Source organism: Rhinolophus sinicus, chromosome 15, assembly GCF_057876585.1.
Source record: "Rhinolophus sinicus isolate RSI-liver-muscle chromosome 15, RSI-T2T, whole genome shotgun sequence".
NCBI lineage: Eukaryota > Metazoa > Chordata > Mammalia > Chiroptera > Rhinolophidae > Rhinolophus > Rhinolophus sinicus.
Genome location: NC_142515.1, coordinates 67,530,253 through 67,602,341, shown reverse-complemented (window position 1 = coordinate 67,602,341; position 72,089 = coordinate 67,530,253). Strand labels below are relative to the sequence as shown.

Below are 72,089 nucleotides of genomic sequence, written 5' to 3'. Positions count from 1 at the left end.
GTTAATGGCTTCACCTTTTGCACCCTGCCCCGAACCCCATTCCCAACTATCACCCTGATAGATCTAGTACCCATCTGACACCATAGCTAGTTATTACAATATTATTGACTATATTCCTTATGCTATAACCTACATCCCCATGACTACTGTGTAACAACAAATTTGTACTTCTTAATCCCCTCCCCTTTCACCCATCCTTAACACCCCTCCCATCTTAAAGAAGTCCCTCTAAGATTTCTTGTAATACTGGTTTGGTGGTGTTGAACTTCTTCTGCTTTTTCTTGTCTGGGAAGCTCCTTATCTGTTCTTCAATTCTAAGTGACAGCCTTGCTGGATAGAGCAATCTTGGTTAAATATCATTGCTTTTCATCACTTGGAATATTCCCTGCTACTCCCTTCTTGCCTGCAAAGTTTTTGTTGAGAAATCACCTGGCAGTCTTATGGGGGCTCCCTTGTAGGTAACTAACTGCTTTTCTCTTGCTGCTTTTATGATTCTCTCTTTGTATTTAACCTTTGGCATTTTAATTATGGTGTGTCTTGGTGTTGGCCTGCTTGGGTTTATGTTGTTTGGGACTCTCTGTGCTTCCTGGATTTGTGATATATCCATTTCCTTCACCAGGTTAGAGAAGTTTTCTGTCATTATTTCTTCAAATAGGTTTTCAATTCCTTCTCTCTCTTCTTCTTTTGGTACCCCTATAATATGAATGTTGGTATGCTTGATATTGTCCTGGAGGCCCCTTAAACTCTCCTCAATTTTTTGGATTCTTTTTTCTTTTGCTGTTCTTGTTGAGTGTTTTCTGCTACCTTATCTTCTACATTGCTGGTTGAATCCTCTGCTTCATCTAATCTACTGTTGATTCCCTGTAATATATTCTTTGTTTCCACTATTATATCCTTTATTTCTGACTGGTTCTTTTTTATGGTTTCCATCTCCGTTTTTATGGAGCTTCCTATCTCTCTGTTGAAGCTCTCCCTGGAATCATTGATCATTCTTATAACCAATGTTTGGAACTCTGTGTCTGATATATTGCTATCTCCGTTTCACTTAGTTCTTTTTCTGGAGCTTTGTTCTGTTCTTTTATTTGGGACATGTTTCTTTGTCTCCCCATTTTGGCTGCCTCCCTGTGTTTGTTTCTATGTATTAGGTGGGGCTGCTTTGTCTTCTGGTCTTAGTAGAGTGGCCTTATGCATTAGGTGTGCTGTGGGGTTCAGTGGTGCAGTCTTTCTGGTCACCTGAGCCAAACTTTCTAGGTGTGTCCCTTGTGTGGATTGTGTGAGCCCTCCTCTTGTAGTTGAGCTTTGGTTGATAATTGCACATCAATAGGAAGGACTGACCCTCGGGCTCCCTGTTTGTGAAGACTGGAAGAGTTGTTGTGCAGGGGCTGACCCTACAGAGCAGGGTCTGCCCAATCTGCCCCTTGGGTGTGTTGTACTTGGAGGTGGCTGGGTAATGCTCCAGCTCGTTTTGAAGCTGGCCACTTGGGGCGCCAGCCCCAGGATCACCTTGAAGGGGATCCACTAAAGGTCTACTTCAGCCACAGCCCGTGCCCCACCCGGGGCCACCCAGTGGGAGCCAGAAAGAAATCCGCAGATGACTGCCATCTGTGCCATGCTTGGAAGCGTCTTGAGAGGCCAAGCCACCAGCCAAGGCTGGCTGCTGCTAGTGCCGGCTTAGGGCTGCTCGGCTAAATGTACAGGACATGCTCAAGCCAGATCCTACTTGTCTGGGTTCCACAAACCTTTGAGAGACCCTAGGAAAGTCTGCAGCTTTAGCCAAGGCAGGCGGTCTGCATGAAAAAGCCACTGAAAGCAGCCTGGGTGTGTCCAAAAGTTGGGCAGGGCCAGGTCTCAATCACCATGGCATTATGAACTAATAGCAGAGACTCAGAAATGGCGGCCACTTGTGTTCGCATGCTGGGAAGGGGGAGGGCTCAACAAAGAAACAATGACCTCCTCCAGCTCCCCCGTCCAGGAAAAAGCCACTTCTCCAGCCCCTGTCCCAAGCCAGACAACTCAGTTCCCCCACCATATGTCTCTGCTGCCTTTCCAGCTGCTGCCCCAGTGCTGGAGCTCAGAACAAATGATTCTGTTGGTGAGTAAGTCCGTGCGCAGTCCCTTTAAGAGGAGCGCCTGGGAGTGCAGCCGCCCTCGGTCTTACTCAATCACAATCTCCTCTGGTTTTCACAACCAGAAATTATGGGGACTTCTCTCCCTGGCACTGGAACCCTGGGCTGGGGTGGGTCTGGGGTATCTCTCTCCTTTAGGGGGTGGAGGGACCCCCACAGCCAAAATAGCCCTCCCATTCCTACCAGTCCTTCCTACCAGTCTGGAGGTAGCTACTTCTGCAAGTGCTTAGTTGAAAGGCTTCAGTTCAGCTTGATTTTAGGCGATTCTTAATAATGGTTGTTTTGTAGATTAGTTGTAATTTTGATGTGGGTGTGAGAGGATGCAGCATTTACCTACTGCATCATCTTGGTTGTCTCTCCCTCAGAGTATCTTTAGATTTCTTCTTTGATCTCATTGTTGACCCATTCATTGTTTACTAGCATGTTATTTAGCTTCCGTGTGTGTGTGTGTGTGTGTGTGTGTCTTTTCCTTGTAATTGATTTCTAGTTTCATACCATTGTGGTCAGAGAAAACACTTGATATGATTTCAACCCTCTTAAATTTATTAAGACTTTTTTTGTGGCCTAACATGTGGTCTACCCTGGAAAATGTTTCATGTGCATTTGAGAAGATTGTATATTCTGCTACTTTGTGGTGAAATGCTCTAAAAATATCCATTAAATCTATCTGGTCTAAAGTGTCATTTGGGGTACAGTAGTACCTCGGTTTTCGAACGTCTCCATTGACGAACATTTCAGCTTACGAACACCGTAAACCCAGAAGTAAATGCTTCGGTTTTCAAACATGCCTTGGAAGTCGAACATGTCACGTGGCTTCTGCTCAGTGCAAGATCCTGAGGCCTAGCTGTCGGCTGTTGAGTCCTGAGCACCCGCGCAACACGGAGGTGATATTTGGGCTTGTTTGGTGACTGTGCAATCAATCTGTGCTCATCTCATCTCAGGAGCACTCTGCAACCAATTTGTTTTTGTGACTGTGTGCAATTAATCTATATTCATGTCATCTTAGGAGTCCTCTGCCAATCACCCCTTGCTGTGAGAAATGGATAAAAGCTGCAAAGCCAAGAGAATCATTAACAGAACAACAATAGAGGTGAAGAAGGAAATTATTTCCCAACATGAAAGTGTTGTCTGTGGATGTGATCTGGCAACACAGTTTGGTATTGCCAAATCTACAATTTGTACCATCATAAAAAATAAAGAAGCCATTAAAGGAGCCAATGTTGCAAGAGGTGTTAAAACACTTACAAGACAAAGAACGCAGACAACTGAAGTGGAAAAGTTGCTTTTCATATGAATAAATGAAAAACAGTCGGCCAGTGACAGCATTTCTGAGAGCATAATTTGTGAAAAAGCTTTACATTTGCATACTGACCTCATCAAAAACAAATGCTGAGAGTGATATTTTCAAGGCAAGTAGAGGGAGGTTTGAAAGGTTTAAGAGGAGAAATGGCATACACAATGTGGCAAGACATGGTGAAGCTGCCAGTGCTGAAAAAGAAGACACTGACCAATTTGTTTTGGAATTTAAAGATTATGTAGCGGTAGAGGGTTTCCTTCCCCAACAAGTTTTCAACTGTGATGAGACAGGCCTCTTTTGGAAGAAAATGCCAAAGACGTAACGTAACACAGGAGGAGAAATCATTGGGTCTTTGAGCATCAGCTGTCCATTCTCCTTTTTTAGCCCATGAAAGACAGGCTAACCCTTTTATTTTGTGGAAATGCAAGTGGGGATTTTAAGTTGAAGCCTTTGCTAGTCTACCATTTTGAGAACCCCAGGATATTTAATAAAAGCAATTGTTATAAAAAGCAAATTGCATGTGATGGGGTGGACAAACAGCAAAGTTTGGGTAACCAGGCAATTTGTTATTTGGTGGGTTCATAAAGTGTTCGGGCCAGGTGTAAAAGAATACCTCCAAGGCAAAAATCTTCCAATGAAATGCCTGCTTGTTATGGCTAACCCTTCAGCTCACCCCCCAGGCTTGGAGGACAAGTTGGTGGAACAGTTCAGTTTTATAAATGTAAAGTGTTTGCCCCCCAACATGATTCCTCCCATCCAGCCCATGGGCCAGCAGGTCATATCTAATTTTAAGAAGCTTTACACCAAAGCAGTGTTCCAAAGGTGCTTTGAGATGACCTCAGAGAGTTTTGGAAGAATCATTTCAATATCCTACATTGCTTACATCTCATAGACAAAGCATGGAGGGATGTGTCTCACAGAACAATCACGTCAGCATGGAAGAAATTGTGGCCAGACGCTGTCCCTGAACGTGTCTGTGAGGATGTTGAAGAGGATGCTCCTATTGTTGAGGACATTGTGTCTCTGGGAAAGTCCATGGGCTTGGACGTGAGCAGTGATGATGTGGAGGAGTTAGTGGAGGACCACAAGACTGAACTCACCACAGAAGAACTTCAACACCTTCTGACGGAGCAGCAACAGGCGGCCACTGAGGAATCATCTTCAGAGGAGGAGGGAAGACAAAGTGTTTCTACTGCACTGATCAAAGAAATGTGTGCAAAATGGGTTGAAGTGCAAATTTTTGTTGAAAAAACTGCTGTAAGTCAGGCCACTAATACTTTCAATGATAATGCTATGTCTCACTTTAAACAAATGTTAAAACATCGGAAAAAGCAAATGTCAATTGAAAAATTTTTAGTGAGGAAAAGAGCCAGTGAGTCTAAACCAGGTGTCAGCCATGTGAAAAAATCAAGGGAAGCAATGGCAGGAGAGGCGTCACCTACAGTGATTATGGAAGAGCGCTACAGAACACTGAATAAATGACAGTCACCTATTGTGATTCTGGAAGAGGACTATAGAACACCTTAAGAACAGTCACCTACTGTGATTATTGAAGGGGATCCCTATTCAAACCATGACTGGCATCATTGCAGGTAAGAAAAAATTACATTTTCATTTTTATCATCTACAGTACTGTTTTTACATTGTGCTTATTTATTATTGCTTTTACAGTACAGCATATTGTGTTTATTGCTATCATTGTGTGTCGTTTTATGGATCTGTGGTATCATTAGATAGAAAAAACTTCATGCTAAATTGCTGTTTTAGGGGTTGATCTTAAAGGTCTGGAATGGGTAAATCCATTTTGCATTACTTTCTATGGGAAACTGTGCCTCGGTTTTCAAATGTTTCCGAACTCGAACGGTCTTCCGGAACAGATTATGTTTGAAAACTGAGGTACAACTGTATCTGTTTCCCAATTGATTTTCTATCTGGAAGATCTATCCACTGATTACAGTGGGGTATTAATTTCCCCTACTATGATATATTACTGTGGATCCCTCCCTTTATGTCTGTCAATATTTGCTTTATATATTTAGGTGCTACTATGTTGGTGTGTAAATGTTTACAAGGGTTATATCATCTTGTTGGAGTGATCCCTTTATCATTATGAAATATGCTTCTTTGTCTCATTATAGCCTTTCTTTCAAAGTTTATTTTGTCTGATATAAGTATTGCTATTGCTGCTTTTTTTCCTTCCATTTGCATGAAATATCTTTTTGCATCCCTTTATTTTCATTTTATATGTGTCTTTCAATCTGAAATGAATTTCTTGTAGCTAGCATATGGGTGGGCCCTGTTTTCTTGTCCATTCAACTATGCTATCTTTTGATTAGAGCATTTAATATATTCATATTTAAAATGATTATTGATATCTACATAGTTATTGCCATTTTATTACTCATATTTATGTTTTTTTTCCTTCTTTTTCTTAAAGAAGTCCCTTTAAACATATATTTCAAAGGTATTGAAACAAGGAGAATGGGCAGCTGATGCTCAAAGACCCAAACTTCCCAATGGTTTACATTTGGCATCTGTTAAGGGAAGAAGAAGGGGTGATATGATGAGTAAGTGGTTCATGGTCGTAGACTGTGTGGACTGGTTATTTATGACATAAGTTATGATATAAGCTATGATCTCCTTAATCTGATTTATTTCTCCTAGCATCATCCATCCCCGGTGGTCTTTGTTACTGCAGTGGAGAGGTCTTCCTGCTTGTTGACCACACAAAGTTCTGCAACCCACCTTAGGCTTGTGTGTCAGAGATGTTACCTTTAGGAAGGAAAACATCTATCTTGTGCTTAGCAGGCTACATCCTTTCCTTATCTCAAGCAATATATTGCCTGAAACCTGTTTTACAGGCAGGTCTCCAGTCTCCAGGGCATGACTGTATTCTTTCCTAATCTTGAACTAGAAATCATGACAGTCAGCTATGTTGGCAAAAGGTATTTTCCGTCTCATCTTCTAAGTTCTTCGAGCTAATGATCAAATTAACAGAGACAGATTTACAGAAGAAAATGTACAAAGTATATTATATGAATGCTTATTTGGGGCCATAAGAATAGAGACCCAAAGAAATATTGAGTAGTTGAGGTTAATATTCCATTATGAAGTTAAGGACAAAAGGTGGCTGTGATTTGAGACTTCAAAGGGTAGGCAAGTCATTCCTATGGAGATGAAAAGCAAATGTTTGGTAAATAAATGTTTGCTGGGCATCTCCATGTGAATGGCCCTCCTGGAGTAGGTCAACCATCTAAATTCCTTTTATGCAGCTAAGGGGGGAGGTCAAACATTTTTTTTTCTGAGTCTTTTGTTTCATAATAATAGCTTAAAATCAATATTCCAAAAGGCATATCTTGGGGTGGTAAACTCTGCTTCCCTTCACAGCAAAGCCATGACTCTTAAAAGGAGCTACTCATTTAACAAATCTAACTAAATTGGAGTACACCTAGTCTTTTAATCAAATTCATTGAGTATTTAAATAATTACCAAACAAGAGAAAATATTGAAACATTGTTATATTAACCTAAGTTTATCAACTTTTGATTTCTTATCACACAAAAACTAAGAGACACATTTGAATCTGCTAATAAAAATGTCCCATGCTTTGTTGTGAAAAGCTTCCCTCTGTTGGGGGTTTTAGTTGATGAGATTTGTGTTATATTATCCATAGCTGTTACGGGAGAACTACAAGTTTAGTGACCCTGACTCATGTCTCAGATTAGTGTTTAGGCTATCATTATGATAGGATAGGTAGATAAAAATGAGCAGGAGAAGGAGAAATTTAGGCCTGGTTAGAAAGTCCCTTGCTGCAGCTCCTACTTGGGTCAAGACCCCTTGCAGCTGCCCAGTGGGATTACAGGCTTACACATGCCTCTAAGGGATGTGTTAACATATACCTCTAAATCAAGAAATGCATTGCTAAATGGCAGAGACTAGAGGACTAGGCACCTCAGGGGCAGAAAAATAGATAAGAGAAGGGAGGGGAGAGGCAATTCTACCTGTAGAAATAAAAGCCTTCACACAATGTAAGGTGAGGCTGCTTCCCTCTCTTGGGTCAGCCAGCTCCATGTCTCAGAGTATACTCTCTTTTACTAGTAAAATTCTGGCTGTTCTATGCTGCTCAAACTGTCTCTTGATTGAACTCTTTCCTTCAAGAAAATAAGAATCAAAGAAAACGGCATTCCCAGTAACAAATGGATAAACTGTGGGATATCTATAAATGGAATACTACTCAGTGATAAAAATGAAAGAATTCCTCACACTACAATATGAATAAATCTTAAATGACTTTTGCTAAGTGAAAGAAGCCAAACCTAAAAGCTGTATATTATACCATTCCATCTATTTGACATTCTGAAAAAGGTTAAATTATAGGACAGAAAACAGATCAGTGGGTGCTAGTGATACAGGTTAGCATGTCCCTAGATAGACAGGGAGGTCCCTGGTGGAATAAACAAAGACAGCTATATCCTAAAACTCCAGGTTTTGAAATCACTCCTTCGCTCCAGGATATAATGTAACAAGGCCTTGAGGTTAATCGTAAAATGGAGCTGATCTGATAGAGTGGGTTACTTTGCCAATTCCTCCAGGATGGGCAAGCAGAACAAACCTGGTAGACGAATTTCATTAGAAGGAGCCAGTTCATTTTTCAAACAAGTTCCCTTCTTCAAACAGCTCCCCTTCCCCAAGCAAGTAAGAGAAGGTATAAAAGTAAGAACTTTTTGCCTCAGTCATGGGGCATCCCCCCATTTGGGACACCCTCCCGCTCGGGAGCTACAACCTCTTCTCCTTCCTCTAATAAACTATCCTCTTTTTAAAACTTTTTGCCTCTCCCTGGTCCGTGTTTCCATTCTTTGGCTTCATGAGACACGATCCTGGCCCACACTCAGAAACTGCTAGCAGATCCAACATCACCTACATCACTAGGGCTGGGGGACAAAGGAGGGATTGAGTAAAAACAGGCAATAGTTATGGTAACAGAATTGTTTTGCATGGTACTGTTGATGTAGGAGATTTTTGAGTGAGTGCCGGGATCGTGTCTTGTGAGACCAAAAAATGGAAGCACAGACCAAGGAGAGGGGAGGATTTTTAAAAAGAGGACAGTTTATTGAAAGCAAAGGGTCAGAGTTCCCGAGCATGAGGGGGTCCCAAATGGGGTGCCCAGAATGGGGCAAAGGCTCTTATTCTTATATCTTCTCTTGCCTGTTTGAAAAAGGGAACTGGCGCCTTCTAATGAAATTCATCTACCAGGTTTGTTCTGTTTGCCCATCTTGAGGGTGTTAACAAAATGTCCTATCTATCAGATCTGCTCTGTTTATCCAGCCAAAGGAATTTTATGATTAACCCCAAGGTGCTGTTACATTTTGTTCTGGAGCAAAGGAGTGATTTCAAAACCTGGAGCTTCAGGATATGGCTGCCTTTTATTTCACCATGGACCTCCCTGTCTACCTAACAACATGCTAACTAACCTGTCTCAATCCCCCCCTCTGAAGACCTAACCCTAACTGCCGTTAGGGAATAGGGCGATGACCACTCTGGCTACTTCAGGCTGAGGAGGGGCATAGAAACAGACTGGCAGCTACGGCTTGTCCAGACGTCTATCTAAGGGTCCCCAGTAGATGGGCACGTCTTGCAGGTCCATACATGGCTCCATGTTGAGTGCCATCTATAACTTAATGGCTTCTAGGTGAGAAGAAATAAACTGAGTGATTAGGTTGAAGAGGCAGGGCCCGAATGAAAGTAGAAAGAGGAGGGTTATTAGAGGGGCTACAAGGGGCCATAGCCATTGTAGGAGTCTGGCTTTAAGGGATGTCCACCAGCCTGAAACATTTTTGATAGATGTTATTAGTTCTTCAGCAGGGTCTAAATGAGTAACTACAGACCCAGTATGATTTATATAAAAACAGCATTCTTCTTTAAGATAAACACAGGTCCCTCCTGCATAGGAGGTTAACAAATCTAGGCCTGGTCTGTTTTGAAGAGCTACCCCTGCTAGTGAGTCTACTTGTTGGGCAAGCTGTTGCATTCCGGCAGTGGTTTCTTTTAATGCCTTTCTTAGTTGGACAGATAGATGAACAGAAGTTCCACCTAAGGCTGAACCAGATGCTCCCAAAACTCCGGTTAGGACTGGGATTAAAACCGGCATTACTGGGCCGGCCCAGTGGCTCAGGTGGTTGGAGCGCTATGCTCCTAACACCAAAGGCCACCGGTTTGATTCCCACATGGGCCAGTGAGCTGCGCCCTTTACAGCTAAGATTGTGAACAACAGCTCTCCCTGGATTTGGGCTGCCGTGAGCAGCTGGAGGTTGGCATGAGTTGCAGTGGGCTACCGTGTGCCACCATGAGTGGCTGGTGGCCAGTGTGAGTGGCCAGCAGCCAGTGTGAGTGCTGGCAGTGAGTTGCTGTGTGCTGCCGTGGGCTGCTGTGTGCTGCCATGGGCTACCATGTGCTGCCATGGTTGGCCGGTAGCCAGCATGAGTGGCTGGCAGCCGGCGAGAGCTTCTGTGAGCTGCTCTGAGCGACCAACCAATGACTGGTGACCGACTGCCTCAGCGGGGAGTTGGCAGGGCAGTGCAAGGCTCATAATTCATAACACCAGCATGGGCCAGGGAGCTGTGTCCTACACAACTAGACTGAGAAACAACGGCTTGAACTGGAGGGGCAGGGAGAGGTGGAAGAAAGGGGGGAAAACGGCATTACTGCCACCCTTCGCATCCTAGGATATGATTGTTTTAAAGCATGTGGCATATAGCTGGTGCCGGGAGCATGGTCTGCCATAGGAGCTATGAAAGCAAGGCTACAGTGGCCTGTCCAGCCAGGGGGTAAAGTAATATAGGCCTTAGTACTGCAGAAGAAAAAAAGACCTTCTTCAGTTATTAAATTAAGATTAAACCCATAGGTATAAAGGGTCTTGGGTCTGGCTGACCAAGAGGAGTGTGTCCCCGCTAATTTTTGCCAGATTATATCCCAATCTGCCTTGGCTCTTACGGAGAGTGTGGGGAGTAAATTGATGGAAGGGTAGATTTTTAGGGAGAACTGGTGTGCGGAGAGGAGCAGTCCTGAGGCTAGATTGAGCTGAGAGGTATTGCAGAATATATGTGACCATCCTGCTGAACAGGATTGGTTTGAGGTGGTATAAAAGGATGCCCTCCCTCATGGGGGTAGGGTGTTCTAAGGAACGTGTGACGTCTAGTGTGATCTTTGTAGGTTCTTAGAATGTGGTGTCTTGAGGAATTCCAATGTTCTTCTCTAGAAGTTGGGATGACCTTAAATGTGAACTTACATTGGGAGGCAGGAAGTTGTCCAAGGAGTAATTCTGGATATGTTGTCTGGGAGATATTTTCAAAGCAAAGTGGGAAGGTGGCAGAGGTGTTAAGGCTTAGCCTATCTAGCCAGGCAACAGCCTGGGTTTCGTTGGAACAGGGAGTCTGTTGTTTTTTACTTTCCATGTCTTCTTTGCAGGAGGCTAGGAACAGTTTCCCAACATACTCTTTGGGGAAGGGGGTGAGTGTAAGAAATTGAGGGTGTAACAGTGTAATTAGCTTGTAACCAGGTGAGTGTAGAAGCAGGATAACAGTCCCTAAAGACTCCTTCCCATAGATCCAGCAGTCAGTTAGGTTAAAGGCAGTTGGCATAAGCTGGATCCATTCTAAAATTCCCTGTTTGTAGAGTATATGTGTTGCCTAGGAGAAGAGCTAAGATGAGTTGTGCAGCCATCTTAAACCTCAGGGGAAATGTGTAGGACTAACAGGGTGAGTCCCAGGAACACAGTACAGAATAACCCCAAGCTCAAGCCTGCCCACAAGAGACACTGAAGGCAGAAGAGGGGTGTGGGATCTAGAGCCAAATGAAAGAGAGAGACATCTAGAAAAAGGAGGAAGGTCAGTAATAGAAAAATGTAACCTTCGATTATTGCCTTCTTGGATCAAGTCTCACCATCTGAACACTTATCTGAATGATGTAGGATCTGCTTTAGATCTCCCTGGGGATGGCTGGAGTATCCAGGGCTCCTATCTGGGGGTGTCCAAGGCTTGACTCGGGAGTGGTGGATCCAGGAGTCAAATTCTGGTACTTTAATTGCAGTGGGAGTGGAGAGGATTACTGTGTAGGGGCCTTTCCACATTGGATCTAGCGTTGGAGACAAAGAAGGAAGAGATTTAATAAGAACTTCATCTCCTGGGTTACATAAGGGTTTTTTATCTGCTCAGGGTTGAGCTTCTGACAATTGTTGGATAGCCTGTTGAAATTGTGCTAGCGAGGTTTTATGTTGGGTAAATTCCATAGCCTCATGATCACCTAGGAGGTCATTGGTTAAGAAAGATCTACCATACAACATTTCAAAAAGGCTCAGGCCACACGTAATTGGAATATTTTGAATGCAAAGGAGAGCTATGGGAAGTAAAGTTATCCAATTTTGACCGGTTTCTTGTGAGAGCTTTCAAAGATACCTCTTGATGATGTCATTGGTCTTTTCTACCTTGCCTGAGGATTGTGGCCTCCAAGCACAATGGAGGTGATAGTTTATTCCCAGGGCTTTGGATACATCCTCAGTGACTGAAGACTTGAAAGAAGGCCCATTGTCATTTTGAAGAGACCTGAGGAGGCCAAACCTAGGTATAATTTCCATGAGTAGGACTTTAACTACTTCCATTGCCTTTTCTGTCTTACAAGGAAAGGCTTCAACCCAGTGTGTGTGAAGGTTTCTGCCCATACTAGGAGATATTTATATCCCTTGGCCTTGGGCATATGGGTGAAGTCTAATTGCCAATCTTCTATGCATTTGCCTTGTCTTTGTACCTGTATGGGTGTCTAAGGATGTGTTAGAGGGTTATTCTTATGGCAGACTTCACAGGATGTGAGAATACGTTGTATACTCTTTTGAAGATCTTTTCCTGTGAATAATCTTTGGGCCATTTGTAAGGTTTTATCCCTTCCTAGGTGGAAGATTTGGTGGAGGGTTTTAAGAATTTTCCATTGATTGGCAGCTGGGAGGTGTAAATAACCATCCTCCCCTTGTAACCAATCTGTAGGTTGGGCAGTGTAGCCCATTGTTTCGGCCCAATCTTGGTCTTTTTTAGTATATTGGGGCTTAATTTGAGTTACAGACTCATCCCAAACCGGAGGAGTTAGTATAGGGTTAACACCCATTTGGGCAGCGTTTTAAGCTACTTTGTCTGCTAATCTATTGCCTTCAGAAATGTCATCACTTCCTTTTCGGCGTCCTTTGCAGTGTATGACTGCTGTTTCTTTCGGAGGATGTGCTGCCTGTAACACTCGGTTGATCTCCTGGTGATATTTGACGGGTGACCCACTGGCTGTTAGGAAGCATCTTTCTCTCCAAATGCTGCCATAGGCGTGTAAGACTAAAAGGCATGTTTGGAATCAGTGTATATGTTGGCTCTTTTTCCTTCACTCAGCTCTAGTGCTCAGGTGAGAGCTATTAACTCAGCCAGTTGTGTGCTGGCCCTTGCAGGAAGGCTTGCAATTTCTAAGATATTACGTAAAGTAACTATGATGTAGGATATTTTATTTGTGCCAAGGTCATGTCTCGTGAAACCAAAGAATGGAAACACGGACCAAAGAGAGGCGAAGAGTTTTAAAAAGAGGATAGTTTATTAAAAGAGTGAAGAGTCACAGCTCTTGGAATGAGAGGGTGTCCCAACCAGGTTGCCCAGTGATTGAGGCAAAAGCTCTTACTTTTATACCTTCCCTTGCCTGCTTGGGAAAGGGGGCTGGGGCTTCTAATGGAATTCAGTCTATCAGGTTTATCCTGTTTGCCCATCCTGAAGGGATTAACAAACCCATCCCCATCAGATCTGCTCCTTTGTCCAGCCAAAAGGGATTTATGAGATAATTTATTAACCTCAAGGTATATTCTCATATCTTTGTCCTGGAGTGAAGGAGACATTCCAGAACCTGGAGTTTCAGGATATGGCTGCCTTTTGTTTATTCCACCAGGGACCTCCTTGTGTACCTAACAAAATGCTAACTAACTTGTCTCAACTACAGCATATCCAGCCTTTCGTATGCCATTTTTTATAAAACAGCTCCCATTAGTGAAGAGCATCCAATCTGGGTTGTCTAGGGGTGTTTCTTATAAATCTGCTCTGGCAGCATAGGTTTGCACTAAAACTTGGTGGCAGTCATGAGTTAATTCTTCTTCCGTCTCTGGGAGGAAGGTGGCAGGATTAAGGGTGGAGCAGGTCCGTATTTGGATTACAGGACCTTCTAACAAGAGGGCCTGATACTGCAGGAGGCGGCCATCAGTGAGCCAGTGACTATTATCAGCATTTAAAAGCCCTTGAATATGGTGTGGGGCAAAAACGGTTAAATCTTGCCCCATTGTGAGCTTGGTGGCTTCGGGAACTAGGAGAGCAGCTGCAGCTGTGGCCAGGAGGCAAGCTGGCCAGCTGCGTGCGACAGGATCCAGTTCGTCACTTAGATAGCCCACTGGCTGCTGTGAGGGTTCCCTGGGCTGTGTTAGGACTCGTAAAGCCATTTCTTTTATTTCTGTTACATATAAATGAAAGGATTTTTCTGTGGGAAGGCTTAAAGTTGGGGCACTGTCATGCGGGGGACGCTGCTCGCTGCTCCATTTGTCGTGCGCGGAGGCCTTCTTGCCGCGCCATCTTTCAGGCGGGGCGGCCTGCAGAGTCTCTGCTCCCGCTCCCCACACAAGAACGCAGGATATGGTGAGGCCGAAAAGGAACACCCCCGGAGCCATAGGTAGGGGAGCCATACCACCACGGTCTCACTGGAGGCTGGGCCCACCGGACGCCGACCTGCCGTCCGCTTTTCCGCCAACTGACCGACCGACAACTCTTCTCCACTCTCTCCTCTGTTCCTCTCTCTCGGCTCTGCTCGGCTCCTCAGCAATCCTCCGTAACCGCAGCAGTTATACCAGCGGCCAATCGGCCAACCAGCCACAGCCGACGACCATTCACCACCCGAGCCAGCACCCTTCCACGTGAGGCCGAGAGCCTGTAAACTACTCTCTGGGGCTCCGTCCCCACACTCCACCCCTACAGGGTCTCGCCTCACAATCTACGCGACAAGCGTCTTCTGCGAGGGTCCCTGTGCCATATTAGCCTACTGACACCTACGGACGAAAAGAAACGGTAGTCTTAGGAACCAACACTGGCAAATCCCTCCCATCTGGGAGGATACATGCTAGCTTTTTGTCCTGGGAAAGGAGGGTCGCTGCCACTGGCACCTTTCCCTGTTTGTGGTACCAGACCTTTATGGCAGTACTTGGGGTCCCTTGCATAGTTTCAACATGTAACAGAACAGGGGACCCCATAATAGGCCATAGTGAGAGCACATAGTTTCCTCACAAAATCATCCCGGTATCGGGACCTCTGTATACTACAGTCACTTGCGGTGGCCACTCAGCCACCACCCCTGGCGTCACTTGCAAATCATGCGTCAAACCGGCCCCCCATGGGGCTATCAGACCCAACCAGCGACAGTGGGGGCTTTTGACCTGCCAGGACCAAGTCCATTGCTGCCGTTCCCCTGCTTTCAAGCATGTGGGTGCTGGCAGCAAAATGTTTCCATTTCTGCCGTAGCCTGGCTTTAACAGAGTCTCACTGGTGGTAACTTGTAATTGAATGGGAGCGGCCGTTCGATGTAGCAGAGCTTCTACTGGTGCGGGCCCTCCCTTCCGTGGTCTCTCATTCAGGACTCTCAAGACATCCCATAGATGAGAAGCCCAGTCACGCATCATGGGAGGGTGTTTAGACACCCGGAGACCTTGCTTCAAAAGGCCATTATAGCGTTCAATCATGCCAGCTGCTTGTGGATTGTACAGGGTGTGAAACAACCATTGCACGTCCATCCTGGCAGCCCAGCGCTGCACTTCTTGCCCCGTAAAATGGGTACCCCTGTCACTTTCAATGACTTGGGGGCGCCCATAGAGGGCGCACAGCCGTGTAAGGGCGACCACTGTATGCTGCTGATCCGCAGCCGGACAGGGCCAAGCAAACATCAACCCCGTAGCAGTGTCCACTGCTGTAAATGCATATATCGCATTGCGGGCCTTAGACAGGGGTCCAATGTAATCCACTTGCCAGCGAGTGAGGGGCACTCTCCCTCGCGTAATCTGCTGTGTCTCCCAGGGGAGCCTTCGCCTTTGGGGGCTGTCCTGGACTCAGACGGCACAGTCATAGCAGGCATCTGCTATCTCCTGCCATTTCAAAGGCAGGCCCCAGCGTCTGCTCACCTGCCACATGGTTCGGCTTCCAGCGTGCTGCAATTTCCTATGCAGCCAATGGGCCACATCAGTGGCAGGAGCCCGCTCTAACTATCGTACCCGTGCTAGGGCGTCTGCTTCATCATTACCTGGGGACACTAAGGGGGAGTGACCTGTGACATGCATTAAGGTCACCTCCTTTCTCTGTCCTAGGTCCCAGAGGTCCTGCCACATGGCTTGACCCCACAGTGGACGGTGTCCCACCAACCAGTTTTGGTGTTTCCATGTAGGCAGCCACAACGTTAGGCCCCGGAACACCGCCCAGCTGTCAGTGCAAATAACTAGGGGCCCACGCTCGTGGCTGATCACCATCCACACAGCCCGTAATTCAGCCCACTGGCTACTCTGGCCCGTCCCAGTATCAAACCAAATGGTGTCTGTTTTGGGCTGCACACCAATAGCCATCCAAACAGCTGCAGCCCCTCGGCTAGAACCATCGGTAAACCAGGCATCCTCAGGTACTGGGGACTGTCCTTCTTTGTAGGGTGAGGGCTCCAAGTCCTCCCCTATAGGCAGAGCACTTGGCTCAGCCTGGGCTACAAGCTCCACAGGCCCCAGGACCTGTTGTAGCTCTGTGCTCAAAGGGCTTGAACTAAGGGTGCTACATTGCTCCAAGTAGGCACCCCACTTGGCGAGGGTGGTGATCTGTGCCACCCCCATTTTGGGTCCCTGGGTCCATGTACGGACCCACCCCTGGACAGGATAGGTTGTTCGAACCAACACGCGTGCCGTTCCTGTGATGGCTTCTGTGGCCACTAGGGCTGCATACACAGCAGCCAGCTGTTTCTCTATTAGAGAGTAGCGGACCTCTGCTCCTTTCCATAATTGGGACCAAAGTCCCACTGGCAACCGGAGACGCTCCTGCCGTTGCCAGAGGCCCCATCTGTACCCCTCTTGGGTTACGTGAACATCAAGTTCAAATGGGCGGCCTGCGGGGTCTCTGCTCCTGCTCCCCACACAAGAATGCAGGATACGGTGAGGCCAAAAAGGAACACCCATGGAGCCATAGGTAGGGGAGTCATACCACTACGGTCTCACTGGAGGCTGGGTTCACTGGACGTGCGACCTGCTGTCCGTTTTCTCTGCAACCGACCGACGACTCTCCTCCACTCTCCTCCACTCTCCTCCACTCTCCTTCATAGCCGCAGCAGTTATACTAGTGGCCAACGGCTCAATGGCCACAGCTGACGGCCATCTACTACCTGAGCCAGCACCCCTCCACATGAGGCCGAGAGCCTGTAAACTACTTTCTGGGGCTCTGCCCCCACAGGGTATTTTCTCCAGCAAGGAAATAGAGTGGGGTCCTTAAGATGAATGTGGACCAGGGTGGCTGTTAAGGCACGATCAATTACCCCCTGTGTGGCCCAAACATCAGAGTTGATGTCAGCTTATATTACCGGGAGGCAACTACGAATACCTCCAGGGGGCAAGAAAATAATAGTTTCCATCTCAGTCATAATGTCTCTTGCTAATAGTGGGGTAGGACTTTCTGGCATGATTAGAAATGAATGGGAGAATATTAAGTTGCCCCATACACAGCCTAAGGGCTGGGAAAAATACTTAGTAACCGGCTAGCCTGTTACTCCGCGGATGGTAACATATTGATTGGAGAGGGTCCCTGGATTGGAGAGGAGGAAAGAGAATGTGGCGCCTCTGTCTAGAAGGAAATCAATAGATTTCCCTTCCACTTCTAGGGTTTCCTGGGGCTTGGGAGTCCCGATGGTTAGATGGGACAGGGGAGACACTGGTAGAAGCTCTAAGCTCCATCAGTCCAGTGTGGGAGTCTGAATGGATGAGACTGGCCTCAGGGATGGAGGCCTCCGGGGACAGTCTGACTCCCCTTTACAGATGGGACAGGGCCGCGGAGGTCTCCGGGTCGGCTCCAGTTGCTGTTGGCATTCCCTTTGCCAGTGACCAGACTGTCCACATCGGTGGCAGTCGGACTTTCCTTGGGTACCCTGTAAGGCAACCACCAGTACTTCTGCCTTCTTTCTTATTGTCCTCTCCTTATCCTGGGCTTCCTTCTGGTCCCAATTGCAAAAGACGGAGTTGGCCACTTTGAATAACTGGTCCAAGGTGCTTTCAGGACCAATAGCCAGTTTTTGTAATTTCCTGCGGATATCTGGGGCAGCGTAGGTTATGGATTTGTCCTTCAAAAGAATTTCCCCCATAGGGGAGTTTGGCCCTATGGGAGTACATTTGATTAGGGCCTCCTGGAGCCATTCTAAAAAGGCTGAGGGATTTTCTTCCGAATTTTGGCTAATAGTCTATAGCTTTGAATAATTGACAGGTTTAGCCATAGTTCTCCTCAATCGCTCCAAAATACACGCCAGAAAGTGTTTTCTTTGCCAAATTCCCACGGCTGTGTCAGGTTCTCTCTGTGGATGTGCAGCACGTACTGCTTGTTGTCCCGTAGGAAAGGCTCCTGTCATGCAGGGTGTGGGGACAGAGCCCCAGAGAGTAGTTTACAGGCTCTCGGCCTCACGTGGAGGGGTACTGGCTCGGGTGGTGAATGGCCGTCGGCTGTGGCTGATTGGCCGTCGGCTGTGGCCGGTTAGCCAATTGGCCGCTGGTATAACTGCTGCGACTACGGAGGACTACGGAGGACTGCCGAGGATTGCCGAGGAGCCGAGCAGAGCCGAGCAGAGCCGAAGAGAGCGGAAGAGGAGAGCTGAAGAGAGCAGAAGAGAAGAGCCAAGAGAGAAGAACAGAGAAGAGAGTAGAGAAGAGTCGTCAGTCGGTCGGTTGGCGGAAAAGCGGACGGCAGGTCGGCGTCCGGTGGGCCCAGCCTCCAGTGAGACCGTGGTGGTATGGCTCCCCTACCTATGGCTCCGTGGGTGTTCCTTGTTGGCTTCACCGTATCCTGCGTTCTTATGTGGGGAGCGGGACCAGAGACCCCACACGACAAATGGCGCAGCGAGCAGGGTCTCCCGCACGACAAATGGCGCAGCGAGCAGGGTATGGTACCGGCCGAAACTCACCGAAGGATGGTCGAGCAGTTTATGCGTACAAAAGTTCAGCTTCGGGAGGCCCGCGAGGAGCTACGCTGGGAGTGGGAGGCACGGTCTGCCTGGGAGACTCAAGCCTCCAGCAGGCACATCACCCTCTTGGCCATGGACGGCATTGTGTTCATTTTGGTAATCTGCTGCGGCCTTAAGCTCCGAGGGTTGTGGACATCTTACACCGAGGCCTCCACCCACTCAGACACCTGGCACGGTGAGCAAGATTCCGACCAGGTAGGAATGGCATCTGACTCTGGGCAGGAGGATGTATGGCCCCCACACAATATATGGTGTTCGGTGGCCACTGTTCTCAGGAGTTGGACCCCCAAGGAGGGGTGGGAGGACATGGATGGCTCTCCGGCCAGTGTGGAGAGGGCCCTGCAGGCTCTGGCTGAGCGGTTGCCGGAGGAGGAGAAGGCTACAGCCGGCTGCGTGGGCTGGATTTTTCTCAAGGCCTTGAGTCTCAACACGGAAAATGGGCTTAATGAAGTGGCCCGGGTGCCGAACCAGGTGTCCCGGTTGGAAGCGCTGGAAGCCCGGGTCCGCCTGTTAGAACAGGGGCCCCAAGCTGGAGACTTTGAGGCAGAGGCAGAGGAAGCAAGTGGAGACAATGTAGCTCCCAACCCCCAAGCCCGGCCAATCTTAAAACAAAGGGTAAAATGTGAGCAACCTTTGGGCCCTGGCGGCATTGCTGCCGGCAACCCAGCTGTGACTGAGTTCACAACCTACACCTCATACACTCCCACTGAGTTGCAGGAGCTGGGGAGTCAGTACAGACAGCGCCCTGGAGAGCCAGTCTCGGCTTGGCTATTATGTTTATGGGATGAGGGAGCAGACAGCATTCTCTGCTCCCCAGGCGAGATGGAAAAGCTAGCCTTCGTGACAGTGCATCTGTCCCTGCGACAAAGGTTACAAAACTGCCATAGATTGGCCAACAACCAGGGCAACCATTCTCTAATGGCGTGGCTCACAGCTGCGGTACGCACCGTATGGGAACAGGCTGGCGAGCTGCCAGACACTGTGAGTCAATGGCAGTCATATACAGCACTTACTCAAATAATCCGTGAAATGGGTATGAGACATGCTATTTTTAACCTCAACATGCAGGGCCCAGATGACGAGCTTTTTACTGCCAGCATGAGAGATCTGGTTTTGGGTACTGACCTGCGAATGCTTTTGGATCCTTGGTTGCTATTCTTACACCGCATGTAGGGCGACGGATCCATGAAGTTACAACTGCCATGGCCACCCTAGGGGATGTTAAAAGCCGGAGGCGAAGGAAGTTAAGACAGGAGGTCCGCGCTGTTGAGACCTGGAAGCCGAAACCAAAGGTAAAGGGGCGAAGTCGCAGGCCTCAGAGAGTAACACGCGCACAGATGTGGCGTGATCTCGTGGCAGCAGGGGTCGATAGGAAAAAAATAGACCGACAACCCAATGCACTCCTGCTGGAACTTTGGAAACAGTTGCGTCTGGAACAACAATTCCGGAGAAACATAAAGGAGGAGTCTGGGAAAGCACGACCCGTGTCCCTCCAGGACTTCATGCAGCTGCTTGAGGCTGACCCCTTGCAGCTTGATTAGGGGTGGGGCCAAGGTACCCGGTCAGAGGGGACGAGCAGGGACTGGAGGCCTCACGTGGAACTGTCCATACATTGGTCCCCTTCGAATGTACAGAGGGTTTTGGCTCTAGTTGACACTGGCGCCGACTGCAGTCTCGTTTATGGGAACCCAGAACTGTTCCCTGGACCAGCAGTCTGCATTGATGGCTACGGGGGAAAAACTGTGACTGTGAAAGCCGTTTCCTTACCACTGGGTATAGGAAGGCTTCCTCCTCGTACCTACAAGGTTTATGACTCCCCCGTTCCAGAATACATTCTAGGGGTGGACGTGCTACATGGCCTCAGCTTGCAGACGTCGGTAGGAGAGTTCTGTCTCTGGATCCGGGTGGTGAAAGCGGTGACACGCGGGCATGCTCACTACCCTCTCAAGTGTTGCCACAGCCCTGGCACGTGGTTACAGTGCGACAGTACCACCTGCCAGGAGGACAGGAGGAGATTGGTCGTACAATATTGGAATTGGAAAAGGCACATATAGTGAGGCCAACGCACGGTCCCTTTAACTCCCCAGTGTGGCCTGTCAAGAAGCCAGATGGGACCTGGCGAATGACTGTGGACTATAGGGAGTTAAATAAGGTGACGCCACCCTTGCACGCTGCAGTGCCTTCAATTCATGATTTAATGGGAGACTCTGTTAAAGCCAGGCTATGGCAGAAATGGGAACATTTTGTTGCCAGCACCCACATGCTTGAAAGCAGGGGAACGGCAGCAATGGACTTGGCCCTGGCAGGTCAAAAGCCCCCACTGTCGCTGGTTGGGTCTGATAGCCCCAAGGGGGGCCTGTTTGACTCATGATTTGCAAGTGATGCCAGGGGTGGTGGCTGAGTGGCCACAGCAAGTGACTGTAGTATACAGAGGTCCCGATACCAGGATGATTTTGCGAGGAAACTATGTGCTCTCACTATGGCCTATTATGGGGTCCCCTGTTCTATTACATGTTGAAACTATGCAAGGGACCCCAAGTACTGCCATAAAGGTCTGGTACCACAAACAGGGAAAGGTGCCAGTGGCAGCGACCCTCCTTTCCCAGGACAAAAAGCTAGCGTGTATCCTCCCAGATGGAAGGGATTTGCCATTGTTGGTTCCTAAGACTACCGTTTCTTTTCGTCCGTAGGTGTCAGTAGGCTAATATGGCACAGGGACCCTCGCAGAAGACGCTTGTCGCGTAGATTGTGAGGCGAGACCCTGTAGGGGTGGAGTGTGGGGACGGAGCCCCAGAGAGTAGTTTACAGGCTCTCGGCCTCACGTGGAGGGGTACTGGCTCGGGTGGTGAATGGCCGTCGGCTGTGGCTGATTGGCCGTCGGCTGTGGCCGGTTAGCCAATTGGCCGCTGGTATAACTGCTGCGACTACGGAGGACTACGGAGGACTACGGAGGACTGCCGAGGATTGCCGAGGAGCCGAGCAGAGCTGAGCAGAGCCAAAGAGAGTGGAAGAGGAGAGCCGAAGAGAGCGGAAGAGAAGAGCCAAGAGAGAGGAACAGAGGAGAGAGTGGAGAAGAGTCGTCGGTCGGTCGGTTGGCGGAAAAGCGGATGGCAGGTCGGCGTCCGGTGGGCCCAGCCTCCAGTGAGACCGTGGTGGTATGGCTCCCCTACCTATGGCTCCGTGGGTGTTCCTTGTTGGCTTCACCGTATCCTGCGTTCTTATGTGGGGAGCGGGACCAGAGACCCCGCACGACAAATGGCGCAGCGAGCAGGGTCCTCCGCATGACACAGGATGACAGGCAGGGTCTCTTCATCTGGGGTCTCCAGTCCCGCTCCCCGCATAAGAAGTCAGGATATGGCTAGGCCAAAAAGGAACACCCACGGAGCCATAGGTAGGGGAGTCACACCATTATAGTCTCACTGGAGGCTGGATCCACACGACCTGAAACCTGCTGTCTGCTTCTCTGCCTGCCAACTGACCAACCGACTAACCAGCGCAGCTGAGGCAGTTTTATCAGGGGCTAATTAGCTAACTGGTAACAGCTGATGGTCAATTAGCCACAGCTGATGACCATCTACTACCCGAGCCAGCACCTTTCCATGTGAGGCAGAGAGCCTGGTAACTGTTCTCTGGGACTCTGTCCCCACACTGCCAACCAACCTCACTTGCTAGCTGCACTCCTCCTCTCTGCAATCCGCAATCCACACTCCGCCACGCCACGCCACGCCACACCAGGACACCACACCACCATGCCACACTTTGCTAGCTTAGCCACGGCAGTTATATCAGGGGATAATGGCTAACCGGTAACAGCTGATGGTCAACTAGTCACAGCTGATGACCATCTACAACCTGAGCCAGCACCTTTCTATGTGAGGCTGAGAGCCTGGAAACTGCTTTCCGGGGCTCTGTCCCCACAGCTCCTGAACTGAGTCCTGGTCTGTCTTGTTCTCATTATATATGAAGAAGTGTTCCTCTCTAAACTTTTCGGCAGCTTTCAAGGCTGCTTGTTTTTCAGAACTTGTGAGAGTCTGGTTTAAAATTACCAAGAAATCTCTCCAAGAGAGGTCAAAGATCTGAGTCAGGTTCTGAAAGGCTTCTATATATTTATCAGAATCACCTGAAAACTTCCCTAAGTCTCCCTTTATTTGTTTGAGATCTTGTAGGGAAAAAGGGACTTGAACTCTAGCAGGTCCAAATTCTCCTGGCATTTCTTGTAAGGGAAGATTTGTTCCCAGCTGGGGGCGCTGTTGTATAGGAGGTCCTGGATAAGGAGGCTAATGGGAGGGAGCCCCAGCAAGGGCCAGCTCAAGAGGAAGACTAGGGTATAGGGGTTTGGGATGGTCTTCTGACTGGATGCGTCCTGTGGGGGCCTTCTTGGGGGAGAAGGGTCCCATTCGAGGCTCCTTTGAATGGGTCTCCTTAGAAGGGGTCTCCTTTAGAGGAGGGAGGCTAGAAATTACAGCCTAAAGAGCCGAATCAACTTTACATTTCTTACAGAAGTCTGGGTTGTCCCTCAGAGCAAAAAAAGTCTGAACATGGGGAACTTCTGACCATTTGCCTTCCCGTCTACAAAACAGATCTAGCTGCACAATACTATTGTAATTAATAATTCCCTCTGAAGGCCAAGTCTCCGCATCTAATTTGTATTTAGGCCAAACCTTGGAGCAAAAGAAGATTAGATGCCGCTTCTTCAGAGTCTGAGGGTCAAATTCATCCCAATGTTTCAAGATGCAATTGAGGGGGGCGAGGGGGGCATGAGCCGATTGTCCATTCTGTGGGGGAGAAGAGGTGTCCCTTCATCATTCTTTTCCCCCCAGCAACCATGTCTAGAGTGTCCTCTAGTGGCTTAGCCAGGAAATCGCACAACCGGTTTCATGGCCAGTGTGGAGACACTGCAGGCCAGGGGTAGTGGTACTTACCTGGGCTGCTGACCCGTGTCCCCAATGCTCACCTGCCCAAATCTGTGTGTGTGTGTGTGTCCCCGCCTGAATGTCTGGTGCCGACTCACAGGCAATAAAGGCTGTAGCCAATAATGAGGTGTTATAAAATGGAAGGGTATATGGCCCAACTCTGGGCATCTTGAAAATCGATGGTGCGATTGATTAATAGCGGCGTTTTGAATAGAGGTGTGTGGGGACAGAGCCCCAGAGAGTAGTTTACAGGCTCTCAGCCTCACGTGGAAGGGTGCTGGCTCGGGTGGTGAATGGCCGTGGGCTGTGGCTGATTGGCCGTCGGCTGTGGCTGGTTAGCTGATTGGCCACTGGTGTAACTGCTGCGGCTACGGAGGATTGCCGAGCAGAGCCGAAGAGAGCGGAAGAGGAGGGCCGAGGATTGCAGAAGAGGAGAGCCGAGAGAGAGGAACAGAGTCGAGAGAGTGGAGAAGAGTCGTCGGTCGGTCGACGGAAAAGCGGACGGCAGGTCATGCGTCCGGTGGGCCCAGCCTCCAGTGAGACCGTGGTGGTATGACTCCCCTACCTATGGCTCCGTGGGTGTTCCTTTTCGGCCTCACCATATCCTGCGTTCTTGTGTGGGGAGCGGGAGCAGAGATCCCGCAGGCCGCCCCGCCTGAAAGATGGCGCGGCGAGAAGGCTTCCGCGCCCGACAAATGGCGCAGCGAGCAGGGTCTCCCACACAACAAGGTGTTCAAGGAGAGAGTATATACTCAAACCCTGTAAGGAAGGCATATGGCTTAGGCAAGAGGGAGTGGAAGGAAGCCCTGAAGCCTAGTATGTGAGGGAAGACAGAGATATCTGAAGCCCCAAAAGGCTTCTCATAAGGCTGCTTCCTTAAGGAAAAGCGAGTCCAGAATACGTCGGTCCTCCTTGAAAACTTTGCCTGACAGTCGGCAACAACAAAGATGTAAAAGGAAAGCGGTGAGATATTCCGGACCCCAGGGGCGGTGTCGTAGATGAACTTGAGCCGCCAAACAATTATTGAAAAATTGGCAACAGGTGGGAAGGGTACAAAAACAACAGAGATGTTGGGTAGGAATTCCTGGACACCTGCATCTGTGCTTTAAAACTTTAAAACTAAGAGGCGTTCCCAATAGGATGATACGAGAGGGTGTGCTATATGCCAGTAAATTGTATCCTGGGTAACAAGGGATGTCCTATAGAGGCAGAGATCCATGTTCTTAAGATGTCCTGAGATTGGCGGAGAGTGCTGAGGAGGTCTCGCGGGTAAGGGGCCCTGGACCGACATCTCAAGAACTGAGGAGAGATAGTGACAGGATGCACAGAGCAGCATGGTTGGAGACATTCAGCCAGCACCCTTACAAGCAGTTGGGCTGGGGAGGTCTGCAATCCCAGTCGCGAGCCGCGCTGCGCGCTGTGCACGTTGCTCCAGTATTCAGTCTCCTAGCAGAAAGGGAAAAAACAGCACAGGAATAGGAAAAAGCAATAGGGAGGGGGAGAGAGCATCCAACGCCACCCTTACGGGTCAGAGGAAGATCCAGGGAGCTTTCAGAAAACACTGTAGAGCAGCCAGTCAGAATTCCTCAGTCGCTGCCCGAGATTGTTCACCCCAACCTCATTTCATCTTCTGGCTCCTTCCCAAGGGAAAGCGGTCTGATTGAAGCCAACATTCCCCCGGCTCAACGCCGGAACAGATTGACTACAGCCCTTCCACAAGGCCTTACCTCCAAGGCTTAAGAGTGGTGGCCACTGCTATTTGCTTTTAAGTGGCCGAGGGAGCCCCACTATTTGTGTGACAGGAGAAAGAGACAAAAATTATGAAGGCCCATAGGGTGTGCAAGTAGAAAGGCACAGATAATATTTACCTCTCTTTCAATCCTGTGACGAGCCCCAAAATGATGTAGGAGATATTTGAGTGAGAGCCGGGATCGTGTCTTGTGAAACCAAAGAATGGAAGCACAGACCAAGGAGAGGTGAGGAGTTTTAAAAACAGGATAGTTTATTGAAAACAAAGGGTCAGAGCTCCCGAGCAAGAGGGGGTCCCGAATGGGGTACCCAGCATGGAGCAAAGGCTCTTATTTTTATATCTTCTCTTGCCTGTTTGAAGAAGCGAACTGGCACCTTCTAATGAAATTCATCTACCAGGTTTGTTCTGCTTGCCCATCTTGAGGGTATTAACAAAATAACCCACTCCTATCTATCAGATCTGCTCTGTTTGTCTGGCAAAAAGGAATTTTATGATTAACCTCAAGGCACTGTTACGTTTTGTCCTGGAGCGAAGGAGTGATTTCAAAACCTGGAGTTTCAGGATATGGCTGCCTTTTGTTTATTTCACCAGGGACCTCCCTGTCTACCTAACAACATGTTAACTAACCTGTTTCACTGTGTTGCCGCATTCATCAAAACCCATAAAGCTATAGACCACCAAGAGAAAAACTAACTCTATTCAAAAAAAAAAAAAAAAAAAAAAAAAAAAGGGTGTGGATGGTATGAGACAAGTCACTCTATTTTTACTAATAAAAATTAAATTCAGGTTACATGTAACCTAAATGAAAAGTGAGGATGGAAAAGGGGCCACAGGTTAAACCTGACAAGCTCAGGAGACTGAAAATAACCACATAAGATGGTATGAACAGGAGCAGCTGGATGGCTCAGTAGGTTAGAGTGTGAGCTCTAAACAACAGGGTTGCCAGTTAGATTCCCCCATGGGCCAGTGAGATGCACCCTCCACAACTAGATTGAAGAACAATGACTGGGAGCTGTATGGACCCTGGAGAAACACATTGTTCCCCAATAAAAAAATTAAAAACAAAAAAAGATGGTGTGACCAAAAATAATATGAATAACTAAGGTGGGCCATGGTGGGAAGTCACATCGTTAGTCTAAAACCTCCTTCATAAAGTCAGTCTTCACCTTAAGTGAGCCTATTGTCTTTTTGTACCTAAAATGACATCCTTGGAATGTCAATACCAGAGTAGGAAAGTACAGAATCCCTCATTATTACGCTTGTTTCCTGATTATCATCTCTATGTGCTCTAAAAAGAGAACTGTTAACTACCCTGCACCCACCTATGTAAAAGAAGTATCTATCTCTCCAATTTACTTTTATCCAATCCCAGAGATTTCCCCACTTTCTTTCTTCCACACGCTTAATCTACCACCAATGAATTTCATGTAACCTCTCTCCTTTGATTTTATGTACAAAACAAGTTGCAAAACCACCATACCATTTTACAGAGCATTTTCTCAATACATTGAGATTTTGCTTCCTGACAATTGTCGTTAGTTTTGCTCAAATAAACTCTTATAAACTTTCTCTTAGGCTGGATGTTTTTTCATTGACAAAAAGGTGGGAGAAAAGAAGCTGACCTAAATAACTTTGTAAAACAACATTTTGACTGGATATTATAAGACTGAAAACAAAAAGAAATGTACATAAACACTAGTCTAGTTGGTAAATTCTCACAGGTTTTAGCAATTCTGAAACTACTTTATATGTATAGTAGGCTTAAAAGAATAAGTATATATATAGTAGTTAATGGTATCCAGGTATCTCAGTGTGTAACTGAAGTTAAAAATTAAGGGGTGAGTGGGAAGGCTAGAATGAACCCTGAGTTACAGTAGGAGATAATCAGTGTGGACTCATATATAGATATAGATACACATATGTATATATAGAGATATTCCAATATAGATTATTAACATGGATTAGTAAACATACATGTTTCATAGCTCTGTTTGCTGAGAGTCTAGAAAGTTACACCCAGTATCAATAAGCACACCTAGATCTCAGATCTTGATTTCCACAATAAATGGAGCCAGGGATCCTTGGAAAAATGGCTAATTTGAGGGCGGGGGCTGGGAAAATACAAGACGAACCTGGAGCATCTTGTGGTGTCAAAAAGTAAGGAAGTGCTTTTCAAAAAATGATAATATGTTAAGAGGATCCAAAAGCTAACCTCTGAGAGTTCTCAATGCCAAAACTGGAACAATTTGAGCAACATAATAACATAATAGTATTGGATGAAAATGAAGAGTGGAGAAAAAGAAACTAACCTAAAAAAATGAACAATATAAATAAATCTTAAATTTTGCTAAGTGAAAAAAGCCAAACCCAGAAGATACATGTTATATAATGCCATTGATATTCTGAAAAGGATAAATTATAGAACAGAGAACAGATCAGAGGGTGCCAAGGGTTGGGTGAGAAAGGTGGGGTTGAGTAATAGTGATTGAGAAAAAAAAAATATCATGAGTCCATATTGATATAAATAAATGATGGAATTAATAAATGGGGGAAATGAAAAATTTCCCTTACAGAAAAATCCCAATTAATAAACACACAAGAAATAAATGAAAGTCACTATTTAGAATACCACAATAATAACTATTGCAGGCAAGATCCACAAATGAAAGCTAAAATTACTGGCCAAAATTTTAAGTAGAAACAGTATAATTGCGTAGCCTCAAAGTGTCTCTCTCCAAATCTACTAAGAAATGGTGATTTTAAAGTATGAACACAAATTCAAGATGGGGCTTATTTCCTCTCCCCCTGAGTGTGCACTGGTCTTAGTAACCGACTTTTAAGTGTAGACTGGAAAGGGAAATCTTAACTATAGAGAAAGGGGTCAGACACCATCTCAGCCAAGTAGTCAAGATTAATGATAATCATGTTGGTATCATGTGCCCCCTGATATATAGGGAGGGTACATCCTTTCTGTGGTATTTTCCCTGAAAATGTATAACCTCAATCCAATCAAGAGAAAACATCAAATTCAAATTCAGGGCCGTTCTTCAAAATATCTGACCACTATTCTTCAAATACCTGAATGTCATGAAAGACAAGGAAAGACCAGAAAACTGTTGCAGATTTGAGGAGAATAAAGAGACGTGGTGACTAAATGTATTGTGCTATCCTGGATTGGACCCTGGATCAGTAAAAGGACATTAGTGGAAAAAAAGGATGAAATCTGAATAAACTCTGTAGTTTAGTTACAGAATTGTACCTGTGTTATTTTCTTAGTTTTGATAAATGTACTAATGACAACGAAAAAACATCCGGCCTAAGAGAAAGCTTATAACAGTTTATCTGAGCCAAACTGACGACAATTTCTGGGAAGCAAAGTCTCAACGGATTGAGAAAATGCTCCGGAAAATAGCCGTTTTGCAATTTATTTTATACATTAGAATCAAAGAGGAAGGTTACATGAAATCCATTGGTTGTAGATTAAGGGGGTGGGAGAAAGCAAAGCTGGGAAATTTCTGGGATTGGATAAAAAGCAAAATGGAGAGACACACACTTCTTTTACATTGGTGGGTACAGGATAGTTAATAGCATTTTACAGCACAGAGATGGTATTTGGGGAACAAGATAACAATGAGAGATGTAGTTTCCTGCTCTGGTGTGGTGGGTTGTGCCCCCTAGGGGGTCCGGAAAAAGGGATTACTCTGACACTCCAAAGGGTATGTTATCTTAGATGCAAAAAGACAACAGACAGGCTCACTTAAAGACTGACCTTTGTCAAGGAAGCTACAGGCCAAGGATGTGACTTCCCCGCCATGGCCCACCTTAGTTAGGAATTTTTATGTTCACGCCATCCTATGTTATTATTTTCAGTTTCCTGAGCTTGTCAGGTTTAACATGTGGCCCCTATTCCATCCACAGTACCATGGCTATATAAAACGTTAACATTAGGGGAAGCTGGGTAATGAGTATATGGGAACTTATCTTTGTAATTCTTCTGTAATTCTGAAGTTATTAAAGACTGACTGAAAATAGTTCATGTAGTTTTATTAAAAGCTCATTATACAATAATATGCCCATATGATCATACTCTGCTAAAAATGTCAGGAGGATGTGCACATTTCCAGGAAAAGTACAGTTGGTTTTGGGAAATGATAGTATGCCCTCTTTTTTAGGTTTGGTTATGAAGTTCTTACATACGAGCAATTTTTATTATTGTTTAATACCGAATTGCTACTGTGTTTCCCCCAAAATAAGACCTAGCCAGACAATCAGCTCTAATGCAACTTTTGGAGCAAAAATTAATATAAGACCGGGTATTTAATATAATATAGTATAATACCATGTAAGGCCGGGTCTTATATTAATTTTTGCTCCAAAAAACGCATTAGAGCTGATCGTCCGGCTACGTCTTATTTTTGGGGAAACACGGTAGCTTGCTTTCCCCCCTCATTCCAGAGTATAACTATCTTGGTCACATATGTTATCTTAGTTTAGATAAATTTCTTTTCTAACTGCTAGAAAATGAATTTATCTAAACTAAAAATAACATCTGTTCACGTTCATACATCAAGTTCATGCACACCTTTTTCTCTTGGTCTCTCTAAAAAGCACAGTTTTGGTGAACATCTCCGAGGCAAGGACAGAGCTCTAAACAGCAGCAAGGTCTCAGATAGTAATCCCTCAACTCAATAAAGAAGAAACCACCAGCTGATTTCTAAAGGAGTGGGCATGATGTATACTGGGAAAGGGAATCTTGAGAAATGTACCGTATTTTGCTGTGTATAATGCGCTCCCGTGTAAAATGCGCATCCATGTTTTTGGCCAAAACTTTCAGGGTAAAAATCTTTTGTTTTAATTTTTTAATTCAATTTTTTATTTGTTTACATTTAGGTATTAGTTTTTTGTATTGTAAAGGAATTTTAGCATTTATTTTTTTAACATGGTACACGAAATTTTATGTACCAGTAACAAATTTACGATATTCACACATGATAGAAGGCCAAGAACTCTTCATCGTTGCAAGATGGTCATAAGTTCAACAAAACCGACTACTGTATCGAACGGTATTATTTTTGCATATGGATACCGTTATTGATTTCCAGTTACAGTTTTAACTGATAAGCATAAATAATTAAAAACAGGTATATAGATACAGAATTAGTATGTAATACACATCTTTATTTTTCCCTCACAAATTTGGGCAAAAAAGTGCGCATTATACACAGCAAAATATGGTACTTAACAATTTATGCGCTGTCCTAACGTGCTTATACGTTAACGCCTTCAAGCTTCATAAAAACTTTATTATCTAGATACCACTATTAGCTTACTTTCACAATCTAGGAGTGAGGCACCGCTTTGAAGGGCAGAGCCGCTTTTCCAGCCCAAGCTACCAAGAGAAAAGCTCCAGCTCTCCCGCCTCCCGGCGCTGCGCCCTCCGTCTGCGCATGTGCACCGCCGCCTCCGCCGCCGCCGCCTCCTCCTCCTCCGGGCTCGTCCTTCACAGGCCTCCTGCTCCTGGGAGGAAACAATCCTTGGCGAAGGAGCTGCGGGTGAGCCCCAGAGGGTGGGAGCGAGAGCCGAGAGCCCCCACCTCCACCCCCACCCTACCCCCGCGCGCGCCTGGGGTGTGCGGTGGAGGTGGTGGTGCCCGGTGGTGCGTAGGAGTCCCGCGGACTTCGGCGGTACCCCAGGCGTCTGCGACACCTACGGAGCTGAGGGGACGGCGGGCGGGGGCTTCCCTGTCTACGTGGGCCGAGGTCTGGCGTGGGACGCGGGCTCCCCTGCGCTGAACGGGCGGCGCCGCCGTGTAGCCGCGGGTGGGGAGTGAGCGTGCGCGACGTGTGCGCAGGGCCCGCTCGGAGGGCTGCGGAGAAGAACGAGTACGCGTGCGCGACGTGTGGCGTGCACGCTGGGCCGGCGGGCGGGGCCCCGGGCGCGCCACGCTAGGGTTGGTAGTTAATGAATTGCTCCGATCAGATAGCCTGCTGGGACTCGGATCCCTTAACTGTAAAATGCGCTCGTCACGGAGCCCGAGCACTCACAGTTTGTTAACTGCTATTGTATTGCTTTGTTTTGTATACAATATATGCGGCTGGAGGAACTTCGACAAGTCGCCGGGGCTTCCATTTCGTAGTTAACCCATTGGTGAAAAGGAAGAGGGAAAGGGCTGCTGTAGCTAGCTACCAAGACCCATTCCTGGCTCTAACATTCTCCAGATCCCAAGTTATTATTTATTTTGTCTTCATTTGTTATTTGTTACGTATAATCGTGACAGTATCCTGAAGCCTTCGAAGGCTGTGTGACGTGGAAGGTCTGGGACAAATTTAAGAGAGGTGAGCTGGAGCTGAGGGGTGGGCACACAGGCTACACAGGAAATATCTCTTTGTGGAGAGTTTGTGAGGGTATAGTGGGGATGAAAGACTCACTGGCCACAGCTAAGGAAATTCTGTCATTACTCCTTCCTAAACATCCCCTACTCCTCTCATTCTTGGTTCACTCTGTTCACTCTTAATGGAGGTGTGCTACCCTCAAACAATGTCCCATTGTTGATGGCATGTAGACAGATGCTGAGGTTCCCACACTCCTGGCCTTATAGACACGCAGGATGGTAGTGCAAGTAGGTCCTTTTTAGGTTATCTGGTTTCACCTTATTTGAAAGATGAAAAAAAATTGAATCCGAGAAGGTCATGCAATTTGTTAGTGGCAAAACCAAGATTAAAAGTTGGGTCTGCAGAGTCTGAGCCACTGCCTATTTTGTCACTGTTAAATCAAAGTTAGTTTCCTATTAAAGGATCCTTTTGAAAATTGTTAGCAGGTTAGAACAGACATTAAAAAACTTATCTTAAGCATCCCCATCCCTTTTTTCAGAGGTTTCTTGGATTATCTGACCTCAAGGAATTAATGGTGTTAGCAGGTAAATAGATAAACAATATGGCTTGAGGGTTTATTTTCTCTGCAACATCAGTTTTAACAAATCCACAGTGTTTCCTTCTTTAGATTACTGTTCTATGTTAAACTCACCTCATGTTTTTAATTTTTGTGTCACAGAACCTAAATTGGTAATAAATCAAAAAGAAACAAATGTTTACATACACTCTGTGAAAAGTGTCATGTCTAAGCTCAGCATATATTGGAGCCACACATGGACATGTAAGTATCTTGTGTATGGAGCTGTGTAGGCAGGTGAATCCAGAAACTGCAAGGCAGGCCAAGTTCTCCTGACTTCCTTCTTCCTTCCTTCTCCCTCAGCACTCCCTCCTCCACTAAGAGCAGAAAATGAACAAATCTCAGGTGAGTTTTTTGTTTATATATTCCTACTTGTTTTAAAATGGGTTTTTGAAAGTATATAAGGGTTCATATTTTTAAAATGAAAAAGTAGAAATAGACAAATCTTTTTACATTAAGGGAAATGTAGCAAGAGTAACAAATCCAAAGTAGCACAGTTGGCAAAATTTAGATGTAAAATGTTTAATTTTACAGTTATCCAAGTTATTGTAAAATTTTCTCTGATCTTTCTGGTAACAACACTGAAATAAATGCATTATATTGCCTGTATTAATTTCGTGGTAGAAACAGCATGGTGCCAAAGCAGAACTCAATGCATATATTTTTCAGGGGACCAAACAGTGAGGTTTGAGTAGACAGCTCTCTCACGTGCCTTGATTCAGGAATAAAACCTTGAAGATCTGGCAGAATGGAGGGACTTTATATCAGAATAACTCCCCATAAATGTTTATGTCAGCTCATCTGTGTTTCTAGCTGTAGTAGACAGCTCTGACTTTCGTTTCTGCATTTCTCATTTACATTTCAACCTAATAAATGCAGTCTTGCTCCTTCATTGCTAACTAGAAGCAATTCTAGAAAAGGCCACCAAGTTGTAGTCAAATCCAGTTTTTGTCTTTGTCTTATTTGACCTTTATGCAGCATTTGACACTCTTTGTTTTGAAAGTCTCCTTTGTTGTTCTGTATGACACTGTCCTCCTAGCCATCCTTTTCTAACTGACAGAATTCCTTTCTACACCTCCTGAAGTAGCTATTTCTTTTGCTCCAGACATTGTTTATACCCGGGTTTATTGCATATCCACTGCTTATCCGTCCTTGGCCCATTGCTTTACTCAGTCTACGTATTTTTCCTGACCAGTATTGTCTTTTATTTCAATAAAATATTTTTGAATTGGTAATATATTAACATGGTTTAAAAAGTGATATAAAAGATAGTAAATAAAAACTCACACTCCCATTCTCTCCGTACCTGATGCTCCCTCTAGATACTTTGACATTTATTTATCATCTAAACTGAGACACTTAAACTGAGAGTGAAAGATGTTCTGCAGACAATTATGCTGGGACAACTGGCACATATTGGGACAGACCTAGACAAACTGGAGTGTATGGTCCCCTACTATTGGTATCAACTATTTCTAGTTTCTTGTTTGTCTTCCCAGTGTTTATTCAGTTAAAAGAAAATATGTGTGCACATTCTTGTATGCCTCCTCTTTCTTTAAAAGGGAATCCATTATCCTTAATCCTTCTCAAATTTAGATGCACCTGTACCTCATTGGCATTTTGTTAAAATGCAGATTTTGATGTGGTAGAACTGGGTGGGGCTCTGGATTCTGTATTTCTAATGAGCTACCAAATAAAGCTGATTCTGCTGCTAAAGGAACCACACTTTGAATACTGAGTTTACACATGATTTCCCATTATTTTTTTTGCTTTTTTTTAACTTCTTTTTGTAGGCTATCCCAGAGATCTCCCTGGAACAACATAGATTGCTGCTGCTTTCTGTGTTATAACTGCATAGTAATTTAATTGTGGATGCTCCATAGTTTATTTAACTAGTTAACTATTTCTAATCTTTTGATACTACGAGCCATGTTTTAGTGAATAACCTTGTACATGTAGATGTATTCTATTAGATAAATTCCAATAAGTGGGATTGCCAGATCAAAGGGTAAATACAGTTGATAAACTTGATGAGTCTTGTGGGATTGTAGTATCATTTGTATTCCCTTGACACTACATGAGAGTGCTTTGTTTCTACACAGCTATTCTCCATAGATTATGTGGTTCAACTTTTGGACTTTCATCAACTGATAGGTTAAAAGTGGTATTTTATGTAGTTTGTACCTGCAATTTTCTTAACTGTGAGTGAGGCTGAATATTTTTTCATGTAGTTAAAAGGTGTCTTGTATTTCTATTTCAGTGAACTATCTTATCTGTTCATGTCTTTTGTTCATTGTGTACTAGGTTTCTGACTTTTTTTTTAGTGTCTAGTTAGCTCTTTATATATTAGGGATACTAATGCTTGTCTATTATGAGTTACAGATTTATTTTCTGGAATTGTTGTTTGTCTTGATAATTGCTCATGGTGTTTTTCCCTGTGCAGACGTTGTGTTTCAGGGTGCCACATTTCACTTAGTCGTCATGTCTCCTTAGGCTCCTGCTGGCTGTGACAGTTTCTGAGACTCGCCTTGTTTTGGATGACGTTGATAGCTTTGAGGAGTATAACTCAGGTGTTTTGTAGACTGCCCCTTAATTGGGAATTGTCTGCTGTTCTTGTGATTAGACTGGGATTATGGGTTTCTTGAAGGGAAGACCACAGAGCTAAAGTGTCATTTGGTCATGTTAAATCAAGGGTAAAAGCTCTGACTTGACTTACCAAGTTGATGTCTCATTATTGATCACCTGGCTGAGGTCTTTTGGTCAAGTTTCTCCACTGTAAAGTTACTCTTTTTTCCTTTGCTTTCATACTGTACTCTTTGGTAGGAAGTGGGGAGTTTTAAAAATAAAAAGGTCTTTCAAAGTGAGCGACAGCCAGCATTTATTGATATCAATAAGCATAGTTATTCAGGAATCATTAATTCAGGCAGAAGCCCAAATAATGTTGTAATTAGGAGACAAAGGTCATGGGTATTTATGAGAAAGGGAAGGGGAACATTTACATCAATGAGAGGAAGGCATTTTATGGGTGCAGATAACATAACAGTGATAGTAATTCTTAATAGTGTTTTTAGTTTTCAGTCCAGTAGTCATAATAACTGCTCTTGTTATCTTTGCAAACAGTTCTTTGGGAAACAAAGTTGCTTAGGCCCAGTCCAGTCCAAAGGTTATTTTGTTTTGTTTTAACATTCCACAAGACCTGCAAGGCAGTTCCTCTGACAAGGCAGCTCCAGCTCCATTTTAAAGTGGCTTCGTTTATATTCTTGTTTATAGGAGTTATGCTACACCTCCTTCATGGTGGAGTATCCACATAAATTATTAGGAATTCTGCACAGACTTGTCTCTTTTCTCCTATTTACTAATTAATTTAATTATTATATCAGTTGAACTAAGTATTTTATACTTTGGTTATAGTCCAATACTACCTTGTTCATTTTGCTGTTCACATTGTTCCAGCTTTGTTAATTAAGAGCATTTTTAGTTGGTTCCTGTGTCCTTTTGACATGACCCACTATTGTGTTTTTGTTTGAATACTTTCTTACTCTCTGGTACTAGGCAGCATGGTATTAGAAACCAAGATTGGAAGTCTAGGTGTACCTGTTGCTACTGGTATGTCATTGCTTATAGACGCTCTTAGGTGACTGATCAAGGAATATGTGTGTGTACTAACTCATGTATATACACATATCTAAATATTTCAGTGTGTAACAATCTGTATCTATATTAAGTGTTACTTCATGCTGATGTCTACTGCTATAATCATTACCATGTGTAACATTCTATTTAGCCCTCTCCCTTGTTTGTCCGTAATCTCCCACTCTTAACACTGAGAATCTGGTGACCACCACCCATATTTCATTTACTTAATTGTTCAATTTCAGCATACATGTATAAGTGATTCCAGAGTCATTAACCTATAGGCTTTTGTTTTCTTTCAGTGTTTGGCCATTGTGAATTAAGCTGCTAGAAACATTCACATGTAGGTTTTTGCATGGACATGTTTTCAAACACCTAAGGTGTGAAATTGCGGATGGTGTTTCAAGACTATGTTTAACTGTCTGAGAAACTGCCAAACTGTTTTACAAAGGTGCTGAATCAGAACTGTCGTTTTGCATCTGGTACTGAAATTGATGTGGGGACAGAGTCCCAGAGAGCAGTTTCCAGGCGCTGGCCTAGCGTAGGGAGGTGCCGGCTTGGGTGGTGAATGACCATTGACTGTGATTGGTTGGCCATCAGCTGTACTGGTTAGCCAATTGGCTACTGATGTAACTGCGGGGCTGCATTGATTGGTTGGTTGTTTGGCAGGCAGAGAAAGTGAATGGCGGACTGCAGATGGTGTGGATCCTGCTACGTGTGTCATACTGAGTAGTATGACTCCCCTATCGATGGCTCCGTGGGTGTTCCTTTTCGGCCTAGCCGTATCTTGCGTTCTTATGTGGGGAGCGGGAACTAGAGACCCCGCAGGCCACCTCGCATGACAATATCATTGTTTTGGATTTAGCCATTCTAATAAATGTGTCAAGTATCTCATTTTTGTTTTAATTCTCATTTCCCTAGTGATAGGTGATGTTGATCATCTGTTCAGATGTTTATTTGCTCCACATATATCTTTGGTGACATGTTTGTTCAGATCTTTTGCCCATTTTTCAATTGAGTCATTTGTTTTCCTATTGACACTTAAGAGTTCTTTTGCATATTTTAGGTGTACCTTCTTTATTAGATACATGTATTGCAAATATTTTCTCCTGTTCAGTGGCTTGTTCTGTCATTTTCTTAGCAATGTCTTTTGCAGAGCAGATTTTATTTTTAAAAAACCTAACCTATGTATTTTTTTTAATGTAATGTGCTTTTTCTGTTGTATCTAAAAACTCATCGCCAAATCCAAGATCACATAAATTTTTTTTCCTATTATGTTCAATGTTCTTTGTTTTCTTCTAGAAGTTTTAGTTTAGCACTTTACCTTTAGGTCTGTGATTCACTTTTACTTAATATTTATGTAAGGTGTAAAGTCTGAGTCAAGGCTCTTTTTTTTTTTCCCTCCACAGATGTCCAGTTCAAGCACCATTTGTTGAAAGACTTTTTACCTTCATTTAATTGCCTTTGTGCCTTTGTCACAAATACGTTGACTATATTTTGGTGGATCTGTTCCTGGACCCATTATTCTATTCCATTGATCTGTGTGCCTCTTTCATTAGGAACACAATCTTGGTTCCTTGTAGCTTTATAGAAAGTCTTGAAATCAGGTCATGTGAATCTACTTTTTCCACATTATGTTGGCTATTCTAGGTCTTTTATCTTTCTCTATAAACTTCAGAATCATTTTGTCAATATCTACACAACAGCTGCGATTTTTACTTGAATTGCACTGAATTTATAGATCAAGCTGGAAAGAATTGACATCTTTACAGTATTGAGTCTTGAATATGGAATATCTCCATTTATTTAGATCTTTTATTTCTTCCATCAGTTTTATGTTTTTCTGCAAATCCCTGTACATATTGTGTTATATTTATACTTGAATACTTTTGTGTGTGTGTGCGCTATTGTAAATGGTATTTTTATTTTCATTCAAAACTTTGATATTCCAGTTGTTTATTCTGTATAGGAAAATAGTTGACTTTTTTATATTGACCTTGTATCCTACAATGTTTCTATATTTGCTTATGCCTTCCTAGAGGATTTTTGTTTTGTTTTGTAGGTTCTTTGGCATTTTTCTTCTAGACAGGTGACTTCAAATAAAAAATAAAGACAGTTTTATTTTTCATTTCCACACATATACCTTTTTTAATCTGTTTTTTGTTTGTTTGTTTTTGTTTTGGTCTTACTGTTGCTAGGACTTCTAGTACAAAATTAAGTAAGAGTGTCAAGATAGGACATCCTTGCCCTGCTCCTGCACTTAGGGAAAGAGGCTAGACATTAAATGTGATGTTAGCTCTGGGTTTTTAGAGATGGTGTTCATCAAGCTGAGAAAGTGCCCCTCTATTTGTAGTTTGCTCTCATGAATGACTGTAGGATTTTGTCAAAAGCTTTTGCTTTTTTTTTTATCAATTGATATAACGATCATGTATTTTTCTTCTTTGTCCTATTGATGTGCTGGATTATATTGATTGAGTTTTCAAAATGTTGACCTAGCCTTCCGTACCTGGAGTAAATTCCACTTGGTTGTGGTTTATAATTCTCTTTTACATTGTCAGATTTGAGTTGCCAATATCTGAAGATTTTTGCCTCTATGTTAATGAGAGATATTGGTCTTTTGTTTTCTCATAATGTCTTAATCTGGTTTTGGTATTAAGATAATGTTGGCCTCATGTAATAAGTATGAAAGTGTTTTTACCGGAGGTAATTGTGGAGAATTGGTAATATTTTTTCCTTAAATGTTTAGTAGAACTCACTAGTGACACCATCTGGGCTTGGTGCTTTCTATTTTGGAAGTGTTTTAATTATTGATTCATATTTTTAACAGCTATAGGTCTTTTCAGATTATCTGTTTCTTCTTGTATGAATTGGTTAGCTGTCTTTTAAAGAATTGGTCCATTTCATCTAAGTTTTCAATTTTTCAGGAATAGAATTATTTGTAATATTCTCTTATTGTTTCAATGTCCTTTAGAATCAGTGGTGTCTTTCATTTCTGAGATTCCAGTTTGTTTCTTTCCTCTTTTTTCTTGGTGAGACTGTCTGGAGGTTTCTTAATTTTATTGATCTTTTCAAAGAAGCAGCTTTTGGTTTTACTGATTTTTTTTCCTCTATTTTTTCATTTCATTGACTTATTCTAATTTTTATTGTTTCCTTTATTGTTGCTTGCTTTAGGCTTAATTTGCCTTTTTTCTCTTGTTTACTAAAATGGAAGCTTAGGTTACCAGTTTGAAATCTTTTTTTAACATGTGCATTTGATGTTATAAGTCTCACTTTATGCACTGATTTCACACAAATTTTGACAAGTGGTGTATTCATTTAAAATACATTAAACTTTCTTTTGAGATTTCTTCATTGACCTATTGGTTATTTATGAGCTTCCCCACTGTCCCGCCTCCCCCCCCTACTCTGGTTCAAGCCATTCTTTCTCAGTCTAGTTGTGCAGGACACAGCTCCCTGGCAAATGCTGCTATTATGAGCCTTGCGCTCCCCCCTCCCCATCCACATCCCCCCCCCCCCAAGCAGTCAGTCCCTGGTGGTTGGTTGGCCAATCACAGCAGTTCACGGCAGCTCTGAACGCTGCCAGCTGCCAGCGGCTCATGCTTGCCACTGCCCGATCATGGCAGGACTCAGCAGCCTGCAGCAGCTCACGGCAGCCCGTGGCAGCTTACGCCAACCTATGGCTGCTTACAGCAGCCCAGCTCCAGGTAGAGCTGTTGTTCAGGATCTTACCTATAGAGGGCACAGTTCACTGGCACATGTGGGAATCCACCAGTGACCTCGGGGTTAGGAGCATGACTTTCTAACCACCTGTACCACCGGACCAGCCCTTTTTCTTTTTTATTCTTAAATTACAGTTTATTGGGGTGACAATTGTTAGTAAAGTTACATAGAATTTAGGTGTACAATTCTGTAATACATTATCTATATTTCACCCAGAATCAGTTCTGGTTCTATCACCATATATTACACCCCGTTTACCCTCTTCTAGAGACCCCTGCTCCCTTACCCTCTGGTAACTCCTAAACTATTGTCTATGTCTATGAGTTTTATTCCTTCATTTGTTTGTCTTCTTTTCTTGTTTTCAGTTTTATATACCACATATCAATGAAATCATCTATCGAAGGACATTTTGGTTGTTTCCATGTCTTGGCAACCATAAATAAAGCTGCAGTGAACATTGGAACACACATGTCTTTATGTATCAATGTTTTCAGATTTTTTGGGTAGATACTCAGGAGAGGGATTGCTGGGTCTTATGGTAATTAATTCTATTCTTAATTTTTTGAGGAATCTCCACACTGCCTTCCATAGTGGCTGCACCAATCTGCATTCCCACCAACAGTGTATGAAGGTTCCTTTTTCTTCACAGCCTCTCCCACACTTGTTATTGTTTGTCTTGTTGATGATAGCCATTCTAACTGGGGTGAGGTGATATCTCATTGTGGTTTTTATTTGCATTTCTCTGATGATTAGTGGTGTTGAGCATTTTTTCATATGTCTATTTGCCATTTGTATGTCCTCTTTGGAGAAATGTCTCTTCAGGTCGTCTGCCCATTTTTCAATTGGGTTGTTTGTTTTTTTGTTGAGTTGTGTGAGTTCCTTGTATATTTTGGATACTAGCCCCTTATTGGAGGTGGTGTTTGCAAAAATCTTCTCCCATTCAGTGGGTTTCCTCTTTATTTTGTCGATGGTTTCTTTTGCTGTGCAGAAGCTTTTAAGTTTGATATAGTCCCATTCATTTATTTTAGCTTTTACTTCCATTGCCTTTGGAGGCAAATTCATAAAATTCTCTTTGAACCCAATGTCCATAAGTTTAGTACCTATGTTTTCTTCTATGCAGTTTATTGTTTCAAATCTTATGCTTAGGTCTTTGATCTATTTTGAGTTAATTTTGGTACATGGTGGCAGATAGCAGTTCAGTTTCATTCTTTTGCACGTGGCTATCCAATTCTCCCAGCACCAATTATTGAAAAGGCTGTCTTTCCTCCATTGTATGTTTTTAGCTTCTTTGTGAAAAATTATCTGTCCACATTTATGTAGTTTTATTTCTAGGTTCTCAATTCTATTCCGTTGGTCTACATGTCTGTTTTTCTGCCAATACCATGCTGTTTTGATTATTGGTGCTCTGTAGTACAAGCTAAAGTCAGGGAGTGTGATACCTCCAGTATTTTTCTTTTTTCTTAAGATTGCTTTGGCTGTTCAGGGTCTTTTGTGGTTCCAAACAAATCTGATGATTTCTTTAAAAAATGCCATTGGGATTTTGATGGGGATTGCATTAAATCTGTATATTGCTTTGGGTAATATGGCCATTTTAACTATGTTGATTCTTCCAGTCCATGACCACAGAATGTCTTTCCATTTCTTTGTGTCTGCTTCAATTTCTTTTAAAAATGTCTTATAATTTTCAGCATATAGGTGTTTCACATCCTTGGTTATGTTTATTCCTTGGTATTTTATTATTTTTGCTGCAATTGCAAAAGGAATTATTTTCTTGGAATTCTTTTTCTGAGATTTCATTGTTAGTATACAGGAATGCAATGGACTTTTGTATGTTGATTTTGTAGCCGGCAACTTGACTGTATTCATTGATTGTTTCTAATAGTTTTTTGGTGGAGTCTATAGGGTGTGCTATGTATAGCATCATGTCATCTGCAAAGAGTGACAATTTAACTTCTTCATTCCCGATTTGGATGCTTTTATTACTTTCTCTTGCCTGATTGCTCTGGCGAGGACTTCCAACACTATGTTGAAAAGCAGAGGTGATAGGGGACAGCCCTGTCGTGTTCCTGAACGTAGAGCAAAGGGCTCCAGTTTTTCACCATTAATTATGAGATTGGCTGAGGGTTTGTCATATATGGCCTCTATTATGTTAAGGTATTTTCCTTCTATACCTATTTTATTAAGTGTTTTAATCATAAATGGATGTTGTATCTTGTCAAATGCTTTTTCTGCATCAATTGATATAATCATATGATTTTTGTCCTTTATTTTGTTTATGTGATGTATCACATTGATGGATTTGTGGACGTTGAACCATCCTTGTGCCCCGGGAATGAACCCCATTTGGTCGTGATGAATAATCTCTTTAATGCATTGTTGCATTTGATTTGCTAGAAGTTTGTTTAGGATTTTTGCATCTGCGTTCATCAGAGATATTGGTCTGTAGTTTCTTTTTTTGTGTGTCCTAACCACGTTTTGGTATCAGGGTAATGTTGGCTTCATAAAATGAGTTAGGGAGTACTGTCTCTTCTATTTTTTTGGAAGAGTTTGAGCAGGATTGGTAGTAGATCCTCTTTGAAGGTTTGGTAGAATTCACTAGTGAAGCCAACTGGTCTCGGACTTTTGCTTTTGGGAAGGTTTTGGATGATCGATTCAATTTCGTTACTGGTGATCGGTCTGTTTAGATTTTCCAATTCTTCATGGTTCAGCCTAGGAAGGCTGTATGTTTCTAAGAACTTGTCCATTTCTTCTAGGTTATTGAATTTGGTGGCATATAGTCCTTCATAGTATTCTTGGATGATCCTTTGTATTCCTGTGGTGTCCATGATAACTTCCCCTTTTACGTTTCTGATTTTGTTAATTAGTGTCTTCTCTCTTTTTATCTTAGTGAGTCTAGCCAAGGGTTTGTCAATTTTGTTAATCTTTTCAAAGAACCAGCTCTTTGTCACTTTAATTTTTTCTATTGTCTGTTTATTCTCTATTTTATTTAGTTCTGCTCTGATTTTTATTATTTCCTTTTCTTATGCTGACTTGAGTTTTATTTGTTCTTCTTTTTCTAGTTCCTTAAGGTGTAACGTGAGGTTACTTATCTGGGATTTTTCTTGTGACTTGAGATAGGCCTGTCATGATAATAAATTTCCCTCTTAAAACTGCTTTCGCTGCATCCCAAAAATTTTGGTAGGATGTATTTTCATTGTCATTTGTTTCTATGTATCTTTTATCTCACCTGTTATTTCTTCTCTTACCCGGTCATTCTTTAAAAGTATGTTGTTTAATCTCCACGTGTTTGTAGTTTTTCCTGATTGCTTTTTGCAGTTGATGTCCAATTTCAAAGCCTTGTGATCAGAGAATATGCTTGGTATGATTTCAATCTTCTTTAATTTGCTGAGGCTAGGTTTATGTCCCAATGTATGGTCTATCCTTGAGAATGTTCCCTGTACACTAGAAAAAAAATGTGTTGTCTGATGTTTTAGGATGAAGTGCTCTATAAATGTTAATTATGTCCATTTCATCTAATGTGTCATTCAGGTCTGCTATTTCATTATTTTCTGTTTAGATGATCTATCCATAGCTGTCAATGATGTATTTAGGTCCCCTACTATAGTTGAGTTTTGGTTAATTTCTTCCTTTAGTTCTCTTACTAGTTGCTTGGTGTATTTTGGTACTCACTGATTGTGGCCATAAATATTAATGACTGTTATGTCTTCTTGTTGTGTAGTCAGTCCCCTTTATCGTTATGAAATGTCCATCTTTGCCTTTTTTTTTTTTTTTTATCCTGAAGTGTGTTTCATCTGATACCAGTACGGATATACCCGATTTTCTCTGGATATCATTTGCTAGGAGTGTCAATTTCTGCCCTTTTACTTTGAGTCTGTGTTTGTCCTTGTAGCTGTCTCTTGGAGGCAGCATATGGTTGGGTTTAGTTTTTTGATCCAATCTGCTACTCTGTGCCTTGTTATTGGTGAGTTCAGTCCATTTACACATAGGGTGATTATTGAAATGTGAGGATTTCCTATCATTCTATCTTTGGCTTTCTGGTAAGACTGTGCGTCTCCATTGTTTCTTTGCCTTTTTGTTGTCTGTTCTGTGTGGTGGTATTCTATGATTTTTGCCTCTGTGTCTTCTTTTATTACGTTATATATTTCAGTTCTGGATTTTTCTCGAATGGTTATCATTAAGTTTATATAAAATAAAGTTTCATATTTAGAGTATTCTGTTTTCTTCAGCATGCTTACTTTCCCCGTTCCCATATTCCAATTAAGGCCTTTACTCTACCCCCTTTTATGTTTTGGTTGTCACAAATTATCCCTATTTATGCTGGTCGAATAGCCTCCTTCAGTATTTCTTATAATGCAAGTCATGTGTTAGAAAATTCCCTCAGCTTCTGTGTGTCTGGAAATGTCTTTATTCCTCCTTCATATCTAAAGGTTATCTTTGCTGGATATATTATTCTTGGTTCATAGTTTCTCTCTTTCAATAGTTTGAATATTTGACCCAACTCCCTGCTGGCTTGTAAAGTTCCTGTCCTGCTGAAAAATCTGATGATGTTCTAATGGGCTTTTTTTTGTAGGTTACCGTCTTCTTTTCCCTGAGTGCCTTGAGAATTCTTTCTTTGTCGTTAATTTTTGACAGCTTCAATACAATGTGCCTTGGAGAAGGCCTGTTAGGGTTGGGGTAATTACGTGTTCTATTTGCTTCTTGGATTCAAGGATCCAGTTCTTTCCACAAGTTTCGGAAGTTTTCGTCAATTGTTTGGTTGAATATACTCTCTGTTCCCTTCTCTCTTTCTTCTCCTTCTGATATACCCATTATTCTTATATTGCTCTTTCTGATGGAGTCAGAAAGTTCTTGTAAAGTTCTTTCATTTCTTTGAAGTCTCAAGTGTCTTTCTTCTTCCATCTGTGTCATTTCCAGGTTTCTATCTTCGATGTCACTGATTCTTTCCTCCATCTGGTCAACTCTACTACCTAAGGGGCTATTTCATTCTTCATTTCTTTTATTGAGTTCTTAATCTCCAGAAATTCTATTTGGTTCTTTGCAAAAATTTCCATCTCTTTGGTAAAGTGTTCATGTTGTTCTTTGATTGTGTTTCTGAGTTCATTAAACTGCCTGTCTGTTTTCTTGCATCTCGTTGAGTTTTTTTTTTAATAGCTACTATCTTGAATTCTCTGTCATTTAAGTCACATATTTCCATATCTTTAAGTTCATTTTCTGGAGAGTTTTCATTTTCTTTCTCGAGCTGTCTTGTTGCCTTGGTTATTCATGGCTGTTAATGATCTATTTATTTCTTGACAGCTACAGGAATGGGTGTGCAACAGGTTGATAGAAAGAGGTTTTTCTTTTGTTTTCCAGTAGATGTTCGTAGAATGTTTTATTCTCTGTCCGACTGCAGCCTTTTATTCTCTCTCACACTGTAGTGTTATATTTTCTCTACACTATTCCAGCTTCTCACACAATGGGAGGATTCTCTGGAAGGTGGGCTTCTGCTCTATGAACGGTTCACCTGGGTCATAGGGTGCTGCCTCCATGGGGGGATGTGGAGAGCTTCTGAAGTTTCAAAGCTCTTCCTGCACCGGATTCAGAGCCCATGTGTTTCAGCAGTTCTGTTTACTCCTGCAGGGATCCGCCCAGATAGGTTGGGATAGGGCCAGGGTGGGTTGTGAGAGGTGTCTCAGAGCAATGGCGGCGACCACCACCACAGTTGGTCCTGCTTCCACAGCTCCCTCCCCTTTGCCGGAACTAGTTGGGCTGTGATTCTGTGTTTGCGGACCACAGTTCTCAGAACTGCAAATATTCTGTTCGTTTGATCTGATACTGCTACTGTTCCACTTCTAGCACTGGGCAGGTACGGACAGGGCGAGCTCTGGGAGGGTCGGGAGGGGCCGGCTAGTCTCAGTGCCTAAGGCTTCCTTTCTCTTTGGCAGTGAGGGCTTAAACCACCGTTTTCAGCCTTCTTCCCTCAGTCTTTGCTGCGAGATCTCTGCCATGAGCGTTGGGTTCAGCCATGTTATATGCTGTCCCCTCAGCCCTGTGGGCCATAAGCAGAGCCCTAGCAGTCCGAGTTCTTCCCTCTCTCACAGCTGCAGTAGTTCTGAAATGCAGCAAGCTTGGAGCACTGAGCTAGGTCTGCGTCCTACCCTGCGTGGCTCCGTCTCTGTACTTCTTTCCCTCCTCCTCTGCTCACTCAATTTGCACACCTTTAGGTGAATTCAGTAGTTAGACTCTTCTTCTTGCCTGTCTGCTGTGCAGGGAGTCGTTTGTGGAGTTACAATTGTTCAACTTGTAAGTTCCAGGGGCAATTTCTGGAGCCTCACCTCATGCCGCCATTTTTATTTGCTTTATTTTCAAACATTTGGGAGATTTTCCAGTTATGTCTTGTTTATTGTTTTCGATTTCCATTGTGGTCTGAGAACATATTTTGTATTATTTGTTATTGTTTTAAATTTGTTAAGGTATATTTTGTTGCTAGACTGGTCCATTTTGGTGAATGTTCCATGTGAGCTGGAATGCATGGTAGAATGTGTAATTTATTATTTTGGATGGAGTCAGTTAGATCATGTTAATTGCTAGTGCTGTTTAGGTCATCTATATACTTACTGATTTTTTGTCTGCTTGATCTCTCAATACTGAAAGACAAGTGAAGTGTCCAACTATGACTGTATTAATAGATTCATCTGTTTCTCCTTTTAGTTTTATCAGTTTTTGCTGTACGCATTTAGATACTCTTGTTAGATGCATATGTGTACGTATTTCAGATTGTGTCTTCTTTCTCTAGTATGATTTTGAACCTATGTAATGAGTTTTTAATTCAGATATTGTATTTTTCAGCTCTAGAATGCCCATTTTATGTATGTATGTATACATGCATATATGCACATGTATGTATACACATGTATCAGAAGTCCCCAAGACCATCCCCAGGTTCAGTAATTCACTGGGATGACTCAGCATGTAGTTGTTGGTTGTGACTTTTTAAAGTGGAAGGATCTAAAGCAAAATCAGCAGAGGGAAAAGGCATATGGGGCACAGACCAGAGGAAACCAGGCATATGCTTCTAAGAGTCTTCTCCCAGAACATACTTAAGTCTTCTAGCAATGAGCTGTGACAACAAATGTGAAATTTCTGCCATGGAAGCTCAACAGATACTGAGTGCTCAGGGTTTTTATCAGGGGCTGGTCACGTAGGTGCTCTCTGCTTAGCACATAAAATTCCAGACTCCAGAAGGAATGCATATATGCAGCATAAACCATACTGTCTATACAAGCAGTTTAGGCTAAGTGAACCATTCTTATCAGGGAATGGTTAGAGTCCTCCTGAAATCAAGATCTCAGATGCCAGCCAAGGGACACGCTTGTGGCAGACCTTTCAAAGGCCAGCAGTCGCAGTCTTGCTGTATTATTTCTTTTCTGCACAACACACATATTGTTGAACTTTTCCCATCTTTTCATTTATTTTGTTCATATTTTAATATTTCATTGAATATATTCATCATATTTCATTTTGAAGTTCTTGTTTATCAGTTCCAATGTGTGGGTCTGCTTTTGTTTATTTTTTCTTTTGGTCCTTCACAGACCATGAAGATTTTTATTGGATGCCAAACATTGCATTTAACAACAGAAAAATTGGTAGAGGCTCTAGAAATGATCTCTTTTAACAGAGAGGATTCATGCTTTTCTCTGGGCAAGTAGAATGCAGGGCTGATCACGTTAATCAGTTAGTTATACGTTGAGCTTGGTCAGGGTCTGCACCATTTGAAGGCCACTATTCGTTTTAGCAAGTGAAAGTTTTACTTCTTCAGTGAAAGTTAATAACATGAAAGATAATATGAAAGATCTAACTTGTCCTTGGTAACCCCATTTCCATGGTAACCCCAGGCTACTTTGTGTATAGTGCTATCTCCTGCAATGTCTGATTTAATAAATATTAATGTATATGTCTCCTTATCTGGTCATAACCACTTTAAGAATAGGAACTGGGTTTGTTTTCAACAGTAGTATTTGTAGCCAGGACAGTTCCAGGCCCTTAGTGGAAACTCAATTTGTATAGGTACTTTCATCCTACGTAGTATAGCACAAAAGAAGGCATCTATGTGTCAATTTTTAGTAAACTCTAAAGAGATTAATTCTTTTAAATCTTTTCCTCCTCATATTATTCTGACTGCTTCCTATAAAAAAAGAATACACATTTACAGGAACAGGTGTCATTCCAAGATGTATGTGTGGACTTCACCCAGGAAGAGTGGTATCTGCTCGATCCTGCTCAGAAGATACTACACAGAGACGTAATGCTGGAAAATTACAACCACCTTGTCGCAATAGGTAAGAATTTTTTTTCCATGTGACCAGCAGTACCATGCATTTCTCAGCTGATGAAACACATGAACTCCCTATAGAGTTTTTTGATTTGAAGCTTGAGATTTAAGGCCCTGAGATGAATGATCCCTTTTGGCCACCTTTAATAAAGAATGCTGTGTTCTTACCTCCTCAGGGATTGGTTCGTTTGGGCACATCCTTTGGACAGCTCCTGAAGCTGTATCTTTCTTTCCTATCATTTTTTTCAGAATCCCTAAAGCCAGGCTATTTAGCCATAGTTTTGTACTATTTTCTCTTAACAGGGCATTGTATTACTAAACCAGATGTGATCATCAAGATAGAACAAGGAGAAGAGCCCTGGATATTAGAACAAGGATTCCCAAGCCAGTGCCGCCTAGGTGAGTTCATGAGTTCACGGGCAGATGGAAGCCAGAGGAAATGAGATCTGGTTTAGGGTTTATTACCTTTCAAATATTTTTCAGAAATTTTTTTCTGTGGCCCCAGATTTTTGGAAGTGACTAAGCGACAGGTGCCCCACATCCCTCCATGACCTTAATCACATTCTGCCATATGTCACTTATCTTCATAAATGCTTTCCTTTGTTTTTTGACATTTTAAGAGTGATTTACCTATACCTGGAACTCAAACTCAGTTGGCTTCATCTTAGATAATTTTTCTTGATTAGTATATCTTTTATTTATTTATTTATTTATTTTTGTTATGTTATACGTCTTTTTTTAAATTAAAGTTTATTGGGGTGATAATTGTTAGTCAAGTTACATAGATTTCAGGTGTACAATTCTGTATTACATCATTTATAAATCCCATTGTGTGTTTACAATTAGTGTATCTTTTAGAATTATCCACCTTCCCTCTGTTGTCTTTGGACACCTTTTGTTAGCTGGTATGTTTTCATACAGTACTTCTATAAGTACTCACTATGATCCAGTTAGGTTTTTAGGTAATTAAAAGAATAATGTCGCTGCTATCAGAGTGTGTATTATAGTGAGGGACAAAAAACATGCGTGCATGTGTGTTTGTGTGTGTGTGTAGATATGTGTGTGTATGTACAGTGTTGGATGATGGTGAGTAAAGAGAGTTAAAGCAGTGGGAAGGGGATGAGGATTGATGGCATGTGCTCTTTGGTAAGCAAGTCAAAAAAAGCCTTTGTGATGAGTTCAGTAGAGGTGAGACTCTAATGACGTGAGAAGTGTGGCTCTGAGGATTCTGAGTATTCCAGGCAGAAAACATCAGGTGCTGAACTCCTCAGACAGACGCATTCTTAAAGTATTTGAAGGATGGCAAGGGGCCAGCATGGCTGGAGACAAGTGGGCGTGGAGGAGATTGATAGGAGATGATGTCATAAGTAGCATGGACCATGGTAGATATGTTAATTTTATTTGGGGTGATTTGAGAAAGCCTTATTTTTCATGTTTTGGTTTTTTAGTAAGTGTAAATCAGATTAAGACATCAGATCTGATTTACAATTTAAAAGGGTCTGCCTGACTTCCGTGCAGTGAGTACACTGCGGCAGGTGGTTAGGCATGAGCAAGGAAGGAGTACCAGTTAGGAGACTGAGGTGCTCTAGACGGGAGAGGATAGTGGCTAAGTCCCTTCTGGAAGTGCTGAGCAATGGCAGGTTTGTACCGAAATCTGGAAGGTGAAAGCAAGAGGATTTGCTGTTGGATTGGATGTAGAGTGTGAGAGAAAGAGGACTCAAGCACGACTCTAGTGATTTGTCTCCAGCATAAAAGATGAATTAGGGTGCCATTTACTGAGCTAGAGAAAATTAGGGAGGAGAGATTATAGGGCCGTAATTAGAAATTGACATTTGGACTCAAGAAGCTTGAGATAACTTAAAACCTAGCCTACTGTATTGAATAGGAGGTTGGATATATACAAGTATGGAGTCCAGAACCAGAAGTATCCATCTGAAAGGCGTCAGCCTCAGGTAGTGTCAGAGTTGGGGGCTGGAGAACACCTTCTAGATAAGATGCTGCAAATGTTTTGTAAAAGGCCAGATAGTAAATATTTTCGGCTTACTGGCCACATGTGTCTTCGGATGCAGCTGCTGCTCTTTCTTTCATCTCTTTTTTCCTCTTCACTGTTTCCAACTGCCTCTTCCATCTTTTTCCCTCTAAAGGTGTAAAAAACATTCTTAGTTCAAGGACCATTGCCTTGCAAGCATAATTTGCTGACTCCTTTTCTAGAGAGTGGTTGGGAGAGAAGTAGTCCTGGTATAACATTTTTACAGGGCTGTAAATCCATTAGATCTTATCATTAGAGGAGACTGACAAGAAACAGACTGCACGACATGAAAACCAGACAGCCTACTTTCCAGGAGTTCAATAGGGATAGTCTATATCCTGTTAACCACCTTACGTGGTGACCTGGGTCGCTCAACTAAACCTGTTATCCCCTCCTGCCAGTCTCTTTAGATGCCTCTGGTTATTTTCCTTTGGAGATGATCTTCTACATCTCTTCATTTTTTCACTTTTCACTGATATCACTTATAACCAGAACTATGTCTGTGTTTCTTCATTCCTGGCTTGATCTAATTCCTAAGTGGTTTTTAGTTTTTTACCTAAAGCATCCATTGTGTCTTTTACTAGCCTGACAAAGTTGCTCCCTATTAATAAATGAAATTAAAGTCTTCTTTTATTGACTCTTACATTGTGGTCCTATTCTACCTATCTCTGTTGCTTGCACACCATATCTTGAATTTATTTCACTTTCTCCAGCTTGCCTCATAAAGCATTTTTAAAAATAATTGTTCCTTGTGAATTAAATTTCAGCAAAATCTAGATCCTGGGTTATAGAGCTATTCTTTTGAACCTGAGGAAGCTGATATTTTCAGAACTTTAGTTTGGTGTTGATGTGTAGAGTCAAGGCATGTACTCTAGTAGGAATCCTACCCCAGTAATCTACATATGAGGGAATAAGGACTAAACTGTGCTCTATCTACCAAACATAGTTCATCCTCTGAAAGCCCTTGTCTGCTAATCATCACTGTCACTTTATTCAGCATTCAATGTCTTTTTTAGGTTCACCCCATTCTCTGAGTTTCCCTGTCTCTGAATCAGCCACTCCCCAATTCCCTGTGCTTTGAATTTTCTTTTTTCTGTTTACTTTTGAAGGTTATATTTAAAAAGTATTACATGTCATTGTCAGTTTCCTTTCCTTGTTCCCACTGAAGCATGTATTTTCCACTCAAACTAGAAGGGTAAAGGAAATGTACACTTGGATTTAGTTCATACTAGGAAACTGAGCCTAAAACAAAAGAATTGATAGTGTAATTGGGCATTTGTGTAAAAGTCAGTTCCGTTAGAATTGTACTGGATTCATCAGATGTGATTATTTTTCTCATTTCTAGAAGACTGGAAAGTTGATAACCTGATAGAGAGCAGCCAGGAAAATCAAGATGAACATTTTTGGCAACTTGCTTTCACCACCAACAAAATGTTAAGTATAGATGGTGGTGATAGAGTAAGGAAAACTTTCAGTCTGGGTACAGACTGTGTTCCTTCAAGAAATTTCCCATATAAGATATGTGACTCGTGTGAAATGAGTTTGAAGAATATTTCAGGCTTAATTATTAATAAAAACTATTCTGGAAAGAAGCCTGATGAATATAATGTATATGAAAAATTGCTCCTTGATGTTAGGCATGAGAAAACTCCTACTAGAGGGAAATCTTATAATCAAAAAAGGAATATCCTCAGCCATAGCCAAGATCTCACTCAGCTAATTTTTGATCAGCCTTTTGAATATAATGAAAATGGACAAGGCTTCCATGAGGAGGCAGCCTTTTTCACAAACAAGAGAGTTCAGATAGGAGAGACACTCTGTAATTATAATGAATGTCAGAGAACCTTCATCCAAAGTTTAAAGCTCAATTTATCTCAGAGAACTCATTTGGAAATGGAACCATATGAATGCAGTATTTGTGGGAAGTCCTTCTATATGGATTTAAGACTGGGACATCAGAGCGCTCTGACGGGGGACAATCCTTATGAATATAATGAATATGGGCAAATTTTCTGTGACAGTTCAACTTTGATTATCCATGAGGGAACTTATGCAGGAAAGATTCCCCGTGAATATAAAGTAAGTCACAAAACATGGATAAAGTCAGCCCTCTTTAAACATCAGATAGTGCACATGGGGGGAAAACCTTATGAGCACAAGGAAAATGGAAATTTCAACAAGAAGTCACATCTCACCCAACCTCGAAGAGCTCACTCAGGAGAAAAAACATTCGAATGTTCTGAATGTGGGAAAACATTCTGGGAGAAGTCAAACCTCACTCAGCATCAGAGAACACACACAGGAGAGAAACCCTATGAATGTACTGAATGTGGGAAATCCTTTTGTCAGAAACCACACCTTACCAACCATCAGCGAACACATACAGGAGAAAAACCTTATGAATGTAAGCAGTGTGGAAAAACGTTCTGTGTGAAGTCAAACCTCACTGAACATCAGAGAACTCACACAGGAGAGAAACCCTATGAATGTAATGCATGTGGAAAATCTTTCTGCCACAGGTCAGCTCTAACTGTACATCAGAGAACACACACAGGAGAGAAACCCTTTATATGTAATGAATGTGGGAAATCCTTCTGTGTGAAGTCAAACCTCATTGTACATCAAAGAACTCACACAGGAGAGAAACCCTATAAATGTAATGAGTGTGCAAAAACCTTCTGTGAGAAATCAGCTCTCACTAAACATCAGAGAACTCACACAGGGGAGAAACCCTATGAGTGTAATGGATGTGGGAAAACCTTTAGTCAGAGGTCAGTACTCACTAAACATCAGAGAATTCACACAAGGGTGAAAACTCTTTCAATATCCTGAATGTTCAGAAACCATCTATCCTTTCAAATTCATTAACAAAAAATTTTAAATGAGATTAGTGAACCCAAAGAATGTCACAAATTACTAAAAAGTGATTTCAGATTATACTAGAGTAAAACCTTATTAATGTTTTAAATGTGTGAAAGCTTTCAAGAAAAATTAAAACTTTTTGTCAGAAAATTTGTACTGAGAGGAAATCCATTAAAATAAGTGACGTGGTAAAAATCTTCATCTAAAAATAATGTGTAGTTTCATATTCCAGATGTGATACCAAAATTTTATTGTAAATATAATGGGTAGTATTTATTATACCAACAGTCACAGTGTAATTTGAAGCTAAAAAATGTTGAATGACAACAGCATTAAACATTGATGTGAAGAGTCCCTAATGTTTGCAGGCCTTATGTGAGTATGCCAATATAACAAATTTGAAGTATGCTTGATTTATACATTAGAGCCCAACATGCTTGTGAAGAGAAAATATGAACACTTAGTTAAGTATTATGATCTATATTAATATTTCCCACACTAAATACCACCAGTGTCTTTATAGGCTGACATAATTATATATGTACACGTAAATATATTTATACACATACAGTGGTATGCTAGAGTAAGCTCCTACTGGCTTGTGACTACCGCTGATTGTTCAATTTTCAGGAATTTTGTGAGTCAGTTGTTAAACACAGTCGTTATTTAAAAATTGTATTAAAAACAAAGGTAATAAATATTCAACACTCAATCACTTCCTAATGTATAACATTTTGCTATTTTCTTTGTTCTTTAGGTTACTTATATTATTGAATCTGCATGGAAAAAATACTGTATAATGGTATGCTACCATACTTCTCTTCCCAGCTCTGTATTCAGTGTCATCATTTTGGTAGTTTGGCTTTAGTAGGAGTATTTACACCATGGAAATTGGCAAACTACAATTTAGGGTTTTTATTTTCTCAGTGAACCTATTGTCCAGTATTTACCAGCACACCACTGTGGGTATAAGAACATGTATTTGGAAATTTTAAAGTACAAACCACATACCCTTTCTCCTATTTCCTGACATAAATATATGACTATGTCCATTATTGCTGACCTGTCTCTTCAATAAAGAAGCCAAAATATGTTTTTGTGAGATTTTTAACTACCTCTGCATCAGTTCTATTTTCAGTACTTCTTGTCTCTTCAGTTCTTCAGTCACTTTAGAGTGGGGGCAGTATGTAATACTTCACATCACCTACCTTTCCTCTGACTTTTTTGGCATATATGAATGAGTATGACCATTATTACTGAACTACCACTTCCATTAAAAACCCAAACAATATTTTCCTGAGGTTTTTCAGCTGCTTCTGGGTCAGTCAATACTGTAAATGCTGTTAATAACAATGATAAATTTCACAAAGGTTAACATCAATTATAAACAGTAATACTGCTGTCTACAAATAAAAATAGTGGTGTGTAATGAAATGCCTCTTTAATACCCTTGGTATTTCGTTGCTGTATCTATTTATGCATGATATACGTAACCTGAGTTGCATGTAATCCAAGAACTGGGTTCGTATTTCATATCATAGAGGACCATATACTTTCTCTGTCACCTTTTTCCTCCTGTTTCTTATGTTTCCTTGCAATGTGTTGATAAGCAGTTCCAAGAGACTCACTCACTGAGGTCTATTTTGTCTTTGTCCTTCCCCAAATGATTTGGGGTAAATCCAGATTAGTCTGAGTTAATCATGGAGATTCTATTCTAATGATTTTATTGGAGTGGACAAGTGACCAATGAAATGTTTGGAAAATATTCTGCAGTGCTTCAGGGAAAGAGCTCAGCAATAAAATATTGTAATGACACGAAGAGACATGAGAAGAGATTGGCTTTTTCTGCTGGACTTTTTCATGTCTGTACGTTATGCCAGATTATAGTTTGTGGCCCTAAAGAGCAATAGCCTGGAAGATAACAGTACACAAGATGGGAAAAGCCTGGCTCAGAGGTGACATAACTGAGCTGCACAACTCTATCTGGACCTCCTCTCTACTAGAACCTTATATATTACTGCAATAATAATGATTTCTTGTTTATTCTTAGTGCTGTCTATTACTTAGAGCTGAAGGCATTCCCCCCAATACAAATTATTTTCTAAGTGTTGATATTCTATACAGCAATTTGGGGGAAGAATTACTACTTTTGACAAGTTAATATAGGGATGGGTCTTTGTGTCAGCCATGGTTCTAGTGAAAAACAGAATTCAAGAAGATTTTAATGGCAGACTTACTACAGAGGTGTGGGCCAGGAACAAGGGATATTGAAGCACTGAGAGACTATCATCGCCCATAAGTTATTACCATTCTAAACTCTAAAGGGGCAAAAGATGGAAACAAGTGTTACCAGAGCCCAATGAGAGCTGCTGTCTTGGAGGAGAGACCACCTCATAGGAGATATTGTGAGCACTGGAATTGTGGCATCAAATTGTTGGTGCCTCCCTTTGGAGAACCCAAACATGCCATTTTCAGGTGAGCCCAAGTGGGCACAGAGGAGGTCTGAGTGGAGCCAGTGGAGAATAAGCAGCACAATGTTTTTTATTCCTGTAAATTCCTATGTAAAGGCTCAGTATTAGAAATGTATTCTACTAGTTGAAAGTTGTGTTTCTGCTTTGCTGTGCTATTGTATCATAAGTAAATTCCTTTTGGAATTGAGCACTGTGGCAGGTGTCTCTTTGACATGTGTGAAGTAGACATGCAAAATTGCATTATGCATACATCCATCTGTGATGTTTCTTGTTACATGTGGTATGAGGTAAGCAGCTCACTATTCCAAATGAATAGCCAGTTGCCCCTGCACTGTTTTATTAATTCACTCTTTTTCTTGTTGGCTTGATACAGAATTTTTACCATGTCCTTGCAGGAGATTTGGTCCTGTCCAAAACATCCACTGAGACATTTGGTCCACACCAAAAGGTCTTTGGTATTTTGTCCTATATAAAACATCCATTGAAACATTTGGTCCTTGATTTGTCAAGTAATACTCGTAGAAACAGTTAACTTCATTAAAATTTTATTTACATTATTTTATTGTAATTCATGACGAATTTTGGATTTCACATTTATTCTTGTCCTTCCTTGTCATGAAGTTCGGCACAGTTACTCAAGTCGATGAGCAGTTGCTCTAAAGTGTACATCAGCTTGATTATTGGCTTTATATTTGTATCAGTTAACAATTTTTGTTGTACATATTTGACTTGTCAGTATTATCGTGAAGTTGGTGGTTGTATTTGATTATGACCATCAAGAACCTGGGTGATAACTTGTTTATTGCTTTGCTGTTCATCTTTTAACACTTCAATAAATCTCCAAGTGGAAGGATGATGCACTACCATCAGCTTTGAAATTTGCTTTGCCAGCCTTCCACTGTGGTGTTTGTCCTTTAATCACCCTTTAGTACTGATCTGTAAACATTGCAGGTTTCTGGTGGATATCTTGGAGCTTCTGGTCTTCTGCCTCTGCTACGCCTTCCTCAGACATAACCCTCTCTCAACATAATCCATTAAGTCATCTAATTTTATTCTGCAGTCTCCACAGTGTATGCAAGAGCTTTATTTACATCTTCCAAAGGTACAAGTGGAAGTCCCAACAACATGGATACAGATAACTGTATGTGTGTTACTTTCTGTTGTCATATACTCATGTGTTAGACCCAAAAAAAGATATTTTCCACCACAGCAGTTGTGAAACAAGCATCTTTATGCATTTGGTGGTAGTCAAATCACATTCATATTTACAGTCTTGAAATCTGTCGTGCACAATGAAGGGGTTAATGACATTTCTTTCCTGTGCAGATGCAAATATACATATCTGTAAGTGTCTTCTCGTCTTTCTGTTAGGGCATAAATCAGTGGCGTACTATAACCCAATACTGCACTGTACACAGTAAATAACTTAGTGAACTGTGTTGCTGGCATCATTGAATAATGTGGTACTGGCACTTAAATGTTGAATATTGTCCTAAGTTGTGCAAGTAAGAATTCTTTCATCATTTTGAGCACCAGAATTGTGCATAAGAAGTGGTTCTCTGCATTTGGTCACTTTATACTCCTGTAATTACAATTCTGTTCAATGAAGTTAGGTTTGGAGGTCGATGTCTATTTTGAATTCTTGCCACTTTAATGAGTTCCTCTCTGGTAGCATTAACAGAACCTCTTCATCATGAATATCATGGAGAGTTCTTTGAGATACCTATAATGGTGTTACATTTGGTTCTAATGCATGTTGTTTTAACTTGTTTAGGGTTTTTCCTTACCTCCCCTTCAATACCAATGTTCTGTTGATGTTTTCCTTTCCCATCTTAAATGACTGTAATGTTATCCAAATCCTGACTTGTACATCTAGCATTACAGATTCTCCTGTCTTCACAGCACCAGTATCTTTTACTGCTGTCTCTGTTAAAGGAATGGAAATGGCAACCAAAACCATTATAATGTAGCATATGCTTTCCTTTATGTGAGTATACTATTTCTGCCATATTTTGCTAAGAATTTTCAAATAAAGATGTCATATTGCCAAGCAACAAAAGGGTTTTTTCTTTTACCTAGCTTTCTGACCATGATTGCTGGTTTACTGCTAGGGGAGATCTTACTAATGTCCTACAGATTTGACACCCAGTTCACCCGGGCTAGATCAGCCAATAGGTAGGGACCAGGCTGGAGCATAGTCAACCACACTGATTGTCAGGTAAGTGGGGAAGTCACACCCACTAAAACCTCTCTAAATCATGGCAGACTCTTGCAGTCTACTGCAATTATACCTCTATAGGACATCGAGTCAAGGGAAACATCAGACATTACACCTGGACAATGGGATAGTTGTAGAGGGTTTATTAGATGCGTGGTATTATCCTCATGGAAACTATTAAACCCAGCTTCTGTGTGGTAGGAGAGCCACACCCATTCTCACGCCTGAACAAGCCAGATACTCTGACTAAACTCGTTGAACAACACAGCCAAATCCAATCAAATGCCCAGTGACATATTAACAGCGCTGTGCATCATGAGATCCCATCCTCGACTTGTTATTCTCTGTGCATTTCTCTAACTGTTGGACTCTTCCTCACTACACATAATTAAATCCCACTCTTCTGCAAGATTTGAACCCTGACCCATCTACCTAACCCTATGTGCTATTACCATGTACCATACCAAAGCAAGAAGGGTTATTATTGGCAATACAGCCACAACACAATTATTGGACCAATAAAACATAATAGTATTTTTTAATGTATTAACCCTGTAAACCAAAAGTATAAATCAATATTATGGCATATTTGAACCCAGGGATATTTTCTAAGTGTGAACTTTTTGTACAGGACCAAATATGCTAATGGGTTATTTTTGATAGGACAAATTTCAAGACATTCTGGTGTGGACCACATGTCTCAATGGATGTTTTGGACAGGACCAACTGTCCACTAATCTTATGTACTTAAATTTTATGTAGTGGCAATTGCTTTTGTCTGCTCAATGTAACTTTTCTATGTTGTAGTAATATTATCAGTCCTTGTGAGCACAGAATTGGTATTTACCCCAGATGATACCATCTCTTCCTGGCTCCACATTTGTATTGATCCAAGGATGATCTTTTGTTACAGAATAGACCAATGAAAACCCATCCTAGAATATTTTTATTGAGAAGTCACGATGACTAGGTAGGTTGTGTCCTTGTTGCTACCAGCAGCCATATCAAGAAAATACATCTGCATGAGAGAAGATCATGGTGATAAATGCTGTAAAAGATAAATTTTTGTTGTCTTTAAATCACAGTAGACTGCTATGTATTGGTCTTAACAATGATTTCCAAGAAATGGATCTTTGGCTTGTACCTTCCCGGAGACTGCAGGAGATCCTCCAGGTATAGGTGTGTATACTGTATTATAGCTGCTTTGGAGACTGACCGTTTAGGATTTGTTGAAGTTCACTATTTGCTCTATTTTTGTAGATATTTAAAACTCGTAATAAACTTAATCACTATAAAAAAAAAAAAAGATAGGAAAAGTCATCAGAAGCATGGCTTGATTTTAAAAAGCATGGGCAGGGAAGGACCTCACTGGGTAGACTACAGTGCAAAGAGACCATTTAGATACCTGGCGGAAGGTGTGTGTGTGTGTGTGTGTGTGTGTGTGTGTGTGTGTGTAAGTAATATATATATATACTTGTTTAACCAACAACTTTATATATCTGTGATTTGTTTCATGAGATAACACCCTAATTACCTGTAATGTGCTTTGCTGTTTTATTTTGTATTGTGTACTCCATTCTATTAAATACTTTTCTCTGTATACTACACTTATTTCACAACCAACAAATGGCTCATTTCCCAGAGCTTGAAAACCAGTGCTCAAGTGTATAAAATCAGGAAAGGAATTGCTGGCTCATAGATAATGGCTTTCTGAAATGACTGCACAATATATACTCCCAGTGCCTGGAAATTGTTTTCTGATTAACTCCCAAGAATCTGTTTCTATGGAATTGGGCCCATTTTCTGTCTTAACTTGGCTTCCCCTTGCCCCTCCTCTCAGATGTAGTTACATCCCCAGCCTTCTTTTCCAGACAATGAGGAAAAGAGGTCTATTCTTAGACACCACTTAAGAGTAAGGTCCCCTTTAGATACTTGGGAAGTGGTTCTTAGTATCCTGTCCCATGTCTGGAGTCCATAGCTTGGAACTTTCTCTGGGCTCAGTTTTCTTATCTACAAAATGGGGGTAGTTATCCCCATCTAAGAGAGTGAGCTTTACCATGAGCTTCCTACCAATAACACAGCTGGGGTAGCAGTACTTAGACAAAGTAGACTTTAAAACAAAGGCTATATAACAAGAGACAAGTACCCAGCAATCCCACTGCTGGGTATTTATCAGAAGAAACCCAAAACACTACTTCAAAGGGACATGTGTATCCATATGTGTTCATTGCAGCATTATTTACAGTAGCAAAGATATGGAGGCAGCTTGGATGTCCTATCAATGGATGAATGGATAAAGATGTACCTACATACAATGGAATATTACTCAGACATAAAAATGAATAAAACCTTGCCATCTGCAACAACCTGGATGGACCTAGAGCATATGCTGAGTTGAATAAGACATACAGAGAGCAAATGCCATGTGATTTCACTTATATGTGGAACCGAACAAACAAAACAGAAACAAATAGATACAGAGAACATTTTGATGGTTGCCAATGTGAGAGGCATTGGGTGATTGGTGCCCAGAAAGAGAAAGATATTATGTACTAATTGGTAGGTACAAAATAGTCGTGCGGATGTAAAGTATAGCATAAGGAATATAGTCAATAATATTGTAATAACTATGTATGGTGTAGGTGGGTTCTAGATTTATCAGGGTGATCACTTCGTAAGTTATATAAATGTCTAATCACTATGCTATCCACCTGAAACTAATACAATATTGTATGTCACTCGTAATTGAAAACTAAAAAATGTTAATAAAAAAGAAATTGAAGAAGATGCAATTAAATGGAAGCATTTTCCATGGATAGGAAGAATTAACAGTTAAAATGTCCATAATAACCAAAGCAATCATAGATTGAGTGCAATCCCTATCAAAATACCTATGGATTTTTTTTTCCTTTTTCACAAACTAGGACCATCCTAAAATTTGTATGGAACCATAAAAGACCCTGAATAGCTATGGCCATTTTGAGAAAGAACAAAGTTGGAAGTATCATGCGACTTGATATGATATCAAACTACTACAAGGCTACAGTAATCAAAACTGCATGGTATTGACATCAAAACAGACACATAGATCAATGAAACAGAATAGAGCCCAGAAATAAACCCACATCTATATGGTCCTTTATGACAAAGGAGGCAAGAATACACGATGGGGTAAAGACAGTCTATTTAATAAATGATGTCGGGGAAACTGGCAGATACATGCTAAAAAAGAAAAATGAAATGACCACTTTACACCATATGCAAAAATAAACCCAAAATGGATTAAAAACTTAAAGGTCATACCCAAATTCATAAAACTCCTAGAAGAAAACATGAGCAGTAAACTCACTGACATTGTTAGTAAACTTTTTTTCTTATATATCTCTTCTGGCAAAGGAAACAAAAAAATAAACAAATGGCACTACATCAAACTAAAAAGTTTTTACACAGCAAGGGAAACCACCCAAATGAAAAGATAACCTAAATGGGAGAAGATATTCACCAATGATACATCTGATGGGTTTATATTCAAAATTTATAAAGAACTCATACAATGGAATATTACTCTGCCATAAAAAGAATGAAATCTTACTATTTGTGACAACATGATTGGACCTAGAGGGTATTATGCTAAGTGAAATAAGTCAGACTGAGAAAGACATACCATGTGATCTTATATGTTGAATCTAAAGAACAAGATAAAATAGAAACAGACTTGGGGTGGTCGGATGGCTGAGTTGGTTAGAGCACGAACTCTGAACAACAGGGTTGTTGGTTCGATTCCCACACGGGCCAGTGAGCTGCGCCCTCCACAACTAGATTGGAGACAACGAGCTGCCACTGAGCTTTTGGAGGGGTGGCCAGATGGCTCAGTTGGTTAGAATGCAAGCTCTCAACAAGGTTGCCAGTTCAATATCCGCGTGGGATGGTGGGCTCTGCCCCCTGCAACTAAAGATTGAAAATGGCGACTGGACTTGGAGCTGAGCTGCACCCTCCACAACTAGACTGAAGGACGACGACTTGGAGCTGATGGGCCCTAGAGAAACACACTGTTCCCCAATATTTCCCAATAAAATAGAAATAAAAAAATAAAATAGCAAAGTTATATTAAAAACACACACAAACCAACCAACCTATAGATAGAGAGAAAAAATTGATGGTTGCCAGATAGGAGGGTTGTGTGTCAGGCTGGGTGAAAAAGGTGAACAGATTAAAAAGTACAAATTTGTAGTTATTAAATAGTCATGGGGATGTAAAGTACAGTATAGGGAATATAGTCAATATTACAATAACTGTTTAGTGCTAGATGGAAAAGACTAAATTGGGGATCACTTTGTAAATTATGTAAATGTCTAGCCACTATGCTTAAACTAATATAAAATAATATTAAATGTCAACTGTAATTGAAAAGTTAAAAAAATGAAATTGATCTTGGCGATGATTTGGATATGACACCCAAAGCATAAGCCACAAAAGCAAAAATCAACAAGTAGGACGATGTTAAATAAAAAGGCTTCTACATGGCAAAAGAATCAAAATGAAAAGGTGAACCTACAGAACTGGAGAATATGTTTGCAAATCATGTATCTGTTAAGGGATTAATACCCAAAACATATCAGGAATGCATACATCTCCATAGGGAAAAAAAACACCATATAATCTGATTAAAACATGGACAGAGGAACTGAATAGACATTTCTTTAAAGAAGAAACACAAAAGCCCAAATTTAATGTACATTCTGATAAATTCAGCTGTGTATGATAATAGGGGAATAGTTATTTTAGAGAAAGCAATCACTAAGAAAATAACAGAAAAAAATAATGAAGAAATCATTGAAGAATAAACAAACTGGTTACTCCTTGTAATGGAATATTATTCATCAATAAAAAGCATACTATAAAGCCATGAAAGGAAATTGAGGAACCTGAAGTGCATATTGCCAAATGAAGGTAGCCAGTAATTGAAATTAAAAAAAAAAATCATTAGATGGGTTCGATAGCAGAATGAAGAGTGAGTCCATTAACTTGAAGATAGATTAATAGAATCTACCCAGTATGAGGAAGTGGGAGAATACTGATTGGAAAAAAAAACAAGAACAAAAAACAAAACAAAACAAAAAACATCAACAAAAACCTCCTAGGAACAGACAGAGACCTGTAGGAAAATAAAATGTCTAACATTTAGTCCTAGAAGGGAGAAGAACAAGTTTGGTGTGTTTTTTTAAAAAAACTGCATATGATATAAACCTACTGTCTCAAGAAGGTAAGTGAATCCCTAATAGGATAGACCCAAATAAATACATACCTAGATATAATGAAATTGCTGAAAACCACAAAAAGTATAATATTACTCATAAGGGAAGAATTATTTGAATGACTACAAATTTCTCATAAAAAGAAATGATGGAGCCCAGAAAAAAGTGGCACATTTTAAAAGTGCTGAAAAAACTGTGAACCTAGAATTTTATATGCAGAAAAATCCTTCAGAAATGAAGGTGAGATAAAGATATTATCAGCTGAAGTAAAATTAAGAATACATTGCATATTAACCTACACTAAAAAAACTCCAAAAAATTGCTAAAGGAATTTCTTTAGACAGGGTAATGATAGAAAAAAACTTTGTACCTCCACAATCAGGAAAAAGCAACAGAAATATCTAGGTAAACATAATGGACTATTCTCTCTTGAGTTCTTTAAAACATGTTTTACGTTTGAAAGTAAAATTATAATATGGCCTGATTAGTTTTTTATAATTTTTAAACAAATTTTTTATTGGGTAACTGTGTTTTTTCCAGGACCCATCAGCTCCAAGTCAAGTCATTGTCCTTCAATCTAGTTGTGGAGGGCAGAGCTCAGCTCCAAATCCAGTCGCCATTTTCAATCTTAGTTGTAGGGGGGCACAGCCCACCATCCCATGTGGGAATAGAACCAGCAACCTTGTTGTTAAGAGCACGCACTCTAACCAACTGAACCATCCAGCCGCGCTGAAATTGATTTTTAATATCTGTAGGTGGAACATAGAAAAGCATAGGGGGAGGGGAGAACCTATATAATGAAAAGGTTGGTACATTTCAATTGAGGAAGTAAATAACTGATTCTAGTTTGTGAAAAGTTAAGTGTGTATTTTGTATTTCCTAGTGCAACCTTCTAAAAACCATATAGACAGATCGTCAAAATTATAACAGTGCAATACTAGAAAATTTTTGAATAACCCAAAAGATGGCAATAAAGGGAGAAACATATAAACAATAGAAGGCACAAAGAGAAATTAAATAATATAATAGACCTAAAACTTAATATATCAGTAACATTAAATGAAATTGGTCTAAACAGATTAATTAAAAGGCAGACTCTCAGAATTAATAAGAAGTTCAACTATATGTACTCCACAGAAAACTCTCTTGAAAATGAAATGATGTAGGTAGGTCAAAAGTAAAAAAAAAAAAAGACTTTAAAAAAGATACACCATGCAAATACTATTCAAAATAAAGCTGGAGTGGCTATGCTAATGTCAGACAAAATGGACTTCAGAGGAAAGAAAATTACCAGAAGAGGGACACTGAATAATAATAAAACATCAAGTAAACAAGAAGACATGCCCATCCTACACGTGTACACACCTAACTACAGAGCTCTAAAACACATGAAGCAAAAACTAAAAGGATTGAGAGGAGAAATAGGCAAATTCTTAGTTATAGTTTGAGATATCAATATTTGTCTATCAATAAAAGTAATAAACACATCAGCAAGGACAAAGAAGAACTGAATTATACAATCAGCAAACTAGATCTGATTTAATACTATACCCAACAACAGTTGAATGAATATTCTTTTCCAGTCTACAAAGATAAATATTACATATAAATGAAAACACACAAAGTATGTTCTCAGACAATAATGGAATCAAACTAGAAATCAATTACAAAAATATAATAGGTAAATCTCCATATACTTGGGAATTCAACAAACACTTCTTAATCCATGGGTCAAAGAGAAATCTCAAGAAAAATTAGAAAATATTTTGAACAGAAAAACATGAAAATGTAACATCCCAACGTTTGTATACCACAGCTAACACTGAAGGACATTTATAGCATTAAATATTCATATTAGAAAAGAAAGTTCTCAAATCAATAATCAAAGTTTCCACCTTATGAAACTAGAACAACAAAATAAAACTTTGGCATATACAAGGATAAGGAAAATTGCAGAAATCAATTAAAATCAGAGTACGAGTAGAGAAAATTTCGGGGCGGGGGAACAGCTGGTTCTTTGAAAAACTCAATAAAATTTATAAACTCTGGCAACACTGATAAAAAAATATAAGACAGGAATTAGAAATTTTAGGAATAAAGGGAATAACACCAAAGACCTTGCAGATGTTAAGTGAATAAAAAGGAATACTCCAAAAAATGAGAATATTACAAACAATTTAAGCACATACATTTAAAAGCTTGATGAAAGGCAACAATTCCTCAAAAGTCATAAGCAATAGAAACACCCAAGATAAAGTGAATACTTGTAATGAAAACTTATATTCACACAGAAACCTGGACACTCTATTAATAATAACCAAAGTGAACCTTAACTGAAACCTCTTAAATCTTTTATTTTGAAATATAGATTCACAGCAAGTTGCAATGATAACAGAGAGGTTCTGGAACCATCTACCCAGTTTTCATTAATACTTACATCTTATGTAACAACATCAAACCCAGAAAATTAGCATCGCTACAAGGTGTGTTGATAATTTGATGCCATGTTTTCAGGTGTAGATTTACATAATCTCCACCTAAATCAAGCTAAAGAGATATTCAATTGCCATAAAGATCTCCCTTATGCTACATTTTTATAATCATATATAACTCATAATTAAAAGCATTCTGACTAAGAGTGATGTCATAGAAATGGCAGCAGTGAGGTGGGTTTCCTGAGCTCTCCTCTGGAACTTAACACAAATTGAACATCTATAACCCATCAAAGGATTCTCTGGGGCCCTCCCAGTGGCTCAGGTAGTTGGAGTGCCATGCTCCTAATCACAAGGTCGCAGGCTCAATTCCCACATGGGCCAGTGAGCTGCGCCCTCTACATATAAGATTGTGAACAATGGCTCTCCCTGGAGCTGGGCTGCTGTGTGCTGCCAGGAGCAGCTGGTGGCCAGCATGAGTGGCCAGCAGCCACCATGAGTGGCCAGCAGCCATCGTGAGCGGCAAGCAGCCGGCGAGAGCTGCCATGAGCTGCTGTGAGCAGCCAACTGATAACTGGTGACCGATTGCCTGGCGGAGGCGGGGAGCTCAAGGCTCATAATACCAACATGGGCCAGGGAGCTGTGTCCTACACAACTGACTAGATTGAGAAACAATGACTTGAACGGGGGGGGGGGGGGGGGGGGGCAGAAGAAGGAGAGAAGAAAAAAGGATTCTCTGCTCATCACACAGAACAGCTAAGAGACTCGCACATGGATTACTTGAAGGTAGGTAAACCAGGCGAGCAGGAGAAGAGGGAAGAGAGTGACGTGGAGTCGCCACCGCATCCGTGACTGCGGTGACGTGGGGCCTCAGGACAAAGACCATAGATTGCACCAGCCAGACTCTGGGCTCTCCCTGTGCCCCACAGCTGATCTCTCCTGCCGATAATTCAGTGTACCCAGCATTTGAGGCAGTAACCGCAGCTGAGATCTCCAGCTGGGTTCTTGGTCAGACAAAAAGCCAACTCCATACCTGGACCCCTTCCCCCACTTTCCCGCACTTCCAGAGTCTCAAGCTGGTCCCTGAACTGCGAGTAGTGTCAGATTACGGAGGAGCTGCAGCGCTCAGGATCTGGAAAAAGCCAGTTTGCAGCTGTGATCTAGGGAAGAGTCTGGGCTGGGAGACAGAAGACACTTCCCCTCCCAGTCCCCATCTTGGCTGCTCCAGCAGGGCAATTACAGCTGCAGAGATACACGCAGGGGTCAGCAGCGGGTGGCAGAGGCAGCTCTGAGCTTTCAGCAGCTCAGAAATCTCATGCTCTCCACACCCCCCAATGGAAGAAGTGCTCTAAGACTCAGGAGAGCCGCTTACAGGGAAGAAGCCCACCTCCCAGTGGCTGGCTGTGGTGTTCTCAGCGCATGTTTGTGCAGGCGAGAGGAGAAACTGCACTGACTGTAAAAACTACCAACCACACCTGATAGCCCCACCCATCTAGAACTGCATTGCCAGGGTCACCCTGGACACCAGGTGGCTGGCTCTGCTTCCACAACACGCAGAGGAGTTTTTGTACAGCAGAGGAGAACCTGGAGATAGCCAGGTGGGCTTAAGCCAAGACTTTAAAAATTTTTTTTATTTTATTTTAGTCGTATTATCATTTTTTTATTTTAGTAGTAGTATCATTTTTAGCACACACACACACACACACATTTTTCCCCTTTCTCTCTTCTCTTTTCCTTGCCCCACTTTTCTGCACTCTTTCCATTTTCCTGTATTGCTCTTTTTTTGGTGTTGCTATTTTTTGTTTTGTTTCTATAGATTTGTTTATTTTTGATATTTTTGTCTATGTTGAGTATTGGGGTCGGTTGTTTTTACATGTGAGTATATATATATTTTTTATTTGTTCTTGTTGTGCTTGTTCATTTGTTTTGTTCTGAAATCGCCCTACACTAGCGCCAGCCAAAGAGGCACAAGAATCAACACACCCAGAGGCCAACTCCAGACCAAACCAGAGTATTACCAGGTTTGACCTACAGGTGACACACCCAAAGGGAATTCTCTACAGGACAAGAGCCCATAGGGGCCAAGTCACATCTGAGGGGGTCAACCTTCACACAGCAGCACATCTACTGTGGGCATATAGCCAATTTTCACAACTAGTCAGCCTAGGAGCCAATCCCACCTACTGACAAGCCAAAAGCAATTAAAGCTCAACTTTAACGGGAGAATACGCACAACACAAGGGTCACCTCTGGAGCACACGCACAGGAGAATAGGGAAGTGGTGCAATTCAAATACAAAGGCCACATACTACATAAGACCACTCATCAAAGACTGAGAACACTAGGGGATCTGCCTAATACATCAAAGCAAACACAGAGAGTCACCCAGAATGAAGAAACAAATATGTCCCCCCAAAAAAGAACAGAAGATACCTCCAGAATTGGAACTAAATGAAATACAGGTAATCAATCTATCAGAGACAGTTCAGAATACTGATGGTAAGAATGTTTAAGGAGCTTAGTGATGACATAAAGAAGACTAGAGAAATCATAAAGAACAACCAGTTAGAATTAAAGAATACAATAACTGAAATAAAAAACACACTTGAAGGAATTACAAGCAAGTTAGATGAGGCAGAGGATCGAATCAGTGATTTAGACGAAAATTTAGCAGAGATCACCCAAGCGGAACAACAAAAAGAAAAAAGAATAAAAGACAATGAAAATGGTTTAAGAGACCTATGGGAAAACATCAAATGCAGCAACATGCACATCATAGGAATACCAGAAAGACGAGAGGGAAGAAGGGGTTGAGAACATATTTGAAGTAATAATAACTGAAAACTTCCCTAACCTGGTGAAGGAAATCGACATACAAGCCCAGGGAGCAGAGAGATTTCCAACCAAGATGAACCCAACCAGGCCCACACCAAGACACATTATAATTAAAATGGAAAAGGTTAAAGACAGAGAGAATCCTGAAAGCAGCAAGAGAAAGACAGTGGGTTACATACAAGGGAACCCCTATAAGACTACCGGTTGACTTTTCTACAGAAACTTTGTAGGCCAGAAGGGAGTGGCAGGAGGTATTCAAAGTGAAGAAAAACAAAGCCTTACAACCTAGATTGCTTGATCCAGCAAGGCTATCATTTAAAATTGAAGGAGAGATAAAGAACTTCCCAGAAAAGAATAAGCTAAAGGAATTCATTTCCACCAAGCCAGCATTGCAGGAAATGTTAAAAGGGCTTCTGTAAGCAGAAGATAAAAAAAAAGTCTAATGAAGACCAGAAATACAAATAACAAAATGGCAATAACTATATACCTATCAATAATCACTTTAAATTTAAATGGATTAAATGCTCCAATCAAAAGACATAGGGTGGCTGAGTGGATAAGAAAACAAGACTCTTGTGTATGCTGTATACAAGAGACTCACCTCAGATCAAAAGACACACACAGGCTGAAAGTGAAGGGTTGGAATAAGATATTTCATGCAAATGGCAATGAGAAAAAAGCTGTAGTAGCAATAATTATATCTGACAAAATACCCTTTAAAATGAAGAATATATTAAAATACAAAGATGGGCACTACATAATAATCAAGGGATCGATCCGACAAGAGGACATAACACTAGTAAACATCTATGCACCCAACATAGGAGCACCTAAATATATAAAACAGATATTGCCTGACATAAAGACAGAGATCAACAGTAACACTATCATAGTAGGGTACTTCAACACACCTCTGACAACAAGGTTGCCCACTTTCTCCACTTCTATTCAACATAGTTCTGGAAGTTCTAGCCACAGCAATAGACAAGAAAAAGAAATAAAAGGCATCCAAATTGGTAAGGCGGAAGTAAAATTGTCGTTATATGCGGATGACAATATTCTATATAGAAAGAACCCGAAAGACACCACCAAAAACTATTAGAACTGATAAATGAATTTGTAAAGTAGCAGGATACAAAATTAATATTCAGAAATCAGTTGCATTTGTATATATCAATAATAAACTATCAGAAGCAGAAATTAAGAAAACAGTCCCATTTACAATTGCTTCAAAAACTATAAAATACTTAGGAATAAATTTAACCAAACAAGTAAAAGACCTGTACTCAGAAAATTATAAGACACTGAAGAAGAGAGAAATTAAAGAATACAAATAGATGGAAACACATACCATGCTCATGGATAGGAAGAATTAATATAGATAAAATGTCCATACTGCCTAAGGCAATATACAGATTCAATGCAATTCCTATCAAACTACCAAGGACATTTTTCACAGAAATAGAACACATAATCCTAAAATTTATATGAAATCATAGAAGACCCCAGATAGCCACGGCAATCTTGAGAAATAAGAACAGAGTGGGAGGTGTCACGATACCTGATACCCAATTATACTACAAGGCTATACTGTGTTTCCCCAAAAATAAGACCTAGCCGGACAATCAGCTCTAATGCATCTTTTGGTGCAAAAATTAATATAAGTCCGGGTCTTATTTTCTATAAGACCAGGTCTTTATAATATAATGTAATGTAATGTAATGTAATGTAATGTAATGTAATGTAATGTAATGTAATGTAATAATATAATATAATATATAATATAATATAATATAATATAATATAATATAATATAATATAATATAATATAATATATAAGACCAGGTTTTATATTAATTTTTGTTCCTAAAGACACATTAGAGATGATTGTCCGGCGAGGTCTTATTTTCAGGGAAACACGGTAGTAATCAAACAGCATGGCAGTGGCATAAAAACAGACACATAGATCAATGGAACAGAATAGAGAGCCTAAAAATAAATCCATGCCTATATGGTCATTTCATCTATGACAATGGAAGCAAAAACTTACATTGGGGTAAACACAGTCTATTCAATAAATGGTGCTGGAAAACTTGGACAGACACCTGCAAAAAAATGAAGGTGGACCACCTACTTACACCATATACAAGAATAAATTCAAAATGGACTGAAATGTAAAATCTGAAACCCTAAAACTCCTAGAAGAAAATGTAGGAAGAAAATTTGCAGACATTACTCTTAGTAATATTTTTACTTATATATCTTTCAGGCAAGGGAAGTAAGAGAAAAATAAACATATGGGATTACACCAAACTTAAAAGTTTTTTCACAGCAAAGGAAGCCATCAATAAAATAAAAATGCATCCTACTGAATGGGAGAAGATATTTGTCTTCTAATATCTAATCGATATATCTAATAAGGGGTTAATATCCAAAATTTATTTTAAAAAAAACTAATTCAACTTAACACCAATAAAACAAACAACCCAATTTAACAATGGGCAGAGGACATGAAGAGACATTTTTCTAAAGAGGACATACAGATGGCATATAAAAAATGCTCAACCTCATTAATCATTAGAGAAATGTAAATAAAAACCACAATGAGATACCATCTTACCCCAGTCAAAATGGCTATCATCAATAAATCAACAAACAACAAGTGCTGGTGAAGATGTGGAGAAAAGGGATCCCTCATGCACTGCTGGTGGGATTGCAGATTGGTGCAGCCAGTATGGAAATCAATATGGAGGTATCTCAAAAAATTGGAAAAGGAACTACCTTATGACCCAGCAGTTCCACTCCTAGGTATCTATCCAGAGAAATCCAAAACACTAATTCGAAAAAAATTTATGCACTCCTATGTTTATTGCAGCAATATTCACAATAGCCAAGACATGGAAACAACAGAAATTCCCATCGGTAGACGACTGTATTAAGAAACTGTGATATATTTATACAGTGGAGTATTACTCGGCCATAAAGAAAAATGAAATCTTACCATTTGCAACGATATGGATGGACCTAGAGAACATTATGTTAAGTGAAATAAGTCAAATGGAGAAAGACAAATACCATATGATTGCACTTATATGTGGAATCTAAAGAATAGAATAAATGAGCAAACTAATCAGAAACAGTTTCAGAGACATAGAGGAAAAACTGAGGGTAGCTAGATGGGAGGGGGGGTGGGGATAAGGGAGAAGGTGAGGGGATTAGAAAGCACAGTCTGTAACCACGATATTGCCACAGGGATACGAAAGACAGTTTGGAGAATATAATCCACAGTTTTGTAAAGATTTTGTAGGGTATCTGATGGACACTTTTCTTGTTAGGGATACCACTTCATGGATGGTGTAGGTGCCTGACTAGTGCGTTGTACACCTGAAGCTGAAGCTGAATAATAATGAATGTCAACTATAATTATATATATATATATATATGTATGTATGTATAGTCACAAGAAGTGGAGTACAGCATAAGGAATAGAGACAGTGGAAATGTAATGACTGTGTGCGATGTCAGAAGGATAGTAGATTGGAGGAGGGGGGTTATCACTTTGTGAGGGGTATAAAGGTCTAACTATTACATTGTATTGTATACCTGAAACTAATAAAAAAAAATCATGTTGTACAACCTAAAAAACAAACAAACAAAAGAAGCATTCTGACCAAGAAACCTGAGAAATTACATGGTTTCATTGGTGAATTCTACCAAATATATAAAGAAAAAACACCAACTCTACACAATTTCTTCCGGAAAATGCAAGAGGAGGCAACACTTTCCAAATAATTTTATGAGGCCTACATTACCTTGATACCAAAATCAGACAAAGACACAACAGCAAAATAAAACTACACATACCCCCACATGAACATAAACACAAAAACTTCAACAAAATATTAGTAAATTAACTCCAGCCAAGTAAGTTTTACTCGGGAACACAAAGATGGTTTGATATTTGAATAGGAATAAATGTGATCTATTATTTAAAC

General features: G+C 41.4%; 1 protein-coding gene and 1 long non-coding RNA gene across 8 annotated transcripts; one reads left to right on the top strand and one right to left on the bottom strand.

Annotated features, from left to right (window-relative positions):
- Positions 1-29,407: 29,407 nt before the first annotated feature.
- Positions 29,408-31,238, bottom strand: LOC148755204 (uncharacterized). Its single transcript, XR_016018945.1, has 2 exons — positions 31,091-31,238; positions 29,408-30,897 (listed from the first exon to the last, which is right to left on the bottom strand). It is a non-coding gene; the product is annotated as an uncharacterized LOC148755204 (long non-coding RNA).
- On the top strand, positions 30,778-53,976 carry ZNF248 (zinc finger protein 248). Of its 7 annotated transcripts, XM_074337330.2 has the most exons (7): positions 30,878-30,932; positions 32,251-32,296; positions 32,431-32,532; positions 32,632-32,673; positions 47,858-47,999; positions 48,296-48,391; positions 51,367-53,976. In XM_074337330.2, exons 4-7 carry the CDS (start codon positions 32,659-32,661, stop codon positions 52,851-52,853), a joined length of 1,740 nt encoding a protein of 579 aa, XP_074193431.1. In that variant the 5' UTR covers positions 30,878-30,932; positions 32,251-32,296; positions 32,431-32,532; positions 32,632-32,658; the 3' UTR covers positions 52,854-53,976. The 7 variants fall into 7 exon arrangements, with proteins under 7 accessions (XP_074193433.1, XP_074193432.1, XP_019572893.2 ...); XM_074337332.2 differs by lacking the exon at positions 32,251-32,296 and having other exon boundaries at positions 30,778-30,932; positions 47,873-47,999; XM_074337331.2 differs by lacking the exon at positions 32,251-32,296 and having other exon boundaries at positions 30,778-30,932; positions 51,370-53,976.
- Positions 53,977-72,089: the final 18,113 nt, after the last annotated feature.

Excerpts from the sequence above, each read along its gene's own strand:
- ZNF248 (XM_019717334.3), top strand. Across the intron at positions 48,000-48,295 it reads CAACCACCTTGTCGCAATAG|GGCATTGTATTACTAAACCA; the intron begins GTAAGAATTTTT and ends TTCTCTTAACAG. Across the intron at positions 48,392-51,366 it reads CCCAAGCCAGTGCCGCCTAG|AAGACTGGAAAGTTGATAAC; the intron begins GTGAGTTCATGA and ends TCTCATTTCTAG.